Below are 72,089 nucleotides of genomic sequence, written 5' to 3' on the forward strand. Positions count from 1 at the left end.
CGAGAGGATGTCCAGGGCGGAAGTTCACACCTACGTAGTAAGAAATGATCCCCAGTGTTTCTACATCCAGGACAGACGGAGAAAGAAGACGCGTGTTTACGTGATTGTTCTCCGCGAGAGTTTCACATAAAAACTTCAACATTTTCACACAATGAAAGGTTGTAGTTTATATACCAGGCTACGAGTTGGTGCAGGGCTTTTCTGTTGTTGTTTTTTTGCAGAAAAACTAGTTTCTCGTCTGCATCTTGCAGTGCACATGTGCAGTACTGCATGGTTGAGAAAAGTTGTGTTTTCAGTGTCAAATCCTTCTCATAAAGTGAAGTTTTCAGGGTTTGCTCAGAGGACTCAGGACACTGTTGGATCTTATTGCATCAGAGACCCCCCAAAAAAAGCCTAAAAATCGCAGGAGACGGTTGCTGAGACGCTGGAAAGTCAAACACAGACAAACCAGCCACCAGAACCCACAGGAGACGCCCAATAAATACCGCTGCCACCAGGTGAAGACAATAACGCACTCAGCCGCAGGTGAAACACATCAGCCTGAAATAAGCCAAAACAAAAGCCAAAATACAAAGATTTTTTTTAAACTTGTAAATTGGGTGTTAAACTTCTCGTTTTACGTCTATTTTCATCCTCAGATCACCTTTTCAGCGCTTTCTATTCTTTAACTTGTAAATTCAACTCTTCTTCAGTTGTACCATTGATTCACATTGTATTTATATTATTGTTGTTTTTTAAATCTCTATTTCAGATGAGATATAATGAAAGAAACTACGCACACCATGAGATGACTGTGTCACAATTAGCACTTATGTGAATGAAAAAATGGCTGCAAATGTAAATCTTACAGGGTTTTTTTTACCATCAAGTGTGAATATAGTAAAAGAAAGAATGAATAAAAAGAATTTTGTGATATTTGAGGATTGATTAAAAAAAACAGCTTTATGAGTGATGAAAGACAACGTTTAGATATCAAAATGTGACAAATGGGGATTTGACTTGCACCTTTTCTTTTTTTTTTAAGACTTTTATCACTTTTGCTTTCAGGTATTGCCCCAAGAACTTCCCCAAGTTTGGAAAATATCAAACACACTGTGGAGGTTTTGCAGAATCCTTCAATATTTGCTCTCTTGTCTGCTGATGGGGCTCCAGCGTCATTATAACCAACTCTACATATTAAGTGTTTAAAAGGAAGCGTCTCATTAAGACTTGTTGTGACTTCCCTTCCCCTCATTAAACATACTTTGAAAACTGTGGCTTTCAGATTGGAGTTTGTCTGATTGTTTAAAACCCCATACTGACATTACTACTTTTATTTACCGACAGCCAAAACTTGGCATTACTTTCTTAGTGCAATCAGTCACATGCTCAACCTGTTAAGAGCTGATGTTTTCCAGAATTTTCTGATCATAGTCGGATTAAAATGGGAATCCTAAATGGTATTCCATGGAGGTAGATCCATTGTTAAATCTGAAAACCATCCATCCATTTACCTAAATATTCCGGCTGTTTCCTTCACTTATGTGTGTTTAAATAGTATGTTGGTAAATGAAAGTGTAACTGCATAGTTGCACATTTTTATTATTGCTGAAAAAACAAACACTAAACATACCTGGCAGTAAACATAATTCAGATTATAATCCATTTTATATTTCATTGCTGTGTGGCTTGTATATAGGGATAATTTATATATGTATAATTTGATATGGTCAAACAACTTTAGTATCCTATATTACATATTATTTTTTGTTTTTTAAGTTATTTATAAACACCTTTTCATCAATTTGTCTTATTGTCTAATATTGTCAAACATGATTAAATTAATTTTATATTAAATAAGTGGAAGCTAAAGAAAATGATATATTATTTATAGAGAAAGGGTGGGATTTAATAAGTCATACTTCTTCCCCCTCCTTTTCAGCCATGCTACAGTATCTGAGTATATTGTTCTGCTATAACTATTCACTGTTTGTGTGGTGACATATCTTAGGTCATCTGTTGTGCACTGTGGACTTAATATTGATTTTGAGCAAGTCCGAAATAAAAAAAATAAATAAAATGCTTTAGCCAGTTCAGGTTCTGAAGTCGATACCAGCCGAGACTGGATTTGCCAGACAGCCACAAACACGCAGTCATATCTAGAGGCCATATAGGGCCACTGATTAACTTCACATATTTGTTTTCGAAAAGCAAAGTACCTGGAATATCCACGGAGAACATGCAAACTCACCACAGATAAGCTTCCAAAACGTGGATATTTTGCATACATGGTGTATGAATGCATTTTCTAATTATCTCTAAGCACGAGAGATCTTTTATTTGGTCTTTTGAATACTTCCTTCAAGATCGGTTGCCTCCATCTCAACCACTTTCCCTTTTTTTCTCCAGACTATCCTGGTAAATCCCAATAAATGATCTCAGAACGTCTGACTAACTTTCTACGTGTCGAATTTATCCGTCTGTCCGTCTGAATCGTCTTGTTTGTGTCGGCAACCCGCAACCAACCAAACAGTCCTCCCGTTGAAGACGACTCCTAAAATAGAGAGACAAAAAATAACAATGTCGTTTCACATGCTTCACATGCTCTAATGCCAGTTGATCAATAGTAATTACCTACCTGTGGACCGGCTCGCGGAGCTCCTTAGGCCCCTGGGTGTTTCACTGCAGACGGCTCACAATCCAGTCCCAGGTAGCTCCATAGGACAGGCCTTTTAATTGCTTTGTTCACCGTGAGTAATTGAGGGTTGGAGTGTGTTTGCCACGAGGAGTGTGACTTCACTTGGCCTCCGTCTAATTAATCCCGTCACACAAGCCTTCTGCCTTTAATTTTCACTTTGCGCGCGGCATCTTGAGGTGCGAATACAACTGGAAATATAGGCTGGTAACTGTATACGGCATGCTGAGCCAGATGCACTGCAAGCGCAACCATATGGATCGACCGAGACGTGTTTCTGTGTGTTTTTGTTCCTCGGCGAGGAGGGAAACATATTGTCAGACACTCGATGTATCATTTTTTTTTTTTTTTTTTTGCGCTGCTGTCCCACTGCTCTGACTTGATCTCGCTCCACACTCAACCACAAATCAGATACATGGAACTCTATCAATATGGTTTCATTAGCATACTGATTAATCAACTGGTTAATTAGACACATTTCCTATAGGCTGATTACGCCTCCTGGACCTCTTGGTGTGAAGACATATAGAGTGCATGACTAATTTAATTATTCTGACTGCCATACGAGGGAGGGAAATGTTTTTTTTCCTTTCTGTAGGATACTGTTAGGTATGAGACAAAACTGAAAGTAATAATCTGAAACTTGGTTTTCAACACTTTGACGGCACCTATGGCACAAGCTGTTAACTGCAGCCGTGTGTTGGTGATGTGGTTCCTAGTCTGTGGTCATGAGGGGTTCCTTGGCTCTACCTGCTCTGAGATTGTCAAAAATTAGATTTGGGCATGTCGAAGAAAAAAAAAAACAGAATATGAAGATAGAGCAAGAGTCCATGCATGGTCCTGGAGGGTCGGCGTCCATTATGTTTTCGGTCCCTCCCGGGTTGCAACACACTTGATTGCAATTATGAATTTATTGAGCGTGATGAATACACCATTGCCAGATTGAGGCATGCTGGAGCAGGGACGCCACCGGTGCAACAGAAACTTTTAACTCTTTTCCCAACAAAGAAAAAACAAAAATCCAAACGACCAAAGAGGGGCACAAGAGGTGCTTACTGAAGCGAGACACAGGAACACAGACTGAAGACTTCCAGCATATACCACAGTCACCAGCTGAAGACAATCGCACACTCACACACAGGTGAAACACATCAGGGCGGGGAGCAGCAATCAGACACAGGGAGGGGAAGTCAAGGAAACCAGAGACGGACTCAGAATCTCAAAGTAACACAAGAAACTAAGCATGAACCATGCCAACAGGTTAAAATATAATAGAATTCTTCTGAAAATGATCTACAATTAATTATCTGCCACATCTACTGCCATATTGAAGATGGAAGCAATTCACATTTATAAGGTAAAAGCTCTCTTTTTGCATAAAGCCCATTAAATAAGAAAATCGTATTGAACACTGAAACCACGAGGAGGGCCAAGACCCTCAGTTGGGAACCAATGTTCCACTTGACTGAAACATCTATTCCCGTGAGTAGAGTCTTTGTGTCTCCACCACAAGTGGTTGAAAAATGAGATTTAAGGTAAGGAAGATCTAAAAACAACTTCTGAGAGACTCTACGTGTACATTTGATGAAAAGCCATTAAATATGGGAATCAGTAACCTAAAAAATTTTTTGGTGAGCATTTAATGGGGTTTTTTATTGGGGGTTTTTTCAGATTCTAAACAATCCCTCTTGTTATTCTCTCACACGACCCCTAAAGTAAGTTTGGCGTCAGACATAGACTGAACTCTTCCCCGGCCTCTGTTTGTCCTGTAACCCAGACTGTGGGTGCCGCCGCGAGGTGTGGTGGGTGCCGGCGCTGGCACCGCCGGGCCCGGGCGGCCGTGCAACAGTATCTGCAGGCTGCCATCCTTCTGTTCGCAGAGCATCTGAAGAAAGCAAACTGCACTGTTGCTCACACTCCCCGATCCCGTTGTTGTCATTGGCCGGCCGCCACCAATCGTGAGCCAACTGAGTTAACAGACACTTCCGCTCAGCACATAAGGAACCATCTGTTTTAAAAGCCAGAAAGAAATAAATAAAGTACCCTCTCTCTCTCTCTCTCTCTCTCTCTCCCTTCGCTCCCCCACTTCCTTCCCCTAGCCTATATGCAGAGATGTGCTATTACGCTGCACCTCACTTTTCACCATTTACAGTAAGCTTACAAAATTACTGCTGCGACTCTGAATCCTGAATGAATGAATGTGTGAGCCGCTTTTTGTTTTTCTTGTGTGAAAAACTATTTTATTCCGCCGCTTTTTTCCCGGCAAATAGTGAAATTGACTTTTTCCCCCCCGACTCCTTTTATTTTTCTTGTTCTATTGACTACCAGCTCATAACACGTCCTCAGAAATAGCACAGGCAGTGAGAATCACACACACCTAAACCCATTTTCAGGACTGGAAGTGAGGAGTTACAATACCTCATACAAATTCAATTAAAGTATTTTCTGTACCTTTTTTAAAAAAACAATTTTTTTAATAGTTTTTTGCACGTAAGAGAAGAAGCTGCTGAAGGTTACTCACATACCCAGGATCCGAACTCCTGTTCTACCTTAATCAGGTTTTTGGGAGCAGGTGAGGATTTGCTAAATGGTAAATGGGTGGATTTTACTGACATACTCTGCCACTTTTTCTACTGATTTAACAGCCTCTAAATTACTTTACACTGTTAATCACAATCAGCGCTGGGAGCAGTTTGGGTCTCAGAGCCTTGCTCAAGGACACCTCAACACAGGGACAGTGGAAAGTGGGGGACAAAACCTTCAACCGTCCAATTGAGAGACGACCACTGTACCACCTCAGCCATGTTTAAAAAACACAACAACTTTTTTCTCTGTATTTTATAAAGTGCAAAATGCCAGTAGATGGCAATTATGTAAATGGGGCTGGACAAGAATATGTAAGTTGAATTCGTGTATGTGTATGTATTCCTCCTTCTTTCCATCTCCTCAATCATTTTTATGGATAAAATCCTCCCCTACATGGCGATGAAAGCTACTTGGAGCACATTGGACTAAACATTTTTGTTGAAATCTGGATTTGGAGTTGGCTTTTTAGAACATAGCGACCTGTCAGAAGATGAAGAAAAGAGAAAATAGTTCTTAACGCGGTAAAAGCATAATGAAGTTATTGAACTATCTGGAAGGTGTGACAGAAGCCGTCGTGAAAGATTATCTTCTATTTAATGCTCTTATCTCATTTCCTCTCACTGTCAAAATACATCCCACTTCTGATTCGAACGTCCCCTCCTCATTTCCTTCTCTCCACCTGTGGTCATTTGTGACCAAAGGTCTTCTGGAGGCCTGATGTTGGTAACCTCTTGAAAGATCACAGTTGTGATCCCCGTCTTGGCGGCGCCGGGCTCCTCAGACTTGCCAGCTTGTAGCTAAATAAATTTTGGCCGAGGGGCGTTTGAAAAAACATATTGTCCTGGCTCGGCGCCCCCCCCCCCCCCACCCCCGCCCCCACCCCACCCCCCCTGCCCTCTGTTGCCAAAACAAGACAGTGGGGGTCCAGAGCACAATCTCTTCTCACATGAGCGGCTTGGTAATGGTCACCTCGCTGCCCGCGGCCTGCCCCTGCACGCCTTTGTGTCTGCGCTCGCTCGCCCGCTCCGGTGTAACGTATTTAGCCGGGCGCTTCGCGGCGCGGCGTGCGGAGGGGGATCCTGGACGCCAGCCATTTGTTCTATCACACTACGCCTTTGTTTCTCTAGTGGCTCACGAGAAGAAGGGCGCGCTTGTGTTTGTGTTTCGCAAGGTTGTTTTTTTTCGCGATAGCCAGAGATATCTTTGTCTACCCTATTTATGACACATGGTTTTTTTTTGTTTTGTTTGGTTTTTTTTTAGATTGGAGCCCTAAATACGACTGTTTACCACAGCCGTGTTGATTTTTTCCGGGCAATTTTTAGTGTCTGTGAAGTGTTTCTGTATGTTGACAATTGTTTGACTATTTCAGCCTGGATGTATTTGCTGCACGTGGGATTTCATTTACAAGCTGGAACGTGAAACCTGTGCAGTTCGGAGCACAGAAACGTGACTTGTGCCGTATTTACGTGTGTGCTTGGCACTTTCGGTTGCCCTCTACAACGCCGCTCTCGTCTTTTACAGGTACAGTTTAGAATCTCGTAGACCCACAGACTTCCTCACATTCGTCTCCACGGTTCAGCTGGGGCTTGCACGACACGGAAAAACTTAAAAATATCACTGTCTGCATTCAATTTAGTCTCTAATTCGTCTCTCGCCGACAAATTAAGGTGTATCGTAACAAGTGCATTATTTAGTGGATTTGACCAGGCTGCCACGTACTCAGAGACAGAATTAATGCGCCCGTGGAAAAGAAAGCTAGAAGGAGAAATCTACCGAAAATAATTAATTATCAGACTATTTCTAGTTCTCCTCTTAAGCCTATTTAAAGGGCATTAGGTATTATGAATGTGAGGTGGTCTAAATATACCCCCTGTGGTATCTATCTTCATCCGACTACATTAGTATACTTTTCCAGGCTTGCTATTTAAAACTCCTTGAACGACTCTAAAATCCAGACTCATCCTTTTTTTTTTCTCTCTCTGCGAATGTGTTTCACACTTATTTTTATCCCCCCCCCCCCCGACTAAGATTAATCTCTGCATCAGATTTACACACCTGAAACTGTCGCGCAGACAACAAGAAAAAGAGGAGAATAATAAGATAAAGCCGACACGAGTATTTGCTAAACGGGCGAAAGGTGCCCGTAAGTGACTTGCAGAAATGAATTATGTATACCGCTAAAGAGAACTCATTTGGGAATTAAGGAGGATAAGTAGCAGTCCATTTTGTGCCTGTTAGGGCCCCTCTCGGAGCTACACTGGCTGCATTAGGGAGAGCTAATGGGCCCTGGGAGGGGGGGGGGGGGGGGATGCGGGGCGGGTGGGTGGTAGGAGGAGGGGTGGGTTGGGCCCTTTGCCGCCCAAGGTCTCCGGGCCCCTGTGACAGATGGTTGGCCGCCTCGCTGGGTGGCTGTGGCTACGGGGTCTGTCGTGGAGCTCATCCACTGCATCGACGGCGTCGCAGAGATCAAACGACATTGTGGAAGGTGAAGAGACGGCCGGCGTGCCAGGAGCCGAGCCGGGGCTCCAGTCGGGGGGTCATGTTGGAGGGAGAGGCAGTCAAGGTGTTTTAGATGTATATTAGGAGCGTAGGTACAGATGGTACAGGTGGTGATGGTACAGGAATAAGAACAGAGTGATGGTAGAAGAAGGAGTTAAAAATAATGTGCAATCCCAAATCGATACGTGCATCACATATGATGAAACGAATAAATGTCCTCATATGTAAACGTATGGATGCATGAGTCTGTGTGTGTGTGTGTGTGTGTTGTGTACTGCAGTGTGATGCCATCAAGCTGTATGAATTGTGCCATAACAAAATCAACTTTAGTGATATATTAGTACACGCCTCGACACACACACACACACACACACACACACACACACACACACACACACACACACACACACACACACACACACACACACACACACGCACACACACACACACGCACACACACATATATAGTATACCCTTTCTTTGTTTTGTTTTCACTACAGGTATTATAAAGAATGGAGAGTTTTACAATTAAAACCCCCTGAATCTTGTGAATTTCCAACAGGATTATAAATAGAGAGAAGTTTGGATTTAATACCTGAACTCTTGCTACCCAGTGTGAATCTGCCTCATTCTGAACCATTTTGCATGTGTCCTCTAGTTTCATCAAAAAATATATTTTTAAAATTTTGTTTTGCTTTCCCTCATGCAAAAAAAGCCTTTAACTCACAAAAAGTCCCTCTAATGTGCCAAAATATGTACTTGTATGTATCATTAAAAAGCTGCAGTTGCACTAATAACGTGTGTCAACATCTTTTATGTTTTATTTGACTTCGCAAGGTTATTTCCCCACCTATAAATGTGAAAATGAAAATTATTTTTTTTCTTTACAAATACTGGCCCTGTGGTTATTTCGATGTACCTGGCCAGAAAAATAGAAATCATCATTACATTGAACTGCGAGTGTCCAATATTGAATTTATTATTAAAGCCAAGTAGCCGCACACTGTGTTCTCATGTTTATTAAGACGGCCGACATTACAGCAAACAGCTTTCATTAGGTTTCATCACACGATGATGAAAGCTGTTTGCACCAGCGCCGTTGTCTTTGCAGAGAGTCGCAGAAATGGGAACACGGAAGCGAGTGCGGCTACCTCACTTTTCCACCTTTCAGTGGGCGGATGAAGAAGGACGCTTCACAAGAAAGGTCGGTACCAAGTGCAATAAGTCACATCTTCATATCTTTTTCTTATCATTCAAAAGAAAACACTAAATTTAAACAATTACCAAAATAATAAAAAAAAATAAAAAAAAGGAATGAGGGTGATGGAGCACAATCATAGGAATATATGGGGAAGCATGAGGGAGTACACACACACACACACACACACACACACACACACACACACACACACACACACACACACACACACACACACACACACACACACACACACACACACAGACACACAGACACACACTACATATACTATGATTATATACAAAAATATACATTGTTTTGTTGTACATACTTCTATATAATTTTGAATTTGTACATTAAGAATGCAACACATTTATATTTTGCAAATAATTGCAAAAGCAACGTGTGTGTGTGTGTGTGTGTGTGTGTGTGTGTGTGTGTGTGTGTGTGTGTGTGTGTGTGTGTGTGTGTGTGTGTGTGTGTGTGAATTATGTGCAAATATTGGGTGCCAGGGTTATTTGATCATTTTCTGTTTATCTGATCTCTTAAATAGGCTTTGTTTACAAGGTTTACATGTTTCTGAGGGGATTACGAGGAATTCCGTTTCTCTCTGTTAAAAGCACCGAGAAACGACTGCGTTGTATGTGGCGCTGTATAAATAAAGTTTGAATTGAATTACTTTATCCCTATTGGATTGTTTTGTTCTTCCACTGCGTACGTCTTACAGTAAAACTTACACATACAAATCTTCCTCCGGCTCATCAATGTTTTCACAAACAAAGGAGTTTTTACTTTGTCCATTCAGAAAGAGCACAGCATCAATCCCCCCACCCCCATCACCCCCCGGGGCCAACGATGATGCCCTCTGGGGCGGGAGAGAGCCGGGCCTGATAGGCGATTAGCCCCGTCTTACATTCCCGGTGATCGGATTAGACGATTCCCACAGTCTAGTCTGAAACTACTCCCGACCCGCAGCTCCAGAGAGCATCTCAATATCCAATTTCACAGCTTTCTAAACCTGGATCACAGAGGCTATTTATTACTGTCACAGTCTTTGTGTTGGGGTGTGTTCAGGGGAGGAGGAGGAGGAGGAGGAGGAGTTGGGGGGGGGGTGGGGGGTTGTTTGGCAGCTTTTGTGTTTCATCAGCTCTGAAGCAGGAAGAAGATCAACAAAGGAGTGAAAACTGTAACGTGTGAGGAACCTGTAGCATTGCCTGAATTAAAAAAGAAAAAAGAAAGAAGTAAAGCCTCCTTGTTAAATTGGACCACAAGCAGGCTGGTTTCAGCAGTCAGCAGCTTCTCCGGGACCTTTGATGCCTCAGTGACGGAGACCTGCAGCTCGTTTTGATCCTCAATGGACCAAAGAGGAAACATCTCCACTTGTTTGTGAATTTAGGGGATCATAACTTTAGAAGAAAGAAAGTTTTTTTTAAATATTTTGAAGCAGTGAAAGAGGTGATTTGTAGACGCACACACACACACACGTGCGCCGGTTCCAAAATAGAGCCTCCGAGGTAATAAAACCATTTACACAGCAGTCTTAAACTCGACCAGCAGCTGTAATAAGGGGAGGCCTCCATTATCCAGGCTTTATAATTCCCCTGCTTTTTCCTGTTGGAGCTCCGTGTTGTTCCTCTGAATTACCTCTGAATGATTTATGCTCACTGGTCCGGCCACTGATAGACCCTGGCAACACAGATAGAAACACACTTAGGGCTTTTCGGTGTGTAAACACACTGTATTAAAAGCCAACTTGTTTCAAACAGGCTTTGACTGGGTTTTTTTTTTTTTTTTTTTTTCAAGGTGTGTGTGTGTGTGTGTGTGTGTGTGTGTGTGTGTGTGTTGGGGGGGTGTCATTTCACTTGTCAAACACTTGCAGCGTGGCAGCCAATCAGGGGGAGGACGCCGTCGGGGGCAACAGCAGCCATTTAACCTGAGCAAACACGGCGTGTCACGAAGCCCGAGGATGACTTAAGAGCCCGAGCAAACACTGGCGAGGGCCATCAGGCACGAATCGAGGCGGCCTGGCCGAGGACAAGTCACTCCCGTAATGGGTTTGTGATGACTCAAGATCGAGCGGCCATCTGCTTGTTACAGTGGGGGAGGACCACAATTCACAGTTCAGATACACAGAATATTAGCCGGCGGTGCAGCGGAGGAGGAGGAGGAGGAGGAGGAGGAAGAGGAGGAGGAGGAAGAGGAGGAGGGTGGGGGGGGTAGGAGGACTTGGCCGGTGGCACAGGATGTAAAGCATATGTCCATAAATGGTGAATATGTCGATAGCTGAGGCCCCGGCTTGCTAATCTGGGGCCAGATAAGAGGATTTTTCATGGTGATTTTCAGCCTTGTGTTAAAAAAAAAAGAAAAAGAAAAAAAAAAAGGTGTAAGACAAATGATCCCCATCGTGACCTTCAGACTCCTCAGAAGATCTTCACTCAAGTTTTACTGTTTTATTGCCACTATTTACTTTTTCCACTGCATTTGATGGCTCTGCCGACGGCACGCCTCCGTCAAAATATCTTCCACAAACACTGAGGGACGCAACACAAACACGATGATTAGTCAAATTCGTTTTAGCTCAGGGGGCCGCATACATCACAGCGAAACAGTGCCATAACAACCGTTAAACTCAGACTTTAGGTTACCCTTGCTGCGGCGTAGATAACATTACACGTAAATGAAAATGTCAATATTTTCCCAAAAACCAAGCAATTTGCAAGCGAAGTGAAATACAATCGGAACATAAAGCCAATTTCAATGGAACCTTCTGGTGCAAAAATATACGACAAAATGTCAACAAATAAAAGGGTGTTTTTACAAACTCACCCTGTCAGCATGGCTCTCAGTGTTGTGCTTTATGTTAAAACATTCTTTTTTACAATTTTCTTGATTGTTTGACCGCAAGTTTCTTGCAGGACATAGAATAGGATAGAAACAAATTCAGGAATAACATGGCCATTTTCTCTTCTAAACAATAAACTTCAAACTAATGTAGAACGTAATGTGATTCCCCCCCCTCCTCTAATTCAGAGTTGGACAAAAATAAATAAATAACTAAAAACAGCCCCCGCATTGCTTTACAGTCATCAGCAGCAGCTCACCACTGGCATGGAAAACTCACCACACATTGAAAGCACCCGGGTCATTTGAATGGGATTTCAATGACCCGACTTTGAATAAACCACACAGCCATTTGTGTCTTGTCTGTAACCGTGAAGTTCATTTGAACTGCAAAAAGTCAAACCACACACAGAAACGGGTTCTCCCTGCTCAGCCCAGGAAGGTCAAGCCAGCGAGTGTTGTACTCGTTTACCAGCAGAGTCACTAGTTATCCTCTTGTTTTGTGAAAGAGTAGAATACTGCACGTAAAAACACTTCATTTCCACTGCGATTCTGCCATAACGGAGTCGCTCTACGAGCACATTTAAGCACAATGAATGTGCTTAAATGTATAAATTGAGTTTTTACATTCAATCTGCAGTTTAATGCACAAAATAAAGAGCAAAGTCAAATAAGTGTGAGTGTCAAAGGCAACTGAACTGAGTGGAAGTGCTTTACTTTAAACGTCTACAGACTTAGTTCTATCTACTTTTATTGTGAACGCCAACTTCAGCCTCCCTCTGTTACACAAACACAACAATTTAATTGTCATATGCAGCATTAATTTATTCTTAAATATTTTGACACAGCTTAACTTCTAATCTACTGACCCTGCAGTTAAGTGTTAGTCTTTGTAGTGTAACAAACTTTAAAATACCCACTAAATATGCTCAAATTTCGCACAAATTAATACAATAGTAGAATTAGTTGAGAGTAATGTTAAAAAGCTACTTTTCAGCCTGTAAAAACAGGGATGTGGCAACAAAAAAACATAATAAAGGCAAATCAAGAGATAAAACTGTCCAATAACTGAATCATTTTAGTAATTTAAGATGTCGCAAAGCCAGTAACTTCTCAAGTTCTTGAAAATAAATCATTTGAAAAGGTAATAATGTATATAGAGTATGGCATTTCTTGAAAACAAAAGATTTTTTGCAGGTTTTGTACAGTTTGTTTATCAAAAAAATAGTGACACTTGTCATATTTATTAAGCTATTTGTGATATTATGTATAAGACAGTCAAAATAATCATGTTACTGGTCATTATATATTATTAGAATAGTTAAGAATAAACAAAATTGCTTTTAAATTACATTACGGAGCTGAAATTGAAATAAAACCAGCGGTTGTATTTAACTTTTGGGAAAACATTTTAACTTTACTACCACTAAAAATCAGTTTTGTCTAAACATGTAGTGTTTACAGTATTTCTGTAACACTTCAGGAGTATTGTGTGTTTGTTTCTCTATATCATTGCTATTTTAAAAGCTAAATAGGAAGTGCCATTCATCTTATTAAAAGCTGCACTGCAGTTGTTTTGGGGTCTTTTTTTTTGTACATGTCAAATTAGATGTTGTTAAATATCCTCTGGGAAGCAATCAGGTGTTTAAAGTTAAGGGCAATTCCCTGCTTCTACAGGCAATCAATAAAGAAAATCTAAGAGAGGGGGACTGTAATAGGGTCGGCTCGTAACCCGCGCTGACAAATTAAGGCAAGAAGTGGAGTTTTTTTTTTTTTCATTACTTACACATCCGTTTTCATTTTTCCCATCAGTGGAACCAATTAAACAATGCTTCCTTAAATTAGTCATTGATTTTTAGCAATAGTGACACTTTACAGAAGGGAAATAATAACTTAAAGGCAGTGCGACTGCGCTTCTTCTTTTTTTTTTTTGTTGCTTTTTCTCATTACTGCCAGTCTTGTGAGAGCAGGAGAAACAAAAAAAAAAGGACAATTCACCTACATGGAAAAAGCGGTGTCTTAAATTAGCCATTGATTTTTTCCTCAGGTGTCACTTTGGTTAAATGTGGTTGAGAGTCTTCTCTCCAACTTGGAAATTGACAAGAGTCCATAATCTATTAGTCTTTACACACTGACACACACCGTTCACTCCCAGTATGTAAATACGTAAACTACCGGTCAAAAAGACGTGATAAATGACATGATTGAGAGTGCAGATAACTCAAGGAAAAATGCATTTTTAATCATATTCAGAGGTGGAAAAAGTACGGATAGTGGTGTGTAAAAAAAAAAAAAAAAAAGTAATTCAAGTGCAGATTCAGAAATGTACTCAAGTATATTGCCTTTATGAATACAAAATGCCTTCTTTGGGGCATTTGGAACATTTTGAGGCAGAAATCATACAAACATTATTACTATTATTAATTTACTATGTATTCCCAGTTTAAGTATTTTCACTGAAACAGATCACGATTCAACTTTTCGAATCAGAAACTGAATTATTCCGTCAATAATAAGAAACTTATGGCTGCACGGTATCATGCACACCAGCAAGACACGAGTATTGTGGTAACTTATTACTTATTAATAAGTATTCATGACAAATACAAACAATTAAGTACATGATGTTAACATCTTTGAGATTCCTCACAAATAACAGTGTTGTTTCTCTCAGCCATAATTAGCACCAGCTGTTTGTCTGCAGCTCCCAACAGCAGCCTTGTGTTGAATTAAGTTTATTTTATTTTTAAAAGTTTTTTCCAGATTTTTGTGCTTCGAGCCTGAATGAATACAAGAATTCACAGAGCATGGACATAATGAATAATAATTCAGTTCAATTCAGTCTTTCGCAATACTGCACGCCAACATTGCCTGAGTTTTATTTAAAACACTACGAATTGTATTCAAAACAGGAATATTATTGTGACGAGATCACTCCCCAAATCAAAATGTGAGATATTTGAAGTACAGATACCTGAAAAGCTACTCAAATAAAGTAAGAATCACTTTAATTCGCTCCTCTGCTCATAGTTCTTAAGCAAAAATCCTTTAATGTGATGAGAATTTGCAACATAAAAAAAAAAAAAAAGTCATTTTCTTGGTTTAATACCTATTTTAATTACATAATTTATTTCCTACTGTCAATCCCATCCCGCACATGTGAACTTCAAGAAACAAAGCTCAGACAGATTCCTTTTTTTTAATGCTCAAAATGAACACAAATGGGGGAAAAAACCCAACTGAAATATTAAATAAAATAGCAGGCCATAGCTGCCACACTTATTTTTTTCTTTGAAACCTTGAGACTAAAAAATACACTTACAGTTTGAAGCAGCAACAAAATGTGCATTTATCTGATTATACAATAACATGAAGTTTTATTCATCACCTTATAAAACTCTAAATAGTTCTTATACTTTTATGGACCAACGTAATAATGGCAAAGCAACAGGTTTGTTTGTTGTTGTTGTTTTTTTTTTTAAGCAAAATATACACTTATAATGTTCACCTGGAACAAAACAAATATAAGGGGGAAAGAAAAGTCTGATTTTATTATTTATTTTAAGCTTTTTATTTTGTTTTGCCAATCAAATCAGCTGAATTCATTTTTCCTTTCTTTCGTCTTTTAATTCATTATTATTGGTCGGATGGAAACGCAATCCTGAATGCTACACAGACAGAAACGGCTGGATCCACTTTGACTTTACATACACTTCACTTATTTAAAAGAACAAAAAAACAAAAAAAGCAAAAAAAAAAAAAAAAAAACCTGAACACCCAAATGACATAAATGATCGACTGCAGCTCATCTCAGAATAGAAAGGAGGAGGGAGGGGGGAGATGGCTGTTTACAGGAAATGAGTTATCTTACAGCGGCCTGCGGCTTCGTTGATTATCTTAAACACCGGCCGTTCACATGTGACGCAGGAAAAAGAAAAAAGAAAAAAAAAAGAAAAGAAAAAAGTATTTTCATCCATACGATTCCAACGCGTCCGTTGCTTCGTCGACGAGCCACACGGCTTATTTGAGCTGTTTGGAGCGTCTGGTCCAGTGGAGTTTACAGCAAAGGTGACGCTTACATGATGAGAGCTACAGTTCATGAGCGAGAGAGTAAGAGAGAGAGAGAGAGAGAGAGAGAGAGAGAGAGAGAGAGAGAGAGAGAGAGAGAGAGGAGGGAGAGAGAGATCTGCTGGAGGCAGATCCCCCTGATGGCTAACCAAGTCTCTTTTATAATCACTTTACGTCCCCAAGTCTCTAGTTTCACTGTGAAAAGTGTCGATACTGGACGTTTCCACAACGGGACGGTTCGTGCTTCGAGGGCCATTGAGTCCGTTTCTCAAAGGTCGGCACATGCTCGAAATGATGATGATAATAATAATAATAATAATAATAATAATGAAATTAAAGAAAGGAGGGGAAGGAAAGAAAAGAAAAGAAAAGAATGATTTCCACCTTAAATGTACAAAACGTAAAGAATGGTAAAAAGAACACCGCGCCGTTCCTGTCCATAAAGTGCACTCTCCATCCTGCTGTGCGGCTTGGACGTCAGAAAGACTGTGTGTGTGTGTGTGTGTGTGTGTGTGTGTGTGTGTGTGTGTGTGTGTGTGTGTGTGTGTGTGTGTGTGTGTGTGTGTGTGTGTGTGTGTGTGTGTTGAATCTCAATCCCGGAGCGGCTGTGAATTATAGGACATGACAGTCTCAGGTGTACGAGGGGAGACGAGGATGTGTATGTGTGCGTGTGTGTGTGTGTGTGTGTGTGTGTGTGTGTGTGTGTGTGTGTGTGTGTGTGTGTGTGTGTGTGTGTGTGTGCGTGCGTGTCGGGGCTGACGTTAATAGACGTAGCCCTCGCTGTAGGGGTGCGGCTGGCAGTAGGGCGCCTCCTGCACGTAGGCCATGTTCTCGTCAAAGTGCGACAGCGGCACGGTGTCCTCCTCGTTGATCTGCCGCTCCATGTCCGTCTTCAGCACCGGCCGCTGGTTGTCGGGGAACGCCATGGAGAACAAGGCCTCGGGGTCGCACACGAACTTGTACACGTATCTCTCGCCGGCCACCTGGAAGGTCGACACGCAGCCACATGAGACCTTCGCGAATGGAAGTCAAGCGCTTCACCCACTCTGCTGGGGAAGAAGTGACTTCTGGACATTTTAGCCTCAGTTTTCAGGGTTTATACGTTCTAAAAAGCAAACATTTGATCCTGTTGCTTAGATTAACTTCAATTCTTCATGTGTCGCTTGTAACTGTCGTACCTGTTAACACTTGTTTTATTTATTTATTCTCCTGATTTTCATGTAATTCTACTATTTCCTTGTAAAGCAGTGGGAATTGACCCCACATTGTTCCACTTGCTTCCTGAGCTTGCTCCACACTCTTTACTTAAATTAGCTCTTCTGTTCTAAAGCAGCGTCGCTCATCAAATGAAGCATTTTGTGCAAATACATTTAGAGATAAAAGGATCGAAACTTTGGCTTTGGAAACATACACAAATAAACTTAAAATTGCATCCATCCAGCCTTTTCCTATAGAGTCAATCCAGCGTAAAATCACTGGGCAGGTCATCATTCTGTTATTATGATGATGTTAATCATCCTTATTATGGTTTTTCAAAAGGCATTTAAGTGGCTTTTATCTTTATATTTATATCCTGTTGCTGGTAAAATGATTTGGTTTGCCTACTTCTCATAACCGAGACTCTAACAAAGACCACAATCTACCAGAAAGCAGACAAATAGAGATTTGTGTCACTGCAGTGACAATCCAGCAGCTTATTCAAAAACAAAGAGTGAAAAAAAAAAAAGAAAGAAAAAAGTGACAAATATTAATTTATTGCACCGCTTGTGACATTTCTACACAAATATAATCCAAATGAATGCAGGGGGTATAATTCCATCACATTATTACTGTTAAAGAAATTTCTCCTTGAAATCAATTCAAATGAATCATAATCATGACATGAATTCGTTCACTCTCTTTTGCATTTGTTCAGATCAGAATCTGTTTTTAAAAAATTGGGCTTTAAAAGGAAGAATAGAGCAATATTCACTTCGGGGCTAAAGGATCGATGCACGAATGGATCGAAAGCTGAAGATCCACAAATTAAGAGGCAAGTTGTCATTTTACTGGTCGAACGATCAACATGGTGGAGTTTTCTCACTGGGATTCCAGAAGGATAATTTCCTGAAACTGACTTCTTAATTTAAGTTTTACGTGTTGATTTTTAGCTTTAAATGCGTGACCCTTTACCTTTTCGGCAAATCTTCACAGTAAAGGATTGGAAAACACGACATTTAGGGATCGATCAAGGAATAATACAACTTGACGTTACTATGATTGTACTGGAGACTGAACCAGTCCACCAACAAGCTCCAAAAACACAAAATTTTAATTAAAATTTTCGTGTGTTTGTGTGTGTGAGATCAGTCATCTTCCTCATGCAGGCTTCATGAGGAAGGAGCGTTAACGCGTCACTCCCCTTTAACACTTTAACACAGGTGATGCCAATCAGCCCATTGACTGTGTGTTGAAAGCTTAAAGCTTCTTTTCACATTAAGATGATGCCTTGTTTTCTAAATATTAGACGGGATCCCTCAGGAGGAGGGAAAAAAAAAAAAAAGAAGCTCATTTAGATTTCCGAGTTGCACGTTTAAATTAATTTTTTTTTACCTTTTGCATGATTCCTTTCTCGTAGTAGTAGCGCAACGATCTGCTGAGTTTGTCGTAATTCATCGCCGGCCGATTCTTCTGTATCCCCCACCGACGTGCCACCTTTGTCACACACACACACACACACACACACACACACACACACACACACACACACACACACACACACACACACACACACACACACACACACACACACACACACACACACACACACACACGGTATAAACAAAGGGAGTCAGCGAACAAAGACACGCTCGACCTGATTTCCTGACGTGAACGCGGCGGCTGAAACGTTAAAAACCAAACTTGTGAGTCCACATTGTTGTTAATGTAGCGGTAATTAGAAGGCGTCCAGCCTGAGCGGACCTGACCAGGGATGTGTTCATTAGGCGCTTGTCACGCGCCCAGCGGAGGAGGCAGCAGATGTTCCAGCACCTGTCGACCAGACCACCCACCACCCGGCCCCGCAGCCCAAACCCGCCGCCTCCTGAACGCTCTTTGCTCCAGCTCCGCTCGCTCTCTCTCTCCCTCTCTCTCTCCCCCGTTATTCTCCCCCCCCCCTTCTCCTCGTTGCCATCCTCTGGGCCGTTGACGGCGCTACACCTGCCCGCGCCGAGGAGCAGAAGTCGGCGGCGAACGTTTGTCCGCGGCGTCCCGATGCGACTGCGTTTGGTCACCTGATGGCATGAATGGGCCCCCCTGTTAGCTGCAGCTGGCCGTTACCTCCCGACACCATCGGGCCACGTGGACCTCTGCCAGGTACCCCCCCCACCCCCAACCCCAACCCCACCCCCCAACGCCTGCACCCTCCTTCCATCCTCCAGCGACAGTGACTGAGCTCCACTGTGTGTGATGTGGCCACACACACACACACACACGCACGCACGCACACACTCAGCCTCTGTTTTCATTTCAAAAGGCCCAACTGCCAACATGGGTTATATTTTTAGGAATATGTCCCGTGAAATATTTAGCAGGGCCGTGAAGGGTCAGCCTGCGGAGTGCAGAATAAACCCAGCAGACACTGGAGGGAGGCATTGTTTGATTTGCCTCAATTCATCATGCAGCCTGTTTATCCGCTGCTAACGAGCCGATTCAGCTGAAAATGTATGTTTTTGGACTCTGTCTCAAAACAAATAAGTTCCTCATTGAATCTTTCTGGCTTGTTTTTAATAGCTTTATTTATCTGGTTGGCTCAGTGGCTAACTGTGTTTGTTTTCGTCTCAACACGCCTTATTTATAGTAATTTATGACAGATAACCATGATAAATAAAGAATCATTTATGATTTAAAAGAAATATGCATTTGTTTCAAAATAGTTTTCAGCTAAATACCATGGAAATCTGATTAAAATCATTAAATAAGCTCCAGTGCAAACTGACAGGCATTATGGTTGCAGGCCTGTATGTAAGGACTCAACAACCTCACTACCACTCTTAAAGTAAAAGCTACAATCCAGAATGTTGTAAATATTACGACTGATGTTTGCTCTGCAAAGTCAAAACAACTACATTTCAAATGAATCCACAAAAATGTGGGATGAAATATTGATGTTATGTTATCATGAAGATCAAATCTCAAGGGCAAAAGACATTAGCATCACGTACGGAAACGTTTGTCATTATCCCGATCCACCCGGCCGTTGACGCAACATTCTCACGTATCACATGTTCACAGAATACCTCGCGGCTCCTTTTGATCTCGTTTCATGTCCGACTGACACCAAGTTTCACAATAACAAAAATTAGCCACTTAGCATAGCATCTCAAAACACATTTACTTGCTGTGTTTTGGCTGATCGTCCACATCCTCATTAGAAAAACACAATATAGATGCAAAGACGGATTCGAATAGACCTTCTTTCGCCAGCCAGAGTGGACTGAAAGACGAAAGAGGAGAAGGGACTGTGTCTCGGCGGAGGTGCTCCGCTCACCTCTTCTGGCTCGATGAGCTTGAACTCCATGCCGCGGCCGGTCCAGGCGATGAAGTGGGAGTTGGACGGGTCGTCCAGCAGGGCCACCAGGAACTGCCAGAGCTGCAGCGAGCCTCTGCGCTGGTACGACGGGCCCTCGCGGTACAGGCCCGACTCCTGCTTTATGTCACCTGATGAACGATTCATTTGTTTTTAGCGATTAATTTATTTCCTCCCCCTTTTCTTTTACGTGGATCTCAGCAAAGACTTACCTTCGACCTTTTCGGGCACCACGCAGGTATCGTCGTAGAAGTGACGGGCCACTTTGTCAAACATACAACCTGGAAGACAGGACAGACAAATAGGAGATTTGATGTAACATTCAGGTAAAAATTTAAATCAAATCCCAGGATCCCATTCCCCGGCACCCCGCCCCTAAAAACATCCACACGTGTCATCGGAGGTACCTTCAGTCCTGTTAGTGTGAGCCAGATAGCCGTCTTGCCGTAAGTAGACAGAGTGGCAGCTAGGCACTTCTGCTGAAAGCCAGGCAAGAACGAGAGTGGGTGTTAAAGGGCCCGAAGGCAGCATTAAGAACACGATCTCCGTTATCTGAGAGCAGTCAAAGCCGGTTCCCTCAATGCACCACTGGCTCTGATTAAAGGGAAAAGGCCCTCCGGGGTCGGCGCCGCGGCGGCTCGCAGCCAGGGGGGCGCTCTCTCTCTCTCTCTCCCTCTCTGTCTCTCTCTCTCTCTCCCTGTCTCTCGCTCTCTCTCTCCACACCACCGATGCACGCCGCGAGCGTCTCCACTCGGAGGAAGATTCGCTGCCGAGTGAAACATGGTGTAAGTTTTGCGAGACGACGCCTCCACCGCACGTCTCCACGTCGGAGCTAAACGGACCTGCAGGTGTTAGTTTCTTTCACGTCTTCACTGAATTGCTCTGCAGCTGCGGCAACGTTTCGCCAAGACACCCGAGGACTGATCTTCTCAACCTCTTGGTGAAACAAGCTTTCTTTCTTTTGGTTACGCTCACCGGTGTGACTCCTCTACCCTTTCTTGGTGTTGCTGAATTATTCAACACCCTTAATTTCTCACTTTTGTGGACATGAAAAGTCACAAAAGAAACCCTATAATAAGACATTTACTCAGTTTTAAAGAGTCAAAATGATCTAAAACGGACTCATTTCCCAATTTTGTTCTTAAATAATCTGTTAATTGGCAGTTTTATATAGATATGGCCACATATTGAACACCAGGGGTTCCAAACCTGGAGTCCAGGTTTAAAAAAAAAAAGCTTTTCTGGTGCTGCTTTTGTATGTTTGCACCTGAGTGTTTCCGCCTGGTTTGGCTTCATTGTGATTTTATGTCAAATGAAAGGAGAAAAAGGGGGTTGCAGCTATTTCTGATGAGGCGATAAGTTGGAAACCACACAACAACACACACCTGATTCCTACTGTGTAAGAATTAATGAACAAAAGGACTTTAATTGTGACTTGTTTCCCCACTACCTTGGGTCAAAGGCAGAAATCAGTCGTCTGTCTTCATCATCGGCCTTTTCCGTCTTGCTAAGTGACTGTCTCTTCCCCACTGTGCTCGTCGTGTCATGTGAAATCTTGCTCAGTGTCTCACTGCACCAGTTCCTCCTTCATATCAAATCGAATTATACAGTTCTTATTGCCCTTCTTTTTAAAAAAAAAAAAAGGGTAGCGTCATCACTATACGGCAGCGTAGCGGTTTGACTCTGGGCTTTAGAACCTTCCCGTTCACGCGCTTGAGGTTGAAAGGCGACTCTCAATTGCCCACAAGTGTTCATGTCCGTGTGTTTGCCCTGTGATGGAGAGGCCACCTCCTCCAGGCCTCGTCCTTCCAGCTTGGACCGACTCCAGCCCCGTAATGACCCAGTGGGCACGGCAGCGAAGAAGACTGATGCCTTTCATCCATCCTCGGTTTGGGAACAACAGGAAATGGATGAGTAAATGACCAAATGTGGTCAATATGTTGTTAAGGCAGGAAGTGGGCGGGGCTTAGGTCAAAGAAAGCGAAGTCAACTAAGCCGAGCTCCACTGTTGGGAGCACGTACACAAAACGTGCGTCATATTTTGAATTATTGCACTATGGTGTGCGTTACCAATCAGCACAAATTGGCCGGTGAAACTGGAGGGGAGTTTGTTGACGATGGGAGCACGTCCATAAAAAAAACACAGTAATATGTAAGGAAAATTCAGGAATAGTGTTATGACTTTTGTTAACCAGACAAACCACTTGTAAAACATTGGCCAGTTAAATCCGATGGGATTTAGGTGAAAAACACAAAATAGTGGGGATACTAGTTGCCAGTGAACAACAGGCACACACATAATTTAATCTGGAATTGTTTGGTTTCCAAATCCAAACGTATCTGGACACGACATCTTCACGACTCGTGACCGACTGGCTGCATCGCAATTTGTGGAAATTCGCATCAGAAAAATCAAGAATAATAATCCATAATCTCAAGATGTTATAAAGTATCATAAAATGAAATGTTTTCATTTTATTTTCATGAGAAGCAGTAGATGTTATTCATGATTTGAGTGTGAAAAACACTTTTTTTTTTTTTTTTACTGATATTCCATCTTTTGAGATGCAGGTAATTAAACTTCTTTGTGTAATTTATTTAGATAAATAACTTCATGAGTTGTTTTTTTTATCATAAATAATCAACATTTTACCATTGTATTAAAACCTTTAATTGTCTGTTTGCCCGTCTTTGCTTTACAGTGAAGACTGTGTTCATCTGAACCTTCCACACCGACAGGAGAGACGCTGCGATCAAAAGCGACCCGGACAGATTACCGAGCGAATGTCCGATAAACAGACTGAGGCCCCTTCATTTAGGGCCCATAAACATTTCTCTGAGCTTCATCAAAGTAATGGGCTTGTGGAGGAAATTGCTGCTAATGGAATTACCAGCTCCCCTCCCATCCTTTCCAACAGGCCTGCTCCAGTCAACATGCTCCGCTGTGACGGCTAATAAATCCACTGCCATGATCCATCTTGGATATACGGCGCAGGACGCAACATGGCAGCACCAATCGGCGCTTCGACTAATCATCAAACATGTCAAATGAGACATTTCCGATAACAACTCCACTTAATATTTCAGCTATTTGTCAAGCAAATCTATGGGAGATTACCTCCATCATTGAAAAGTTTGAAAACAGTTTTAAAAGTTCCACAATGTAAGATTTAAGTAATGCCACATTTGTACTGCTGGGGGCAGTAATGAGTCACAGTTCGTCTGAATTTCAGCAGTTTGCTATTCGTTGTTTCCCAGTTAAATCTCAGCTGTTGCTTCTTCTATTGGAGTTTTCTTGAACTGAATAAAGGAGTTTGAGTTGGGGTGACTCACTGCACCACCTTGTGGGTAAAACTGGCATTACATGTCGGAACACTGCTGCCACCTGCTTGGCGCACTAACGTTGGTAGATATATTTGGAACTTTCTCATACTTGCTGCACCCTTTGATACGAGTCCCTGTACCATGATGTTGTTATTCATGTCACATTGTTTATATTGTTGTAAATCAGAACTCGTCACAATGTGATTATCTTGTGAATAAAAATTAACATTTGGACAAATAATAAAAATAATTTTTATATCAATCAAATTTGCAGACTTGTTAATTGAGTTTTGGAAATGCGAAAAAAAATACACGTAAGTTTGCTGAAGGTGTGACATTGAACTGAATTGTTTGCGATTGTGCCATAGTATGTCCAACTTTGTTCAAAGAGATAATTTAAGACATTAAGTATCAATTACAAGAGCTTAAGTCATGAAGCAGAAAACAGTAGCACTCGTAAACCACATCCTGGTAACAACTCAGTGTCCAGCGGGAAATAAGAAAGATTTTGAACTGAATGTCAAGGTTCGTCTTCTATTGCTGTAAATTAGCATTGAGAATATGTTGAAAACAGATCAATCCTGCTTGTAAAAAAAACTAAACCAGCGACTTGCAGTAAAAGAGACGTGAAAAAGGCGACCAGTGTTTTCCTTGAACTGGGTGCTTTTCCCCCCGACTGGTCACACAGACTCTCCTGGGTCATCTCTGTCTCTCTGTCGCCTTGTGAATGAACCCGGCGAATGTTCATTCATGTCCTGATGTAGCCTCAGGCTCCACAGAGGCGCCGTGATTAGGTCCCTTCACTCTCTAACCGAAGGGAGCGGACATGCGTGGGAGGGCGGATTCTGGACGGTGACCAGGCACTGCCCCCCGCCCCCACCCCACCCCCACCCCCCCAACCCTCCCCTTTTCTATTAGAGCGCCACAGGAAATGGCAAACAGCACAGACACCCGGTCCAACCAGATCCCCGGCCCTAATAATGGGCAAACTCAATAAACACCAACCCCCTCCTTCCAGCCCGAAAACGACAACGCTTAGAAAGCTAAAAAAAAAAAAGAAGAAGAACTAAACAGTTTTTTATCTTCTACCTACCAGAGCAGAGTAACAGAAGTGAAGGGAACTCACCTGAGTCGTAGGTGAAGTCCCTCGGCTCCTGCTTGATCATCATGCCGCCCGGGTACGTGTGGGGCAGCGGCGCTCCCATCATGGTCGGGTGTTCGAAGAGCGGGTCGGGGTACTCCTGCTTGAAGCCTTGTGGGGGGAAGGGGATGTTGGGCTCCGACATCTGCCTGTGGTAGATGGGCCGGCCGTCCCGAGCCATGGTCGGAGGGGAGGGGAACGAGTGGCACGGCTCCGAGAGCTGACGGCGAAACCTGAGAGGGGCGGGCATGTCGGATGAAGGGGGGGGGGGGGGGGGGGGGGGAGTACAGGTGGGATGATGACGAACGAAAGTCAAGGAGACAGACTCGACTATCGATGTGTCAACAGAGTGTCTACCCCTGAAGGCTTTCTTCACTGCTGGAGCACGTTTATTGTGTTTATTGTCGCCGCCATATTGGATGAGGACCAGTTTTGTCTCCACGTTTTTGAGCGTAAAGAAAAATCGGAACTTTTCAACACATTTGGTGAAACACGAGGTTAAAGTGTTGATAAACACCGTGGTAAAGAAATGCGCCATTAACAGCTGACAGAACCAGCACCATATATCGATCTTAATCAAGTGGTTCAGTATGAAAAGCCGCATTTTGAATGTCACAAAACACCATGAATCCTAATGACATTTGCTTCCTGCGTGACAAACCAAACTGTGTGAAAGTCTGTTGAATATTCTGAACGTTAGGATCATTTGATTTGCGTAACAATCTCCTTCAATAGAAGTGAATGCAATGGAGATGAAGATGGTCCTCATCCAATATGGCGGCGACAGTGAAGACACTCCGGGGTCTACTTACATTATGCCTTTGTAGTTTGAAACGTCCAGCATGACCATTATTTTTCTCAGTTTTTCCCAAATGTTTCATGGATTACTTATTAATTTCTTATCGATTGAAGAACTCATGGTAATAAGAAATAAATGGAGTACAAGACGATCAATTATTCTATTAAAACACAGATTTATGAAACATAATTTGCATGTAATCAACAAAAACTGAGGCGATAAAATCTTTTCGCCGACAGAGTGGCCTACCTGTGGTCCATGGAGTAGGCGCTGTCAGGGAGGGGCTGCGACGGCGGTATGTGGGCGTAGGTCCGGTCGGGTTTGGGCGTCGGTGCCGCCGTGGGGGAGCCATGGTGAAGGGGGGACACGGGGGTGCTACAGGGGGGCGTCACTGGGCTGGAGGGCTTCATTCCTGCTGGCTGCTTCTGCTCATAGGCACTGTGGTAACCACAAGAATAGAGGACGGCAAAAGGCGGATTTTAAATCACCGAAAACCAACAAAAACAAGCAAAATGGACCAATTTATGTTAGAAATAAGTCCAATGCTACTTCAACAGTTTAGCATTGTTTTATTTCTAAAAAAAAATGCTTTTTTTCTGACAAACATTTGCATAGGGTACTCGTGTCAATGCTGCAAGTATCAAATATGTCTTACTATTACTGTAACATGACTTTCCCTTCGTCAATATTAGAGGACCATGCATTTTAAATAGCAAAAATATCGTTTTTACCAGAATTGTATTATACGAATGACACATTTTGCACTTTTTCTTAAATAGAAGGGCTACATATAGATATAAATACATACAGGGGCTAAGATAGCAATACTTAGTTTTCCATCTGAATCTGCGCTGACGCCAGCAGGCGAGCAAATAAATCATAAACCATCTCCAGAAGGCTTTCTGCATGCAACATCATTACACCAGCCTACAAACAGAAATTACACTCTAAACAAGCAACACGCGAGTCCTGTTAATGTTAATTTAATGTGAAAAAGAAGAAATTCAACTGCAAATTTCTCTTTGGCACTAACAGACAAATGTCTCACTGTGATGATCAATTTGACATGTATTCAGGATAAATGCCAGTATTGATGTCCAGTGTTTTTTGATTAGAAAATAAAGCTGTGTATTGTGTCACACTACAATGTTTCTGCATTGTTAGAATATACAGACACATATTTTGATTAAATAGCTCTAAAGAACTCTAAAGAGTTTTTAATCTGCCCTATAGGAGTTTTTTTTGTTGAAGTAAGTTTCCCATTGTCTGGTGTTTCACACAGTGAACTCAAACTATACCTTGTGTACGAGTGTGAACCAAACTTTAACAAAATGATTTCAAATAAAAGAAAGACATGTATAATAACATACAACCAATAATAATTTGGCTAATTTTAAACATATGACAGCCTATAATGCAAGAACTTTCTGATATCGTAACATTTTGCCAATTATTGAACTAATTATTACTTAATCGAAGTCATAATAAAAAACAATGAAGCTATATAAAAAAAAAAACTACAGCCAATTACATAACAGCATTTTTTTTGAGCAGTCTGCTTTTCAAAAATAGGTATAATGAATGGAGTCTTTATGAGAATACATATGTGTCAGATACGTCTTTAAATTAGGATTATTTTAGGTTCTATTACATTTAAAATGTTTAAAATTATCCTATGACAGGTCATTATTAAATTACTGGTTGCTCCAAGTACATCTATTCATATGCCCTTTATTGCCATGAAATTTTATTTTATGGAACAAACTGATATTTAAATTTTTCTTTTTTCTTTTCGTGTTTTGATTCTGGAAGTTTTGGACTATTTCGTCTGCGTGTTTGTAAAAGACGTGCGTGTTTGGAGCGGGCGCTGTCGGCCGAGGCCCACCTGATGCTGTACGGGCACTTCTCTCCATACTGGAGCTTGAAGGGCCGCTCCTGACTGCAGTTGGAGCTCAGCTCTGAACACGGGCTGTGGAGCTCCCGCTTGATCTTCAGCTGCAGTCCGTGGAAAGCCACTAGGAGAGAGAGAGAGAGGTAGAGAGAGAGAGAGAGAGAGAGAGAGAGAGCGAGAGCGAGAGAGAGACGGAGTGAGACACCGCCTCCATACATCAACTAGCTTTAAACCAGACTGAGAGCAGAAACAGACGAGGTTTTGTTTTCAGAACTCAGCGGGTTTTTTTTTTGTCGAGCACGTGGTTATTTTTAGCGATTGAAAAAAAAAAATGTTCACGCTCACGCTCAACCCAGAAACTGATCAAATTAATCAATAAGAGTTTTCTTTCAAACAAATATCCTGTGAGAAAAATGTTAATGTAAAAAAAAATGTGTCACCCCATCCAACTACAAATAACATTTGACCCTATAAATTGAATTACAGTCAAACTTATTCAGATTTTATTCCAGGAAAACGTGCAACATGTGCAAGACAATGCCACTTTTCCCAGGACAACTTTAATTTTCACTAATTATGAACCAACTCGGCTGTTTTACAGGGTTTATGTTCTGTTTTTAAAGGAAACGCCTCGAAACGGTTCAGTGAGTCAACTTGCTTGTGCACTGATGTCGTGTGATCATTGATTTTTTTTTTGCTGATTAGCACACATTTTTCCAATATTTTCCATAGATTTGCAACACCACTGCCATTTGATCAATACCTCCTCTTTTCCAGGCATGCTTTCACTGACCGAGCCACTGGATGTGGACGAGAATATTTAACTGACCCTCTTATAGCTTGAATCTATTCAGAGGTCATGACTGTAACTGTCATAAAAATATGATCAAAGATTTATTCCACTTTCAACGCATTATATCAGAGGATGTGTTTGATAGTTAAGGTTTGTTTTGCCGGTGGTGCTTCAGAAGGCCACCGTGAATGACTCAGCTTTGTGTTTTATAAAATGCTATTAATAGAATACAAGAAAGAAAATAGCACAGTGATTCAGTCTGCTTGTAAATTGGTGCTGATTTAGGATTTTTTTTTTTTTTAACAATTATTTTCCATAAAATTGTAAGAAACATATGAAAGGAGCTAATCAATACATAATCCTCTCAGATTTATTTTGATTTCATGACTGTAAAACTTGCAAAAAAAGCAAATTTATACCACTTTTCCCAAGAGGATCTTCCAATTAATTACAGTTCTTCAACATTAGTTTGACGGTACTGAGAAACCGTTCCCGGTGAATCATGTCACTGCAGAAATCCTTCATACCACCATGATGACGAGTGTGTGAGTGGAAAGTAAACACATTTTAATCCAGGAGCAACATATAATCCAATTTAGGAACAAAAGCTAGATTTATGGGAAATGATCCATGCGATGTCATCTTATTAAACTTCACACCTTGTAAAGTGATCTTCTCAGTTTGAGCCCAGATTGCAAAGATACATACTAGAAATAGATTTTTTTGACTTTATTCAGCCTTGTAGAAGAAGAGTGGAGATCAATGACCATTAAAATACACTCGTGAGCTTTTCACTGGGAAACTGCACTGTAATGCAGGGGATCAGTATCAGTGCATCAATGGGCAACAAATGAAGATAAACTAAAAAGGCTCTTTTTCGGAGGATTCGTCTCCGACATCCTGCAAACGACTCACTTCAAGTCTCATTTGTTGGGAAAACATCTTTTTTTTTTTTTCCCCTGCTGCTGAAATATGACAACAGTCAAACGGAGAGAGCGGCGAGTTGCTTTCAGCTGGTTGTCAATACGCTCCAGACGACTAGAACTGGCCTCATTGATCCGAGGAGGAGGGAGGGGCTCCCTCTCTCTCTCTCTCTCTCTCTCTCTCTCCATCTGAGAGGCCGTTAAGTGCCTGATCAGTCCTGATTAACATCCCATCATCTCCAGTCATGATCAACGCTAATCCGATTGACCGCGCCTCGGACTCCACCCTCGGGCGGAGTTGGGTTCTGCTTCGCCGAAGCTGCACGGCGAAGCCGGCGCACCGCCAGGGCATCGACCAATGATTGGCTCCTAATTTATGAATGGAGAGCTGATGTCCGTCAACTCAGTCAACTTTCACACTAAATACAGACTAAAAGCATTTCTGCATATTTTCAAATAGTTTTTTTTTTTCCCCATAAGGTTATTTTGGGGGTGGGATTATTTGTTTTGCTGCTAATTCTGCTAAACAAACTTTCCGTATATATTTTTTTATTTAAATGGCTCCTGAAATAGACTATAATCTGTTGGATTATTTCTCTTTTATTCCCGTTTTTGTTAAATTGGCAAACTCACAAACAAAATAATGACCTGAACTATAAATTGTTCATCTATCATCTATCTCTGCATATTTTCAACGTGTTAATTAAAGGCTATTTAGGAAGTGCAATTACTTACATTTTCAAAATTCCATACTAAAAATAGTTATAAACTCCTTTTTCTTACATAAAGCATACAAGAATGGCTGCACTTTTTTCAAATGCATGTTTTAACATTTGTCTCTGTATATTTTCCAGTTTTCTCTTTCAATCCTCGCTGAAATCTGCTTCAATTTCTGGGAATGTTTCTCTCTTTCTAACGTTTGCGGGACACGTAGCTTCAAATTAGCAGCGTCACAAACTTGGACTTGTTCTGACTTTTTTTTCCAATGGTAAAAAGTCAAAGTAGTGAGAAGTTTGGAACAGATGAGGAAAGTCTGTCAACTTAAGTCTCAACAAACATTTTGACAATAAACGAGTACAGAGACAAAACTCTAGGATTATCTTTGATTTACTTCTTCTGAGAGACAAAAACGTATGTATATAAATTCAAAACAACAAGTGATGAAGTTCATCAACTCTCAATCTCGTCAAAGACCAGTTTAAATCTGGAGGAATATTACTTCTCTTTCACTCTATTTCAGAGACACATGCCTTCACATTTCCATATTTTCAAACAGAAGGACGAGAAGTTATTTATTTCTAAAATAAAATGATGCTGATGGTTTAGTTCACATTGTTTATAGTGCATTTTTTTTTTTAAATAAACATTTGTATTAATGTCCATTTTAGACTACTTTTCTTCAATTATTCCCATGATGAGCCTCAAATCTATGGGATTATTTCTCTTTTACTTTCTCACGATGGGCCTTGGAATTAACACATTTCCAGAGAGAACAGACTAAATCCTAAATAGACTAAAAGCTATTTTTTTAATTAATAGTATATGAAGCATTGATTGTTTATCTATTTTAATGCTGCTATTTGTTTTTTTAATGAGAACATTTAATTAAAGAGGTTTTTCTGCATTTAATAGTTTATGAATTAAAAGAAATACAACTTTAATAAACTTTGTCTTTCAATAACAACGTAAAGATGTATTTTTCTTAAATTGATGGTATTTAAATGGATGTTTTATCTCCTTTTATATATTTCTTGTAAAACAAACCACTTAAATGTTTTTCTTTTTTTAAGTACGGTTCACAGAGTTTAATATCGATGGAATCTTTCCTCTTTGAATTTGCAAACCTTTGAGTGAAGTTACACTCAAACTCTCCATGAATGGGTTTTTTTTTATACTTTATTTAAGAGGAAGTCTTGCGTATGTGGGCAGACAAAGAGGTCAGAGTCTATTAACTTCTGTGTGACTTAATATTCCGAGTGTGACTTAATATTCACACGTTCGATGGGCGAAGGGACTCAAATCTGGATTATTTACCTTTTCTAATCCAGCCACAGGCACTGGGGATATTTATATTTTTTTTTGGGGGGGGGGGTGTTTCTCACGGCTGACTGACAGCTGCCGTACGAGCAGGGGTCGATCTGTCAACACCCCACCCGACGTACATCCAACCCCCCCAGGGCCCCGGGCCACGTGGGCCCCCGGCATGACAGACCTCGGGGGTTGTTTCGCAGGCCCTCGAGGGGGCCCGACCTTTCCGGGTCATCGATCGGAGGTCAAACAGACACTTCCTGCGGGGAGACCTTTGACGACGTTTGCACGGCTCAGTCTTGTTAGGAGCCAAAACAAGGCCTCGGCTTGGCCTGTCCGCGTCAACGCCGCGGCCACTTTGACCACGAGTCACCGGCCATATCCCTCCCTCAGTTCACGGGTCCCTCATACGCGCCGCGATCGACTGCAGGAGACGCAGCAGCCATTAACAATAGCTGCACGAGTGCTGCAGCGCAGCGCCTTAATTTAGAAATGGAAATGTCACAATAGATTTCGTCAGCGGGGTGCCAAGGTACACAAATCAATAGCGAGGGCATCGCCTCTGACGAAAACAGAGACTTCCTTTTTAGTCCAGAATGTCATGCCCATCACCGCTTGATTGCTCTCATTATCTACATATTGATTAAGAGAGGCGGTAGGCTGTTTAAAAGAAGAAGCAGTTAGAACAATTACGGGCTCTATTTTCAATGCAAATCTGTTGTTTTTTTTGTCTTCCTTTTCCCTGCACTTGACTCAAACCCTTCTGCAATTTTCTTTGGTATTTGCTGCACAGAATATAAGAAAACAATAAGAATTTGAGATTTTTTTTCCTCCCCCCCCCCCACACTTTGGTCTAGTAATTCAATTTGTTTGCCAACACTTTGATTGTACAATTAAAAAAAAAAAAAAAGTCTTGGCCTCGATTGTTGTGCTGCTCTCAGGTACAAATCGTGCGTTTTGGCAGATCCGAAGCCGACGTTTGGCAGATATTTCTCCGGTCCATTCATGAAAAAAATACAGGTCTTTTGGCACCAGCGTAAAAACCCTCCATTCCATTTTCACCTACTGTAGGTGCCCGCCTTTGCTGTTAAATGATGGCGGCTCGGATCTGCTGGTAACGTGTGGCCTCATTTTACACCTCCTCTCCTCCTTCATTCCCTGCTAAGTTATGCTAATGGTAAGCATCTGTGTTGGAGTTGGAGACAAAGAAATTCTCTCCTTCTCCTCCTTCAGCCCCGAGGACACTTTCGCTCCGAGGCCGCTCACATGCTGCTTCGGCGCCGCGCCGATGGGAGAGTGCGAAGTTGACATTGAGGGCAAAAAGTGCCACCGCTTCTCGGGAGCCGTGCATGAATCTAAATCCATCGTGACGCAACGTGAAAAACTCAACAACAAGAGCCGACAGGTCACCGTCAACATTCAAGTGCTTCGTTGGTTCTGCTTTGCGGTTTCACTAAACAGCTAAGCATGTTATTCTTCCCCAATAAGCCTGAAACCAACATATTTCTTCTGTCTTATTTGGTTCCGTTTTCTAAAAAAAACAAAAAAAAAAAACACTTTCAGCTGATTAATTATATTCACTTAACAGAGTAACAACAGAATTCTCGGAGTCTTGAAACGTGATGTTTCACGGTAACAGTTAGCAACATGCTAACAATCTTACATCTTACCTTGACTATTTATTGACTAAAACAAGACAACGATGAATGTTATGTAAACTAAAAATCTTAATCTCCGTGCTAAAAACGCATCCTGAATACAGAAGCTTCCTTATTCTTTCAGTCGTAGCCTGAAATGTATTCATTTTTTAAACAATCACCAGCTATGGTGATTGTTTAACATTAATGTTTAATGTCTAATGTTACCACCGAGCCACCAAATGTTACATTACATTTGATATTAACTAAAATTAATTTCAGCTAATGTGAAAAAAACCCTTAAGAATGATCAAGTGGTATGTTTTTGGATTAAAATGGCCACGTTTCATCAAAATAATATGACTAATCTCCAGGCTAGCCTACCACATGAGCTGGCAAACTCATAGCTTAGCAACTCCAGGGATGCATGACATGTTGGTAAAGTAAATTTTATTACATTTATTTGCAGATAAAATGTTTTAGCCTGAAATGAAACCATTACCATTGATTATCTCATTGCGCCACCTCTAGAATATATCAATGTTATTAGTTTTCTAATGAATGAAGCTTTTTCATGAACATCTATCGCCATCTTTTCATAAAAGCTCCTCAAAGAATGAAAGGTCACCCTTTGGGCACCAATGGGCAACTTTAATGACCCTTAATAGCGTTTCCTCTTTAACTTCAGCTTGCAGAAAAAGTACGCTCGTCTTTAGGATGTTGCCTACGAAGGCATTAGTACAAAATCTATTTGTCTTCGGTCGTTTCAAGAGAGGAAATGTGTAACCGTCCGTCGCGTGAAGCCTTATCCGCGCCACCTTCGCTCGACCTGGTCTCGTCGACAAGTCCTCGTGGCTCCGTGCACCTTCTTCCACCGTCCCCCTCTCTTCTCGGCTCAGTGAAACCCATATGGGAGGGCTGCCGGCTGGGACGCCTGCTCGAGCGCCCAACCACGGTGCCCTCAACCCCCCCCGCCATCTGTTAGTGCCCCTCCAGTCTGCCGCGGCTCTGCCAACAGGACATTTCAGATGGTCAGCAGTCTCCTGCCACCGCGGCCACCCACCCCGGCTACCTCTGAAGGACAACAGGACAGTCCTGGTGACCTCTGGTTCTCCCACACCAAACACGCCAAACACACCGATCCGGGGTTTGATGCTGATTTCCTTTGGACTCATCAACTCACACAGCTGCTTTTATTGTTTTTAAAAAAAAGGTTGGTTTCATACTTCTACTGAAAACTATACCTGCAAATGAAGAAAATAAAAGTATTCTGAGGATACAAGTTTAAATTTACACCTATATATTAATATAAATACTGAAAAGAAAATGACTAAAGAGTGATTCAGGTTGAAATAACCACTTTGCAACTGCAACTTTAATGGAAAATATTTACCTTTTTTGTAAGAAATATGATGCACAAGCAACACTGTGTATCAATTATTCACATTTAAGATAATTTCAAGACGGTGAATCCAACCACACCACACACTGGCTTTCAATCCAGACCACCAACAGAAACTTGTGTTAATATTTCAGAGTCACGCTGCATTAAAAGAAAATTCATGGTTTCACCTATACGAGGCAGCAGCCAGTAAATCCTTTTGATTCATTCTAAAATTAAGCTTTGCTATTAAAATAAAGACTGGTTTCTTATTGTGTTCACATCTCAGATTTCTAACATCTGCATGTAGAGATGTGATAGTGAGATGAAATTGGATAAATATCAAGAGGTATGAATTCAGATTTTCTGCACTAATAAGCAATTAGGATTTAGCATGAACGGTGTGACTCAAGCAGGGTGATCATTAGGTGTGAAATGTCCAAAATGTCCATTTTATTACATTTTTTTTTATCTGTACCAAAATGAATTATTATTTAAGAGCACCTTCTACATCGAGATGCAATAAAATATATTGTTTTAAAAGTATTTTAAATACAAGAAACCCTTAAAATTCTTATTAAAACACAATAATCAACAAAAATGCAATTCAACTTGGAAAAAAATAGGCAGATAGTCATACTAACTTCTACATTAATGGTAAAAATGTGTGTTTTTTTTTTCACTTTTTCTAACACCTTATATAAAGTTCACTTCTCTGAGATCCACTAGAAATGTTTTATATATAAAAATATATATTTTTCCCTCCACTATTGCCAAAACTACTACTATGTGAAAATGTTATATTATTGTCCTTTGTTTTTAACTTGAACTGGATTGAACTAATTTAATACAATATATTTCCGACTGAAGACGCGGATGTGACGGGAAAAATACCAAAAACAGCCAAGGGGCTTCTGTAAAATACTGTGTATTAGAAGAACAATCCCAAAGCATAACGATGTTATCGCATATGACATGTCAACCCAATATCAGGCAGTCAGAGATTAAAACTTCCCCACACGCAGACCAGACAAAACACATCTAATAAAAATCTAAATAAAATCCAACTGTCCTCTCGCAAGCATGAAGACCAACTCTAAACTCAAAAACTAACTGTAAAATCAGACGATTGCCTCTAAACTCATGCAATTAACTCTAAAATTGCATGATTGTTGCTGAACTCATACAGTAAATTCTAAACTTGTACAATTAACTCGAAACTCACAATTAACACGACTGACTACAGGCTCGCATGATTAACTCTAAGCCCGTACAATTAACTGTAAACTCACACAATTAAACTTAAGAATCACATGATTAGGTCTAAACTCACATGACTAACTGTAAACCCAACATTTAACTACTAAACTAACTCATGCCACTCGATTAATTCTAAAATGGCACGAATTTTGAACAGTAAAATAAACAGATTTTAAGTGGAATTGTTATTTTCTTCAGAAATTGTTCAGAAAGCAAGTCATTTTTTAAATTCTGGATGATAAAACGGTATCGGTTGGATTATTTCAGGGTCACATATGGTTTAAAAAAACCTCCACTTAATTCACCGTCTGTCACGGAATCTTTCAATTTCAAGAACATACATGACATTTTCTTTTGTTTCAGAGTATTTTTTTTTCATTATAAATAACAACTTCCTGCCTCTTCTTCAGCTTTGCCTCCAGGTTAAAGGGCGTTGAGGACACCGAGGACCTGCAGATTATTTTCTCTCTCCCTCTTTTTATTTTTTTTTCATTTTCAGTGCATTTTGGCTCCTCTGAAAGACATGTGCTTGCTCCGAGTCCCACTGAGCTCCACTCACTCAATTTCTGTCCCCACCTTGGCACTACTTCCTCCAGGAACCGACCAAGTGCCAAGTCACCAGTCACAACGTGTGCAAAAAACAAAAAAAACACCACCACCAGGCACAAGCAGGTGAAGAAGCACCTTCTCTGCACTCGTGGCTCATATTCGAGGATGTTTTCAAACTTTCAGGAAGTATTTTAGAAACCGAATCTCTTAATTTTATCCATAAAAAAAAAAAAAAAAAAAAAAAAGAGGACACAAAAACAACCTGTGTTTTCTTTCATGCTGTAAAATCCCCAGTGAGGATTAGGCCAAACATCCAAATGTAGTAGTAACTAATATTACGCCGCCAGATTTAGAAAAATGTAACCACACTTGGATGGTTGGGCACAAAAAGCACTTCTGAGGAAAGGTCGGGGAGGAACACTTTTTTCTTTTTCTGTTTTTTTTTAAAGATTTGCTTAAAAAAAAAAACAAATTGGGAAAAACAGTCGTCAATTGACAAGCCGGGGAGTTAAAAATATCACTTCAAGAGAAAAAAAAATAAAAAAATCAGCCACAATATTTTGATGTCTCCTTATGCAAATAAGTCACAGTGCTATAATATCTCAGAGGTTCATGAGGGGGAGACAGATTGAGAGGGAGAGACCCCCCCCCCCTCTTCCTGCTCTTCCTCCTCCTCCTCTTCCTCACCCACCATGCACCTGTCTGCAGACCTGCAAGACTGCTGCAGCCCTCCAGAGAGCACAATGCAAGCAAGAGGTGAGGCTACCGAGAGACGTGGAAAAACACACGCACACGCACACGCACACGCACACGCACACGCACACGCACACACACACACACACACACACACACACACACACACACACACGCAAGTACAAACACACCGAGCAAAGAGAAAAGAAACACCACAGATGTTCACACACAAAAGAAATAAAGGGTCTCTTACTCACAGTTTTCAGTCTGGAAGTCTGGAACAAACTGCTCGTCATTGTCGGGAACTTGAGCTAAAGACAGGAAAGAAGAAGAAGAAGAAGAAGAAGAAGAGGAGAAAGAAGAAGAAAGGAGGTGATTGTTTTTGATGTTGATGGACAACACAGCGCCCGACGCCCCCCCTCCCCTCCACCATCCTGTAGCAAACCGTCTCCGGGGACGTTAGTTCGCCCCATCGCAGCGTAGTTCGCCTCTGCTGTCAGTCCAAGAACACGAAAAATGTGTTTTACAAGAAAAAGAAAAAGAGCCAAAAAGAACTGGTTAGGTTTTTACTCTTTTCCCCCCCTATTTGTTTGTAATGATTCATTTTGAATAACTGAAATGTTATAAAAGGACGCTGGTTTCTGTTGGTTTATATGACTTTACGTCTTAATTTTAAAGTTATTATTATACAATCCTTATTATACATGATATGGATTAACTAACCCATTTTGGATTATTAAAAAAAACCTGATAAATCAATTGTAATGAGAACACACATTTGCATATATTTATCTATTCTTTGCCATCCTGTATATCCAGATATCCAGAAATCTCAGGATCGTATATTTAAATATCATGCAGTTTTCAGTATTTTAAGATGCTTTTTTTTAAAAAAGAGAAAAAAAATAGATTTTATGAAAATATTTTAGTTTTTCATGGATTCTTAACTGAAGAAAAGAACTAAAAATGCAGTAACTATATCAAATTATATGTATTTAAAGTGTAATTTGTGTCAAACTATTAAATTATGGGGAAAAAATATATTAAAGTGTCTAAAATTACATGAAAAGCACTATGTAAATTCAACAGAATTATTTTTGATCGCTTATCTGATACACAAATAAATTCCATTGTTTTCTTCTTTTAAATTCTCTCCACTTCACTTCCTGCTCTGACATGAATCTCACTCATAAAAACCAGGAAAACCTTGACGGTAAAACCTGTTCTGGCCCAAATGAACACCAACATTTGAAAAAAAAAAAAAAGGAAACATGAATTTAATATCATTATTTCCTTTACTGGTGGTTAAATCTGCTTTATGTGACATCAAATGGTAAAAAAAAGTGTTTTTAACAACTAGAAAAAAATGTTTTTGTAAATAAAGATAGCAAAAGCAGTGAAGTTTTCTAACAAAGTCCAGTACGACAGAGAGACCCTTCCCTCCTTCAGGTGACCGTCCACTTCCTGAGGTCGCCTCGTCCACCGCCCGCCCGGCAGAACTCGCCTGTCGCTCTTTGCCAGCAGCCAAACACCCATTGTTTAGCCACATCTAATTGGCTTCCTCCCCACTGCTGGATCCACCTGTACCTGCCGAGTCAGGGCTGTTCCGGCCCCCTTTTCTCCCAAAGCCTCACCTGCACTTGCCGCTAATGCTCAAATAATGAAGCCTCCGGCCCCAATTACTTTATATCGCCTTATATTTACGGCTCGCCGCGATTCCCCATCAGGTTACACTCTCGCCAGCAAATGGCACAAAAAAAAAAAAAAGGGAAAAAAGAGATTTAAATGTGTCATTAGCACGTCTATTTATACACACAATGAGGTGGATCCTCATTATCACGAGATCAGTAGCGTGCCTTGACATGTCTGGAGATCATCACAAAAAATAAAAAAATAAATAAAATAATAGAGGCTGATTTTTCCATTGTTGGTCGCTCCTGATGTGGTCGGGGTCGTTTTATTCTTCCTTCGCCAGAGGTGTGAATTGAGGGGAGTAAACAATTAACAGACAGGGAGGAGAAATCTCGGCGTGTTTACAGAAAGATGTCAAGCGGGTGAAGAGAGCAAACAAAGACGTGGAGGGGAGTCGAGTGCAGCCAAAGCTGCCGGGGATGCGGCTTGGTGGGGATCAAATAAGAAGTAAATAACGTAAAACGTCAAGCTGATCTTTATCGTCATGAGGAGCTACGTTCTCCATGGCGCCAGAGCCGCGTGCTCCTTAAAGGCTCATACCGTCACATTCTGAATAATTTGTTAGAAATACATGGGCTCAAAGACAAGTTTAACTCTTAAAGGTCCTCAGCAATAACTCGTGCTTTTATTGTGAAATAATAATAATTTAAAAAAACACACAGACCATGAAAAACGTAGGTTTCGCACAAACCTCAACACAGAGACGACAAATGGGAATAAATCAGATTTTAACAAAGGACAAGTTCATTATTTTGATATTTTACGGGCATGTTTGGTACTTTGTGTATAAATCGTGTACAAACTAGGCTTCATTAGTAATAAGCTTCTTTTTTTTTTAAGACAGATTTTAATTTAGCTCCATCTTTACAATAATTTTTTAGAAATCTTGGATCGACAAGGTTTTTTAACCCTTCATTGGGCCAAGGACTATATTGCCTTACAAATACAGTTATGATTTGATGGAAATTATGGGACGCATGCTTCAATGCTCATGATAAACATTAAGTTATGATATTGTGTCATTTTTAATCACAGTGTACATGAAATACTTCTTAAAAGTCAGATTTATCGTGCTTCTTTTGTAAATAGTACAGTGAGAAAGTGCTCTATTGTGTGTTTCCAATCTTTTCTAGTGATCTAGAAGGAAATCTGTCTAATTAAGATGATCTTGAATGCTGGAAATTGTTGAAAATGTGTGTTGTTATTCCGTCAGTTTGTGATTTAAATGTGCATTTTTCAGACGAGGTTGTCAATTTCTGATGCTCCTATAGAGTCTGACAAAGGTTAAAAAGGTCATAAGAGAACATAATTAAGGATAGGCTATGAATACGTGGCTTTGCAGACAAGTCCTTACATGATAAGACAAGTTGAAACCTTGGAAAGTCCAAATCCTAAACCTGCCAAAGTAACACAACAATGAAAAACGCAGGTCACAAGCTGGGTTTCTTTTGTTGTTTTTTTTGCACAAACTTGGAAAGCGACACCGAGATGAGAAATGGGGAGTACAAAAAAGGAAAGAAAGAAAGAAAGCAGCAGTGTTTCTTGCGTCTAAAAGGAAGTGGAGGATGGATGAGTCACCGGCCCCAGACTGTGAATGAGCCAGCTGATCTCTGCAACAAACTCCTGTGGAGAACGGCAGAGCTGGAAATCTGCCGCCATTCACAAAAAGAATATTAAAAAAAACAAAAAAAAACAAAACCTGGCAGGACACTGAGAGGATAAAAAAAGAAAGGTTGTAGAAGGGTGTAAAAAAAAAAAAAAAAAAAACGACCTGCGAGGTCAGAAACTATCAGAGGAACTCGTGACTTCATTTTAAGCAAATTTCCTCTTTTGCCTGCACTGATTTACAAGACAAATGATGTTATCTGCACCAGAATTTAACAGATAAATCAGCCAGCTAACAAAGTTAAAGCAAAAGAAAGAAAAAAGAAACTTAATTAAATCCTGAGAAATGTAAAGGCTTTTTTCTTTCTTTCTTTCTTTTTTTTTTTTTAAATCCTGGATTGAGCCTCAGAGGAGAAGGAGGGCCGTCGTGGTTTCGGGGGGTCAGATATTCACCCGTCATTGACAAACCTTCAGACCTCTCAAGTCTCGCCAGTCGGAAATTCAGTCCGTCGCTCATAATTCGTCCCCTCATTCCAATTACCTGAACTAATAAATCTCCGAAAGGAGGAGGCATTTCTTTTTTGCCCCTAATGGACAGGAAGTCATTCATTAAATCTACAATCCTGAAGCGCACATCAGCACATCGATCCACGACGGGCAGAAATGTAATCTTTAACGGTAATACCTTATCAGCTGCCGTCTCTTTTCTCACTTTGAGATGCTGAAATATTAAAATCATGTCTTATTCTTTTTACACACCCTGCGGTGCGCGTGTGTGTGTGTGCGCGCGTGTGTGTGCGTGTATGTGTGTGTGCGGCGACGCCTGCTCACACCTCGCTGCTGCTCAGGAGTGGGTTCAACTCCTCCAATCTCAGTTTCAAAGAATACTTCTCATTTTTTAAGAGCGTTGGATTGCACTGCGAGCGCTTTCAAATGTGTTAAAGAATAGATGGGGGCCCATAAATGATTGAGACCTTTTTTTTTTTTTTCTCCCCCGGCTGTGTGAAGTGAAAATTTCCCTCCACACTTTCCCAGTGGATGTATTAGAACTCAATCTTATGTTGGAGAAAAAAAAAAGTATTAAAGTTGATTCAGTTAAGATTGCACACTTCAGAGTTCCGCTTTAAGACTGAAGTTATGGCTTTACGGCGCCGCTTTAAAAAAAATGACACGTTGAGCGTTTTACTGCACAAAGAAAACCAACAAAGAATTAAAAAAAAACAAAAAAACTCCACAATCACAGCCTGCCACATGTTGGACGTCAATAAACCTGTAATAAAAGCTAAATAAATAAGCCTCGGTGGCGTGACTGCGCTTGATTTAACCATATTTCAACTCAACACACACGGCAAAGACTTGATCTTTAAACAAATCTGAATTTCTAGTTTTATTCTTCAAATTTAAGCAATTCTAACGCTTTTTCAGAGTAAAACACACAAATCAAATAGGTTGAAGTGCAGCGAAGATGCTGCCTTTCCTCGTCACAAAGTCATCGACAAATTCTATCGATTAAAAACACTGAATTTGTTGTAGTTTTCTCATGCAATCAAACTTAAACCTCATTTTTTTTCACCGCTTCTACATCCCAACTTTCAACCGACAAGAGCAGTTTGAAACTAGACTAAACTGTTTCACTTTATACACGAAACTCCCATCTTTTGAACAACTTTCTGGCGGCTTACGTCTCAGTTGGGATTTGAATAGAAGAAGTGTGACATGCGGGCGTGCTCATCCAAACACGGCGGGGGGGGGAAATAAAAAACAAACAAACACGACGGACAAAACAAATCACCACTGACCAAAACTTCGGTGCTGCAGACACGATGGGAAAAGGACGCTGGCGCTTAAATCCTGAAGCATCACGTCTCAGTTAGACCACAATGAGCAAGTCTTGCCATCAGAGAGAAGAAAAATAAAAAATAAAAAATGGATGGATGTTTAAAAAAAAAAAAAAAAAAAAAAAAAAATGTAGAGTTTGGAAGTTTGTGAGGAAAAAAAAAATTCATAGATCCATTTCTCTCTCTCTTTTTTTTTGCAGCCAGGGAATGAAATGGAAGAAGAGAAGGTAGATGGTGCAGCTGGAGGAGATAGAGAGGTGTGCTGAGAGGTAGCAGAGAGAGAGAGAGAGAGAGAGAGAGGGAGGGAGGGGAGGAGAGAGAGAGAGCTGGTAGGCTACAGCAGAGCGCTGGTGGAGGTAGTGGTGGTGGAGGTGGTGGTGGTGGTGGCGGCTGGCGTGCAGCGCGTTAGCTCCTGCCAAAAGCGGAGGAGACAGTGAGCGTCGGAGAGCCTTCTCCTGGTAATCTGTGATGACACTCTCTGGGTAGAGCCTCCTCGCTCTCCCTCAAGACCCCGCGCTCTCCCTCTCTAATGTATGCATGACACACAAGGTGCCTCTTCCACACAGGCTTTTAATTGGACTGCGACGCGAGGCATGTAACTCCAGGCAGCTTTTATTCCCCCCCTCCTCCTCCTCCTCCTCCACCACCTCCCCTTCCTCCTATCCATTTTTTTTGAACCCATCTCTCCTCCTTTTTTCCTTTTTCAATTTTAAAACACTCACCTTCTGCCAGCCAAGTCTCTTGCAGCTGACTGAGGTCCTGGAAAAGCTCTGAAAGAAAGAGAAAACCAAAGCAAGAGGTTTGAAAAGCAGTTTTAAAAAAAAAAGATAAAAAAACAAAAAAAACAACAACAAAAAAAAAAAAACGGTCAAAGCCCAGGAGAAGCATCAGAAACAACCGACTTCATTATGGCTGCCATTGGAGCTCAGTGGGCATGAGTGCAGCTAATAACAAGTCAATTTGTGTCTCTGACCGCTGACGAGAGGCTTGTGAGGATCATGGCAGGCCGCTGTGCTGTAATTGAGATTCTGTAGTTAAGCAGCACAGGTGGCCCGCAAACCAATTGAATTTTTGCTAAATGTTTAGGAGCCGTGAAATTAACTTCTCCCTCCGTCCCGCCGCCGCCCACCTTCAGTGTCCAGCGCCAGGTCGGGCTTAATGAATTTTCTCTTTCTGTCATTTGCTGGCCTCTCGCAGCTCGTTGTCTTTTCTAGCAGCTTCTGCAAAAAAAAAAAAAGAAGAAAGAAAAGAAAAACCCCACAAATCAATGTTTTTAACTCAGTGGAGCAGTAATTCTGTTCTTGACTGCTGCACACGTGAAACAGCAAATGAATGAGCAGCTCATTGATGCTTCACACACTTCTAAAGCCTGACCCATGCAACGGCAACAAAAAAAAAAGAAAAGCAACGGGGGTGGTGGCGGTGGTGGTGCTTTCACAAATCAGACATAATTAACAAGTGGTAACATGGTGCATAAGCAATAAGACGGTGTAAAGTGGGGAGCACCTTGTTTGGCTGTTTATCTTTGATGATTAGATAAAAAAAACAAAAAACTTAAATGGTCCCTGAGGGAGAGATGAGTGTTGGCAACAGTAGAGACAAAGACAAGAGATTAGAACAAACAGGAGGAATTAAAAGAGGAGAAGAGATCTGCACAATACGAGAAGACATTAGAGATGATGGGGGAGACAGACAAACAGATATAAAGCAGCAGCATCATCAGAGTTGGGAAGTGGGAGACAGCACACTGATTTAGTCTGAACTTTTTTGTTTTTTTTCACCCACTTTGGAGGAACAGTGAGGCACTTGCTGGTCGTGAAATCCATTCATCCTGTGAGCTGAAGAGGAGCCAGCGAAGTGTCCGGGTCACTCTGAAATGGGGAAAAAAAACAACAACAAATGCGCACAAAGTTCAGAGATTTGGCTTACAAGTTTAGGATTGCAGATTCCATAATAAATGCACAGTGTCGAGCGCACAATATTGTTGTTTTTAAGCCTGAAACGATCGATGAAACGCACATGAACGCCGTAAAAGTTGAGTTCACAATCTGCGCGTTTCGTGCGTAAAAGCGCAGCGCGCGGGACCATAACGCGCTTCAAAAGAATCTCTGTTTTAGAATCCGCTGATATAATTGATCTTAAAGTACGGGTATTTACCTCGCGAGCTCACGCTGCTTCCTCTTCCTTCGGCGTGCAGTGCGCCAGCGAGCGGCTGCGGGAGCTCCACTCACAGTCCCCGGCTGCTGCCTGCGCGTCTCCCCGCTCACTGAGGCGCTGGAGCGGCTTGGCGTCGCCTCCCGGCGGGGCCTCCCATGGAAACAAGCCGCGCTCCGCTTCCTATTGGTCGTCAATGCCTTTCACTGGATCAGATTGCTGGCAGTCAATCACGCGCGGCTGCAGGCTGCAAAAAAAAAAAAAAAAAAACCCGTCCGGAGTCAATGACAACATTGTCATCACGCGCTTTTATCGTCTGAGTTTGGACTTTTGCGCATTTTTTTTCTCCAAAAAGTCTGCACCAAACTTCAAGTTTTAATCCTGCTTGTGTAATTACACTTAAACACACATTGCAAACTGCACCTGCACACCCGCCCTCCTCCTCCTCCTCCTCCTCCTCCTCCTCCTCCTCCTCCTCCTCCTCCTCCTCCTCCTCACACACACAGTCCAGTCTTCACTCCTCCTCCTGTTTTTTCCCTTGCATACAGTGCGCACACACACACGCGCGCACACACACACACACACACACACACACACACACACGCACACGCACACACACACACACACACACAGAGCGTTCACTCACGCCTTCCCCGGTCAAGTTTGTGTCCATGGTGACGGTGTTTTGAAGAGCCTCCAGAGGGACTGGCAGGAGCGCGAGCTCTTCCCTCTCCTGTAAGGGATACGTTGTTGAGAGCGCCGCAGACCTGCGCGAGGCACCGACCTGGAAGTGAAGTGCAGGTCAGGTCACCGCTCAACACCAAGGACAACCTCCCCCCCCTGCCCCCCCCACAAATAAAAAAATAAAAAATCTGCCTTCCCAAAATGTTGCAGTTTAAAGCTCTGAAATTTATATGCAGAACAATTTTTCATCCTTGTACTGATAAATAAATAAATAAATAAATAAATAAATAAATAAATAAATAAATAAATAAATAAATAAATAAATAAATAAATAAATAAATAAATAAATAAATAAATAAATAAATAAATAAATAAATAAATTCCAGGCAAAACTAGTTTAAATACAAAAATTGCTATTAAAAAAAAAAAACTACAAACTGCTCAATATGATCAAAACCTGGGGGAAAAGGTGTTTGTAGGAGAATTAGCTGAAAAAAGAAAGGAGCCAAAATGCAAAAAACCCCACAAAAAACCCCCACAAAAAACCCCAAAAAACATGATGACAAAAAATGGTTAAAACTCAAAATGGATCAAACAACTAAATAGTTCAATCAGATGAAGTTGGCTAAAACGGTTCAAATGTCTAAGATGAAACAGTATGCATTATAAATGATTAGTCGTGAAAGGTTTAGCTCAGCTACACAATCGACTTTGTGATTTGAGGCTCCTGAATAATTCTAAGTGGTGGAAAGTGACAAAAACGGCTCTTTCGATGGGGAAGATTACAGACCTCTGGTATAAAGCAAGAATTCACCAACAATACCTTGGATAATATGACATGATGATCACGGTCAAGTGTTCAGGATTTCCTCCTATCAGCAGCGTTTCTATCTAAAATATCTGTAATTGATAGAAACAAATCCAACAGCTGAATTAGTTCTGCTTCCTTCGTATTTAACCCTTTATTCTTGTGGAAGAAAGTTCCAATACTTTAAAAGTTCATGTGCAATTTAAAAGTTATATTTAAAGTTAAAATGAAGGATTATAGTGAAGAAAGTCGTACTTTTTTCCAAAATAATAACTCTAATAATCTTAATAACAACTTTGATAATAAGTTCAATCATCAGAAATGTGACTGGCTACAGATACCGGCACGGTTTTCATAGGTTTTCACGCCATCAGGTGAACTGACTGAAGAGAGAAAAGGACAAAACATACAAGCAGCAGCAAGTATTTTAGTAATATTTGCTGAAAGTTCGTCAGTTTTTATGTACGTTTTTGAAGAGTGTTTGAATTTAACAAATCCAGCCGTGATTAAGCAGCCATGTACCTTCACCTTTAACTTCTGGACTTTATTAAAACTCTGTTTCCACTATTTTGCATAATAATACAAACGTGAAACTTAATGCTCATGTCTATAGTTTGCATGTTTTCCCCGAGCTGCACTCTCAGTACTCCCATTTCCACTCCACACACACACAAAAAAAGACTCCAGCGACCCTAAATTGGACGAAGTGCTTTTAAATATGAATGGACTGTTTTTTCTGCCCAAACTAAAAAGAATGGAGGGAGAATAGAAGAGGAATCAGTGGACATTAAGCACACGTTACCTTACTTCCAACTAAAAAAAGACATTTGCCAAAAACATCATTAAACTATATATTATGCATCGATTTTCTTTAATTTTTCATGATACCTTCTCGGTCTTTAAACATTCATTATTCCCACGTGTAATTTTCAATTATAAGATTTTAGCTATCGTGAACCCAGAAAGATGATTTGAGAAGCAAAAAGTCCACGTACAGTCAGCTCTTCCTTCAAGATGTGAGCTGGCAGCAGAGTTTTGGAGGAAAATTCAGGGGTAAGAAGAGCGTCTGGTGTTTTTGCTGCTAATTTGTAAGTTGTTTAAAACAGGCATTCCTTTTACATGGGTGCAGGACAGACGGGACCTTTCAGCACCGCGCTCCAAACATGAGCTCCAGCAGTCAGGATCCGTCACGCCGCTGCCGTGGAGGATCCGGGCAGGCTGGTGCTCCCGGGCAGGTGAAGTGGATGTGAAGTGAAGCTCCGTGTCACTCCTGCTGAACGCCAGCGAGGAAAGAAGGAGCGCGGGTCAAGTGCAGGCCTGCACCTCTCTGACAGCCAGTGACCTAAGTCAAAGGTCACTCTGAAGGGGTGGGGTGGGGGTGGAGAGTCGTCACCATGCGTCCAAGAAAGCCCACTGAGGCCCGTTTACACAACATTTAAGTGAACGCGTCGTATTTGCAGTTTCGTTTCAGAAAACTTTGGTGTTTACGTGGTAATGTTTTGAAAAGGATGTCCGTTTAACACGTCACCAGCGGAAACACTGTAGTTTTCAGGTCGGGCCACTAGTGGGTGCTGTTTATTTTTGGTGATGAGTAACTGGTAATGGGAGTCGTGACTCTCTGGAGGCCGCCATTGCTGTTGAAGAACAATTTACGATGGCCGTGTTGCGCATGCACGGTAGCAGCGTCTTCAAAAAGTTGCGGTTTACCTCCGTTTCTATGGAGACTGGGACAGTGTTTTCAAAAAGTTGCAGACCCCCCCATTTCAATAGAGATCGAGTTGTGGCATTTTCAAAAACTTTGCTTCCAGAGAAGGAGCTGGAGCATTTTTGAAGAGTAAATTTTTTTCCCTGTTACAATGGAGCCAGCACCCAAGTGTTTTCAAAAAGTTGTGTTTCCCCCCCCGTTTCCATGGAGACTGAGCCCATGTGTCTTCAAAAAGTTGTATCCTCCCCGTTCCCATGGAGATAGAGTCCTTCGTAAAGGTGCGCTTTACCCCGTTTCTATTGAGACACAGCTAGAGCATTTTCGAAAAGTCGCATTATTAGTGAATCCATGCGCCATTGTTGTAAAGGTCCATCTACTATTGAGTGGGCAGAAGAACTAGTTACCGTGTGCATGTGCAGTGGCAGCATTTCAGAAAAGTTCCATTTTTTTCCTGTTTCCACAGAGACGGAGTCGGTTCATTTTCAAGAAGTTCCACCTTGGGAATCATTTTCAAAAAGTCGTGTTTTCAGAGGCCAACAGAAACATTCTAATGCAACACCCCGAAAACAACGAGACTCTTCAAACTGTTGAAAATCGAACAAAATGTTTCCTCTAAATTGTTCTGATGAAGCTGATGAACACAGACCAGATTGGGACAACATGACAAACAACAAATCTTTATTTATTTATTTATTTATTTATTGTTTCCATCACTTTTCCCAGTCAACATTGGCAGGCATAATTTGTTTTTTAGGCAAAAACAACCAAAAAAATAAATAAATAATGTGGAGTGAGATCCAGAGTGAAGCGGTAAGCCGAAAAATAAATAATACTGTGTACAAAAATACAACCTCACTGTACAAACGCGGCACCGTACGAAGCAAAAAAGAGACGGGAGACTCAACAGACCTCAGTCTCCGCTTGGCTTATGGCACTTTTTTTTTTTTGTTTCTTTTTTAAAAAGACCCGAACAGTCACGCCTAAAATGAAGCTCAGAAAACATGCAGGAGTGCAGAAAGTCCGTCAGAGTGATCTGCAGGCTGAACGTAAGGAGTCACATCTCCATCAAACCGACAAAGTGTTTACACAACGATTTACTAATTCTACATAAACCTCTAATTATTCTACAAGGATATGTGTTTCATGTATGTATTTGCCATTTTCGACGTATTTTTAATTCCTGTGGGTGTGAGCGAGTGTCGCTGCACTTTCGTTTGAATCAGCTTGTAGCGTAGCCGCCGTGCTAACGAGAAACCGCCTCCTCAGCTCTACTTTCACGTGATTGGTTAAGGCCCCTGGTTAGGTTTGAAGTTGGATTGCAGGTGACTCAACTAGTAGCAGTGTTTTTAAAAAGTTGCGTTTAACTTCCCCCATTTCCATAGAGGTGGAACGTTTTTCTAAAACTTGCATTTGCAGTGAATTTGAGCACCGTCGTCATGGAAATGGAGCAAAAAAACCCCCAGAAAACCCACAACGCAACAAAAGCTTTGCATTTTCACTTGAAAAGATCATTTCTTTTAAACGGAGTGGAAGAATGAAGCAGAAATATGATTAAAAAATAATTTGGGGATTAAAAAAAGTCAAACATATTTCACTTCTAGTTTCTCCCTGCGTTTTAGTTTTGAGGATTTTTCAGTATTCTGGCATAATTGGACTGCACACATACGTTTTTGCTCAAATATTCAACGTCTTCATTCTGAATACATCACAATAGATCAGAGACAAGGAGGTGATTTAATTTTAAATAGGTTTTTATGTACTGAAAATCACTGAAAGGTCATTGATTTGTCAGTTATTTTAATTACGATAATTATGTTCTTAGTAAAATTTAAAAAAATACTTCAAATTTGATGGAATATTATAATATTATACCAAAACTGTATTTGGATTTTCCCTGACACTTAAGCCAAACTGAGGATCTCCAGTCGTGCATTTAATGATATATAGCGCCAATTTGAACTTCCTCACACTTATAGTCAAACTGAGGTTGGACTTGACGACGGATTTTCTACTCAAACTAAAATTGACGAAAATAGTTACGTTTTTTTTTTCACATTTTCATTTATTTAGTTTGTTATGTGATATATTTTTTCAAAAGCACCTTTTTCTTAACACAATTTTAAACCAATACATTTAGAAAACAGCATGTCTTGTATATTTGATTGTTTTTGTGATTTCATTCGAGCTGTAAATCCTTCCATACAGTTTAAAGTGTGAATATTATAAATTTCCAGCCATTTTTTTCTTTTAATTTGAGCCCAGAACTGATATGAAAAACTGAATATTTAAAATACATTTAATGAGCTCAGAAGTTTTTTTTCCGGTTTTTGTGAATCAAAAGCCACGATCATCACAAATCAAATTCAAAAATTCATAGAAATGGTTTGAGTTTATATGTCATACATACCAACATTTTTTGAGAGGCACCTGGCGGGGTTCAATAAAACGGATTTAAAGCGATAACTTTGCAGTTTTCTATTCATGAAACTGGTTTTAAATCATGTATTCTTTAAACATTTATACCTAACTTTACATAAATATCTGTACATTGAAAACATGGAATTTAATATAAATGCCAAAAGATATATACAGTACGTAAATGCTTTTTTATGTGACCTTGATCTATTTGATTGGAGATCTGACTCCTTCGTAACACATTTAGTTGGAAATAAATAAAGGCATCATTCATTTGTATAACAAGATAAATAAGACTTTTTCTTTTATAGAAGGTTCACTATGGGCATGTGGCCCGTGTCATGAAAAGTGAACCTATTTGATGGGATTGATTTTCAGTATTGATTCTTTAAATCACGCTTGTGCTATATATATGCCAATAGTCATTTTGTATTTAGACATTCACTGGTTAATGCACGCCTGTATGTGCAGCGGACTGTAAACACTCAGCGCTCGACATCAGAACAAATCGATGACCACAGGAGGTCAAAAAGCTTCTTGCGGCCGCCGCTATACAGCCGCCGCGCCGACGCACAGTTTGGCTGTAAACAGTAGTAAAGATTTCCACCAGGATCTCGTAAAAAAAAATGCAGACATCTTCATCGATAACCGGTGATATGCTTAAAAAAAACACACAAAAAAAACACCCAAAACAAAACGAGAAAAGCAGATTCCAAAGAAGAAGAAGAAAAAACAAAAAAAAAGAGACGGATCAATTTCCATAAGCGTCAAAACAGATCTCGGTCACTCATGCAACAGAAAGTGTGCACAGTCGGTTAGAAACTGCCTGGAAATCTTCTCGTGCGACATAAAAACAAAGAGTGTCATGCATCATTTATGGACGATCGATAATCGTTCCTACTCTTCTCCACTGGCGGAGCGCTTGGCCGGAACGCTTCTTTTTTCGGAGGAAGCCGACCCGGGCCTCGTCGTCTCGGCGCGGCCGCGAAGCGCACGACGAAATGCTGAGCAAAGACACGTCACTTCTCACTGGACACACTCTGCCGCAAACTCCAGATATGTCGCCGGCTCAGGCCTCTTTCGCTGCCCGTCATGCAAATACAAAAAAAAATAAAAATAAAAATAAAATATATAGATTTATATATATAGAGATTAGAAAACATCAATAGCAGCAAAATGTGAATAAATAAATAAATACGTCATATCACGAAAAAAACAAAAACACATTCAATTGTGGGTTTGTTCCACGTGGCACAGAGCACAAGAGCAAAAAAAAGAGAAAAAAAACAGACTTTTAGAAAGTAGAAGTAGAAGAAGAAGAAGAAGAAGAAGAAGAAGAAGAGGTGGACTTCCAGAAGCCGCTTCAGTATTTATGGAGCTAAACTAACACACGCCACACGCTGCCGATGAAAGTCCTAGAAATGAGTGGTGTTGGGGGACGGAGGGCTCCTCGGTGACGTCTCCATGCTGCAGGCGACACACACTGAACCTACAGTTTGCTACTTGATCGCTGGGCCCTCGAACACACATCAAACATCCTCCTCGTGTTTTAGCTGCACTGGCGGGCCGAGTCGTGATCAACCCGGGACCGCACGGATCCACGGCGGCGCTCCCTGAAAAGACCCGGCGGGTCTCGGGCGTCGGCGGAGGGATCAGTCTTTGCTCTCGGTGCGCGTTCGTCTGATGACGGAGGAGAAGAAGCTGCGGCCCTGCGGCGCGCCCATCAGCATGGGGGCCTGGTTCTTGTGGACGATCTCGATCTGGAAGGGCAAAGAAGGAAACGTCACAGTTCAAGCTAAAGCAGGACAAGGTGTTAAAACAGTCATGAGTGAATCAGTGTTTTTTTTTTAGCTTACATGTTCATATCTTCCACTCATTTTGCTGGATTTCCAATGTCATATATTTCCCAGCATGCACCGTTTCCTGGGATTAATGACTACTCAGCTGCTCCCTTTCAAAGGCACTGACACCAGTCAGTGCAACTTGTATTGGAAGTTCAAACCCAGACTGAAGGTCGACACTCAACCTCATGCGCCGCCACACGGAACGCGACTTATTGTTTGTAAATATGAAGCAGAAATCACTGTTAAATATCAAGATAAGGGAAGTACAGTAATGATTGTTCATCTATTAAAAGATACTTGTAATGCATTGAAGAGTAAGTGAAATTATAAAACAATACTTATCAGAATCAGAAGTACTTTATCAATCCCGGGGGTAAATTCTCTAAGTATAACGAATAAAAGTGTAACAGGTAAGCTAGTACTTTTACTGTGAAAGTCTCGAACAAGCATCAGTGTTACATTATATTGGCCGACGGCCATTAACAACAAAGCTGAAAAGACATCGTCACATATTTGTTTGAGAAAAGTTTCACGTCGACACGGCGACTATTTGAAAACAAAGTCTGTCGACACGGAAACAGCAGGAACGCAGAAGTTACCATGTTGGGCCACTAGTGGGTGCTGCTGTTTGTTTTAGTCATTAAACCACATGCAGAGAACAAAATGCTAAAAAAAAAACAACAACAAAAAAAACACTGACAATGGTAAGTAAGAGGTTGGATTATTGTTGTTACGGGTGACTCATTTATAAAACCACCATGGAGAAAATGGACAGGGAGTCACGACACCCAACCGCATCGTTGTTACTGTCCATCGACTCAACTGAGAACGTCGTGTAAATGAGTCAGGCTTAACTGTTGGACACTCCTGGTGTAAATGATGACAAACACCCATTCCCTCATTTCAATGCGAGTGTTTGTACGTGACAGAACTCATGGTGTCATTCTTAACCGATCACTCACAAAACACAAAATAAAGAAAAACAAGGATGAGCATGTAATTTAGCACGTTAAGCAAGGATCCTTTCAAATTAGCCTGACATATACTATATACCTTTGTTTTAACCATAAATAATAACAAATCATTAATCAGAAACATTAATCAGAAAGACATTGAATTGTTAAAATATAAAGAAAAGAAGAAAAATAGATAAACTAGAAGCAAAAAGGAAAAAAAAATAGCAAAAAAGATCTCCATCTCCAAGTTCTTCAGTTTATTGCACCTTGCATTTACCAATTCATCCCGCTGATGGTATTTCCAGCCACAGTTCGTCATACACAGGATTTAAAGCAGTAATGCGTCAACAACAGCAAAACCCTCCCATATGGGTCCTTTGTCCATATGGGCTCTTGTCAAGAGGGTCTGTTGGCTTATAAATGTGTATTTGAAAGTCTTTACCATAACAAACTTTGGGAATCCCTGTGGTTCATGACTCAGATAACAAATGGTAACATATATAATTGTGGATTACGCTCAAGTTTGGATTTGTTTTCTTTTTTTTCTTTTTTTTTTTTTTTCATCATCTGTCACTAACTCCTGTTTTAAAGTCACTTCTTCTCAAAGTTGTAGATGGATGCAAGACAAACAAATATCAACCATCAGCTGTCGGGTGAAATCACATCGTTACAGTGTGAACGCAGTAATGGGGAGAGGAAATACAGCCATCTGCATTCAAAAGACCGTCACGTTCATGTCAAAGAATTATCTGCCACTTCCTGCACTGAGGAGGCTTTTGTGAGCTTTTTTCTTCGCCACTGAAGGTGGTTGAACTTTTTGACATGGCAAAAGAAAAGCTTATCTCGCGGGATACTTTTCACAATAAGGACATTTAAAGGTGGACAGATTTTAAAATTTAAAAAAAGAAAAATTAATTGAATGATCAACTGGAGTGGATTTGGAATCACATTTTCTGAATTATTTTGAGTTTTTTTTTTTTTATACTATGAATCATGGGTAATATTATCAGGAATTGAATTGTAATAAATCTAAAACCTATGAAGTTATCATTTTTTTTTGCAATTCTTGGGGAAAAAAATAACCAATATAATCAATATTAAATAGAATATATGGGAAGAAATTAAGTCATTTATTTAAAAAGAAATCTGAATTAACCCAGACAGCAAACCAATAAAACAAAACAGTTTTACACTTCTGCACAAATGCATGTTCTCCAGAAATGTGGCACCATTCCTAAGTATCATTGTGACAACAATCAAAATCATCTATCAAACATAAATGTACTTTCTTTTTGTGCATCGATGCAAAATATGTGTTTAAAGTATCTGTTCTGTTAAATTCTGTCTTTCCACATAATTATACATCATTGAATGTGGTTGTTCTGGAACATGTTCTCTTACCTCGAGTATCTTTATGAAAACCGTGACATGGTCTCGTACTCTAGTTTTGCTGGGAGAGTAAAAGATGCTTTTACGAAGCACGTCATGTGATTACATCAAGGTTAAAGCAGAAGTCTTGGTGTTCATTTTTTTTTATATATCTATATGCACTGTACTCATTTGGGATTAAATAATATTAAAAAAGAGAAAAATCCTGTGAATTCCATCAGGAAATACAAGGACAATTAAAGTTTATGGCAGTTTAATTCAAACCTAGTTATCACAGACAGAGATTCATGTCATCAGAATACAAATGGTGCTCAATGGTGTTCGATACGTTATGCATGCAGGAGGAACCGGGATGCATTTGCATAGTTGTTGTTGTTAGTAATTAGTGGGATAACATCCCATTTGAACCACTGCATTTTTTATTTATTTATTTATTTTTTCAACAGGATCCAGCTCCGACGTACAGTAGGGGCCTGGAAAGCATTGCGGCAGAATTATGTGTTGTCAGACCCCAACTTTGTTCTGCAGAGTTATGAGAGCCCTTGCAGGGCTACTTGTTTTGTCATGCACCGGCTTTTTAAAGCTTTTCCTCGCCGATCCATATGTAAATCTCAGCCGCACTTCATCTGCAGTGGCGTTCTAATTAAAACTAAACACAACCGTAATCAACACAAAACTGAGGGGCTTCGTTTGGAGGACGCGATGACGTCGGACAGCGAGCAAACACTCACCGCGGTACATGGTGGAGACGGAGACGGCAAGCAAATTAGATGACTTGCTGTATGAAGATTTTTATTAACCCTTTATCGGGCAAGTGGCTGTGTTTAGCTATTTTTATAATTTCTTCTGCTTAAACCACAAAACTCGTGACGCATGACGAGTTGATCAAACTGGTGCTGGACACAGATTAGTATCGCCTGTGCAGGTTATTTAACAATCAGTAAATGATTAATATAAATACCACTGTGCTTTAACCCTTTAACCTTTGATGATAAAATAGTTATAAAAGTTATAGCAAGGCTGCTATTCTATAAATAACATTATATCATCTGACAGGAGCACTCAGTCGTGTATAACATCTGGAAAAGGAATTGGCAGATCTATATTGGGAAGTTTGCTTCTATATAGAGACATTATAAAGTTTTCTAATGTGATTTTGGTTGACATGCTAAAATTGTATTCAAATGAGTTTCCAATAGAGTTAAATTATAAAAAATTTTATTCAAACCGATGCTCAGATGAACAGATGAATAGTGCAAATGGCTTATATATGGCTTTTAATTTTTTAACGCAGAGCTCTTCTTTTTGTTACTTTATCCAGTTTTCTTAACCACTTCCAGTATAACTTTCAATGTATTGTTCTTCTTTCCTCCGCAGCACTGACTTGTATTCTGCTCCCCTCACTCGTGTCGTCTTATCACCAGCCTGTCAATCACCCATGAGGCACTTTGAATTGAATTAATCAGCATGAAAGTTGCTCTGTAAATAAAGTTTGATTGATTGATTGATCAGGATGTTGTCAAAGATGCCACATATAAACGTTCTTATTCAGGCGTGGCTTCAGAAGCCCCCTGCAATGTAAAGCACATCATTTGCGTACGGAGCACGAGGCGCTCATACCCGTCCTCGGTGCTGAAGGTTAGTCCTCATGCTTGTCCTTTAAAAAAAAGTGCCATCGGTAAATCTCTAAGTGGATGTGTTCAATGACTCACAGTGCAGGGAGTCTGCATCCAGGGCTCGCCGTCAATCTGCATGGGCAACGATTTACTGGTTCTGTCAGGGAGAAACGACAGAGCCTGACTGAAGTAAACCTGTAAAGTGGCTGAAATGTTTCAGTTTGGTCTGTTACTGCAGGAAGAAGTCCTGTAGCTGCAGTCGTTCACGCCCTCCAAACACTGACCTGATGGTCACAGAGGAGCACTGGGCCAGACGTCTCCCAGCGCTCTTCAGTCCCGTGTAGATCTGACCCATCTCCATGGCGCCTTCCAGGCCCACCACCTCCAGGAGCTGGTCAGACAAGTCTGAGAGAAACAAACACCACAAAGCAACTCTTCAATCATAGATCTTCCTTTTCTATTTTTATATTGACCGCAATGAAAAAGGAAGTTTTTTTTTTTTTTTGCTCTACAAGTCAAATGTCTTCAGCGAAATGACAAAACAACTGACCCAACGTTTATAAAAATATGCGACTTTAAAACGGCGGAGATGAGATCTTAAAACCTGAACGCAAACGGCAGAAAAAGACGTCCGCAGGAAGTGAGAAGACAAATGAGGGATGAAAGAAATGTATTAAGAACGTGAGAGAGGAGAGTAGAAAGTGAGAAGGAGGTGAGGAAGGATAAGAGAAGGCGACACGTGACGATCCTCTCTTCTGCAACGTTTAATATTCACCGTTTAAAAAAAGAAAAAAAAAAAGAAAACGAGAGAAGGCAACGCGCTACAAACAAAACAGCTACTAATTAGATTGCACCGGCAATGCAGAGCAATCTTGTGATAATATAATTATTAATTTCTGGTGTGTTTTTCACTCGGGAGCATTGATTTTGCCCCTGCTGGAAGCCCAGTGTCACGCAGGGCCCATCTGTTTCAGCGGCCCGCGCTGCCTCCGACTCTCCATCGACTCGTCCCTCCGCAAATTAAGAAGCTGCTGCCTCGCTGCTGGGCGCACGCAGACACTAATTGAAACCAAGACCCATTTTTAGGTTTCTCGGTGCGTGCGTGCGTGCGTGTTCGCCCGCGCCGGGGTTTTTTTTTTTTTTTTTTTTTTTCTCCCCGTGGAGGAGTGTCGCAGGTAATGCTGCCGCCGTGGCGAGATGTTGTCGTGGTCGCTGCCGGGCTGTCAGCGCCGTGACGGACATACGTCTGACCCGATCTGGGCGCGGTGACGGTGAGTGCAGAGCTTTCCAGGGTCGCGGCGGGGAGGGAGTGTGTGTACATACAGTCCGCTGCAGGTTGACCTCCTGACACCGAGCGTTAAACCTCCGGCCCCCGCCGCCGACTTCCCACGTCGCTGCAAACGGCGCACACAGGCCCGCGCTGACACGTATGATGGACGGCATCACCGCGGCAATAGTGATTCTCTGTTGCCCCGGGATACGAGGGGGACTGGTATCCTAGGAACCCTCACTTTGTGAGAGAACATATAGGCTGGTCCGGCTCTGTGCGACCAATGTTTGAGGACAAACACAACTAAATGAAGCCATTTCCTCACCGTAATGACGAGGATTTCTACGTTTTCAAGCCAAATTTGCAACACTATAATGCACTATTTTAAAAATGAGTGAAGTCCGAGCCTTTCTGTGTGGAGTTTGCCTGTTCGACCGGTTTGTGCGTAGACTTTTGGTTTAATTCCACAGTCCAAAAACATGCTTTTCAGACTAACGCTAAGTTTGTCCTGTGGTGGACTGGTGCATCATGGGTTCATCCGTAGTGTTATAGCGTTAGCTGGAATCGGCTCCAGTGACCCTGGAATCTATTAAGTGGTACAGAAAATGGATAGAGGGTTGAATCAACCTGTACAAACTCACATTTCGGCTGCAAAATCGCCGTATACTAAAGTGGACGACGAAAACAAACAGCCCCATGGTTGGTTTCAGGAAAGCTTATAAACTTCATTCAATGAAAATCTGATTAGTTACCAGTCATTTAAAAAAAGCTCCAGTGATATATTTAAGACCTCTTTATATTTTTGTATTAGTTTAAGCATTTATATTAAAAGTGGACCATTTATTACATTTATTTAAAAAGAAATTCTTATTTAAAAGTGTCAAAGTTGAATGTGAACATGCGGTATCCAGTATACACAAAGGTAAGCTCGCACAGCAGTGTGAGGAAAAATGACGGCGAATCAGGCGAAAGAGAAAGACGAAACTGTCAAAAGAGAAAAAAAATAAAAAGAGTATACACAGACAGAATATGGCTTCATTGAAGTAATGGACAATATCTGAGCTGAATGCATCTTTTGCAGTGGGAAAAAAACCCTGTATTTAACATGTAGTGGGTCATGAGGTTCCTTCAATTTCTTTTTTAAAATGGTTAAAATTACTTTTTAAATCCTTGAAGAAAAAAAAAACCCCACAATGTTTAGGACTTGCTGTTTTATGGGGCAAAATACAAAAGTAACATGTTTTATTATACCTACATGAAAAAACTAAACAAACAAAAAAAGATTTTGGTGCTTTGATTTTTTTAAACTTGTGTTATTTTCACTCTTTCATCCCACAGTGAAGATACATGAATGAAAGTCAAGACTAATTTAGTTTCGACCAATGCCGGGTTTGTTTTGAATCACCAACCATTATTTCTTCCCATTAGAGGCTCAAATGAAACAACAACAAAAAGCTAACTGCCAAATATAGAAAGCAAATTGATTTCTTCCCAGGGATTAAAACTGGGTGAAAAAAAAAAGAATCTGCCTCACTGTGTCATTATAAGAAAAACACTGACTTTTTTGCAAATAGCATAAACAGCCTGTGGCCAAATATAATTCAAATCACGCCTTAACATCACGCGTTCCATTCAGGTGACGAAATCACTGTTTGTGACAAAGACACGAACAGACAAGACAACAATGTGAATGAATGAATGAACAAATGTCCACGAAGCAGCGCCGCAGCTTCAATCTGAGCCTCGTCTTTATGTCGCGGCGCGGGATTAGAAATGGCGTCTTCGTCACTGTCGAACTACTACCTGTCGAGGCCGGCGGCTCCGCTGACACATGTGGAGCGACAGGCCGAGGAAAGAGGGATGAAGGGACGACAGTGACGGAGGGGAGCGGGACCAGCAGCCGATCAGCTGAAGGTAAAACTAAAGAGGAGTGGCGGGAGGGAGGGAGGGAGGGAGGAGGGAGGAGGGAGGGAGGGCGTGTGGAGGCCGATCCTCCAATGAAAGCTTCATGGGGCTTGTCACGAGGGATCAGTCCCAAGCGTCAAGCCCCTCCACCCACACACACACACACACACACACACACACACCAGCACCCCCCTCCGCAAAAACCTCAGTCCCATTCTAAATAATTCACTCTGCAGCCATTCCCTTCCACCTGAGGGGCTTGTCTCCTGGCGTCACCAGCGGGACGATTTAACAGCTCCCGAAAGGTCAGAGTTTTTTCATCCCCCAGCCAGCCACCCACCAACCACCCATCCACACACAAACACACACACACACACACACACTCACACTCCACCTCACAAAAAAAACAAAACAAAAAAAAGATCCCTGCCAACAGTTTGATCTGCGCTTCGTGCCCACCCGTGCCCCCGCCAAGTAAAATGCACTCCCGTGTTTACCTCCACGTCATTCTCTGGCTCTGTTATGCTGCTCACCTTGAGGAAACCTTTCACCAGAACTTTCTCACAAGGAACCAACACACACACACACACACACACACACACACACACACACACACACACACACACACACACACACACACACACACACACACACACACACACACACACACACACACACACACACACACACACACACACACACACACACACACACACACACACACACACACACACACAGCTCTCTGCATTCCTATCTCCCCACCCTAAGGTTACCAGGCAGACCCACCGAACACACTGAGTCCAGCTCAGATCCACCATGGGGGCTTTAACCAGTAGTAGAATGCTGAAGCCTCCATATTTGATATCTGCTAAAAGAAACACTGGTACAACACAATCAGACAATTTCCATGTTTAACCATTTCATCCCCCCCCCAAAAAAACTCCTTATATTTTAATATTTCTAAGTTTTTAATAGGACTAGTATAACATTTACTTTTTTATCTTTGTGTGATGAATAAAGTATTATCTTGTCCAAACTGAAACTGAAACTGTACCTTTCCACCACATCTTCTCTATCTCGACCGTGTAGAACATCAAGGCTCCCTCTGTCATTCTGTGTCCTACATCCAGAGTAATAACAGACCATCTGTTCACTCGATGTTCGATGACACTAAATGTTCACGACCTCCGACTCTACACCACAACTCAACCAAGTTTTAACCTTGGGCCTAAACACACATGTCGACTAAAAACAACAACAAACAACAATTGCTGGCTCTGTTGGTCAAGGTGCTCCAACCGATAATTAATAATGGCCAATGACATGGAAAAACTTGACCCTTTCGACTGTAATACAGCCAATAATTACAGTCATTTTTAATTTGATTCCAGATTTCCCAGTGGGCTCAAGGGCCACATGTGGTCCACGGGCCTCATGATGCCCAGGTCTGTTCTCAAGCTACAAAACCCCACTAAGTAGGCAAAACAAGAACATGCACATACACAATGTTTTTTCCTATGCCTTTCAGGGACACGAGGACAACAAGTCCCCACAATGTGAGGAAAGATGTTGGTCCTCAAAACACCAATAAACACACACAGAAGGAGACAAGAACACACAGTTCTGATGACTTCACATTGACTCCCAACCTTTATTACAACTACTATTTGACAAATCTTAACTCTAAGATTCACCTCAGTGTAACATTAATACATGTCAACATCTAAAAAATTTATTATTTGCATTAAAGAGGCTTTATTTTAGTCCACAACGGACCAACAGGGCCATTTAATGTGAACACACACGCACGCACGCACGCACGCATGCACGCACACACACACACACACACACACACACACACACACACACACACACACACACACACACACACACACTCCTCACTCACACTAAGTGCCTTCCCAGGTTTCGAATGGAGCCCCCCCCCCCCCGCCCCCCCCCCAACCACAAACACAGAAGTGATTGATTTTTATTCAGGGATTAATGGAGTGTTCGTTATAGCAAGGATGGGCTTTGAATTGATCAACTATCTCCTTCACAGTCTGTCCTCCTCTGTGCCACATTGTACTTTCATCACATTCAGCAATAGTTTAAGCATCTTATCATGCAGCACTCTTTATTATACAACATATTTTATTGGTGATATAACAGTGGAAATGAATATATCAGATATATTTGATGTACGAATGTGTAACGAAAGAAAGTACAGCTGATGGAGGTAGCGTAACCTTCGTTGGTAGTTTCTTATAAAGTGGAGGATAAATCATACATACATTCATTCTAGGCTGCCTGTAGGACAACATAAGGAAAACGTAAAGCATCACGGGCCATTAACGTCTCTTAATCTTCATTACCTCTTGAAACACAAGGGCTCTGCTCAGATCCTTTTATTTCTAATAGGTCATCTAAGTGCTTCACAGCATTTCAGAGCAGCTGACTCATTCGGTTTCATTCAGTCATTCACATATTCCCATTGACCAGCTTCCCCCTTGACGTAAATGGACTCAGGGGTCTGCCCACCGCCCCACTGCGTCTGCTCCCGTTAACCCGGCCTGTCCGCTGACGGCCGCACGCACCATTAATACGCTGGTGACAGTTCCAAACAGTGACATGATTGTACCTCTTCTTTGCAAACAAAACCTGCCGGCTATGATTCGCCTTGTCACTGGTGAAATATTAATGTACCCCTGAAAAAGTTTGGTCCAAAGTTTAGGCTTTGATCTGTTGGACGGGAGCAAGGACACTGTGTGTGTGTGTGTGTGTGTGTGTGTGTGTGTGTGTGTGTGTGTGTGTGTGTGTGTGTGTGTGTGTGTGTGTGTGTGTGTGTGTGTGCGCGTGAGGGTGCGACTCGGGACAAATGATGAAGTAAGAACGACCAGAACAAAGGTTACAGGTGGGTTGGATACTGACACTTCATAATCGGAGTAAAAGTCAGTACGATCAGAGTAAAAGACTCCAACATGCGCCTCTCAAAAACGTGAGTGCCGAGAGTTACTCGCATTTGTTTCACTGTTAATGCATGAGAGGTTAAAGCGCAGCTTACTTTGATTTATGTACACTTATTAAATGTGTTTTATGTGACAGTGAAGTCTTTTCTTGTTTAAATCTCTGAAGCCTTTTTTATGCAGTAAGTGCAGATTTTTACTAATAACTTAAAATGTAATCCATACACTCTGGAATGACAAGTAGACCGGGATTTATTTTGATCTTACAGCTTCATAATTGCCCCCCCCCCCCCCCGCCCCCCCCCCCCCCCCCCGCCCCCCCCCCCCCAAAAAAAAAGTGCAATGAGTGACTGTTTCTGCTCCTTTAGGTAACTTCAGCTTTTAATATTTGGCAGTTATTCAAAACTACTCTTAGGCTATATTGACATGTACCTGGGTATTTGATAAAAACTGTGATATTTCTGTGTGTTTGGGCCAGACACACACATAAACGCAGCTACGACTCTCTAAAAACGATGACTCCTGAAAACTCCAGCCACAGTAGAGATCTGGGTCAACTCCGTGTCGCCGAGTGCATCGAACGGGGGTTACGTCACAATTCGTGACGTAGTTTTTTATTTTTTCCACAGGATTCTGATAGGCTATCATGGCTTCATGCACCTTGCTACACTGCCCCCTACAGGTTTGGCTGCTCATAGCAGATCTGAACCAGGTGTATATGCGGGTCAATGTAAATGAAGATTAAAATTTTATTTTATAAAGGTAGAGGAGGGAAATGTCTGTTTTTGTAAAATCCCAGGTACGTGCAAACGTGGGCTTATAGTGCCAAGAAGCTCATGGTACAAGTATGTGACACCTTAAAGAATTAGTTCTGTAAATATATCGTCATCCAACAAGAGAGAACGTAATGCCGATTACTGTCGGAAATAAAAAGACTGAATTTACCTTGAACTGCAAACATGAGTTCCTTGGGGTCGAGCACCGGCGTCCTCTTGTCTGTGCCTTTTTTGCCCCCCTTGCGGTTGCCCCTCCTCTTCTTGCTCTCACCCCAAAGGTTCGAGCCGCCGTGCATGCTGGGAATGTTGAGAATTGCAATGCCTTCCAAGGAGATGCTGGAGAGGTCCAGAGTAACACCGTCGCACTTTCAAACAAGAGGAAGAAACATTATAGGTTAATGTTGAGTGTTATGAAACTGCTTCTCTTTTTATCGCGTGCACATCAATACTAGTTTTTGTTTTATGCAGCACTTTTTCACATTGATTAAAGTGCATCATTTTCTTAATATTGCATATATATCACTATTGTTGTGAGCTGTTGATAGTTACATGTTCGTGAAGGGATCAGACAAATATAAATGAGGCCTAAAATCTCTTCCAGTTGTAGAATTTTTGCTCTTTTAGGCTAAAAGAACAACAACAACAAGAAAAAAAAGCAAAGCGTATCAGAATATGGGATCATTAATCCTGTTGATATTACCTTATTATACTACTATGCAACCACAATTTTCCCACCTGGTCCTTAAAACCAATTCGATCAGATTCTGTTTGGGAGGGGAGCTTCTTGTTTTCCGTTTGGAATTGTGGTGAAGCCTTTTCATGGAGAAAATCCCTTCTTTTAAATTTGACCTTATCAGGTGGAACAGAGGGCAAAATAAAACGAGAACGCCCTTCACTGCTGTCCACAATGACCACTCGTTATCCCAGTAAGACTATCACAGGGGGTGTTTGTAATACTGTTCGCCTTCATGCCTGCTGCAGGACTGTAGATACTTGCCAGCACTAATTAATACAGACCTCTGCATTGTGTGGAGAGTTCTGAGAGGGGCGAAGATGAATTGTATAGACGCCATCTTCATTATCACTCAATATCACACACAGCGGGGTCATGTAGGGCTAATTACCTGCGTGTTGAACTGAGGCTCTGTGAGAAGTGGGAGGGAAGGTGCACAGATAGCCTTCACACATCAGCACTCTGTCTAGATGCTGGAACAGGTATAAATGTGTCCTATTTATGGAAATATACGGGAATATTTTTACCTGGCAGGATTGCTCTCACCTGACTGCGCACGGCAGCTCCACTACAAAGAGCGGCGTTACAGAAGCGGGGGTGGCTTCCTAAAACGCTTCCTGTAAAAGCCTCCACAAAGTATTTAGTTTTGATTTACCTCCACCTCCAGAAAGTCGTGCAGCTTCTTACACGTGGCCGAAAAAGTCTCCGAAGTGCCGAACTCAAAGTACCACAGCTTATTCTTTGTTCTGGGAGAAAAGAGACAACACAAACAGGAACTGCAAAGGGAGCACCAAGAAGAAAAAAAAGAAAAAAAAAAAAGGAAACCTGTTTTCTTCACATCAAAATCTGAAGCTGCTGCACTTTTGTCTCTGGTTTCCTAAAAGCTGAGCCTGTATAAAAGAGAATCAAACTCCATAAAGGCCCCGCTTCTGTTTGATTCACACTTGAAAAAAAAAAAAAGAAAAAAAAAAAAGGATCTTCTCATCTACGCAGGAAATACACCTCCAGTGTTTACCGCTGACCAAAATTCACACCGTCATTAATCTCCAAAGAATGCATAATGTGCTTCATTAATCACAGATTGAAGCGTAGTGATGAATCTGAAGCCAGTTAAGGAGGCAGCTGAGGGAGCGCATGGGGGCCCCTGCCCAAACATTAAGGCCCAGGGAGGGGCAGAAGAGGGTAATCTACCTGCCCCTGCAATTAACGGAGGGCTGGGGTGCTGCTCCCCGGGCTTCCTCCAGCGCACACACACACACACACACACACACACACACACACACACACACACACACACACACACACACACACACACACACACACACACACACACACACACACACACACACACACACACACACACACACACACACACACACACACACACGCACACACACACTCCCAGAGCTGAGGCTGATGATCAATGACCTTGCAGGGGTGAGTCACCATCTGTCTCCATACAAGCCAGGCTCTTTCTCTCAAGTCCACACGAATAAAACATTACAGCAGTCGTTTAATTGAGACCTGGATATCTACCCCCGGCCCCTCGGATCATTTATGTGATTTATTGGTAAAGTGTCAATCAGGACAAATCATGTTTAGAAACAGATGAACTGAAGAGAAATGACATGAAAGTAACTTGTTGTCTCGACACGTCCCAGTTTTTAAATGATCTGAATCTTGAACTAAACAGATCAAAACCAGTTTTAAACTTAAACAGACATTAAAGAGGTGTTGCATGAACATTGATGGACGTTCAGACAATCTATTAGCTGCATCTTTGAACTTGAATTCATCCTCATTTACTCCAAAATACGCTGTAAAGTAATAAAGAAATCATCTTTTTTTAGAAGACGTACAAAATATAAGACTTGAACGCATCCTGACGCATTTAAAAGGTTAACATTTTGAGATCAAATGTATAATTTGCGACAATATATCAGATCATAAAGTGCTGTGTATGGGACTAGTTGGTTGAGGGCTGTTAAACTTGGGAAAAATAGTTTTTCTTTTGGCTCTGATAAATAGGAATGTGTGATGTGGCTCACTGGAGCTAAAGAAGGTGGTGGAGACCAAATCAGAACAAATGTCCCTTTTGTTTTCTAATCTTCAGGTAGAAACAGATTGTATATACTTCAGCAGATATGTCATCAAAACAACTTTATCAGGCGAGAACATTTTAGCACAACTTACGTTTGTGTGTTGGAGACAATCCCAACTTACCAACAGAGTGACATTTATACCGGAAACATACAATAAACATCAAATCTCTTGGGAGTTTTAGTGGTTAATATGTTTGTTGACATATTAAAACTGAATGGAGACATGGTCCAATCACAGATGTGTGAAAATTCCAGGCAACAGTGACCGATAGAAACCAATTTGTTTTAAATGTCTCACCATATGGAGGACATTATACGTTACACATTGAGAAGAACCCTGTGCTCTCCACAGGCCTCACGGTGAGAAGTTCCTCTTCTGTCTGCTGGGATCAGTCACCTGCACCCCTCAACTGGTTAAAGTGGTAAAAAAAAAAAAAAAAAATAGATATACATGTTCGCTATTATTACAGTTAAACAGCCTGACGGACTGATTTACACTCCAATCATTACCGGATATGCAAACAGGTTCAGTATCCCAAATTTCAAATATCCAATTATATTCACTATAAATGATGCTGGGCTTTATCTTTCTTTTCCCAAAGACTGCCGTTGATCTCGCCCCCCCCAAAAAAAGAAAAAGCGACAGACCACAGCCAATAATTAATCTTTTCAATTCAAGAAAAGATGAGGAAAAAAGAAAAGCTGACACATGAGAACCGAGCACAGTAAATAATGGCCTTCTCCTCACTGGAATCAAAGCACTACAAGAGGGACGTATTAGTATAAGCAGAGTAACAATCACTGAATTATTGATTTCCTCATTAGGACTTTTGTCAGGACCATTTAGCCACTTTATAAATGAGCTTTCATTAGGGTACTTGCTAGGTAGACCGACTCGCGGTTGATTCATAATGTGCAACATGGTCAATAAGAGCGGGAGGAGGGACGAGGCAGGAGGGCCGAGGGCCCTGCTGAGAGGAGAGGCTTCACACAACAACGCACCCCTGCATCTCCTCCTCCTCCTCCTCCAGCAGCATCATCATCCTCGTCATCAGGAGCCTCTGAGCTCAGCGGTGGTGGTGGTGGTGGCGAGGAGGGGGGGGGGGGGTCCCGAGAGATCACATGAACACAAGCCTGCGCAAGTTTGCACATAAACAAATGAAGGTAGATACTCTGAAAAGCATATTCAAACACTGCGGCAGATGAAGGACATTAAGTCAGTAGAGGTAATGTTTTGCATTCCTTTTTACTCGCGCTGTTGGTTTGCCGGGATGTTCGTAAGTTTAAAGTGAAATCAAGGGGCAGGTTGACACGTTCTCCACCAAGCTGATGTGCGAGAAACAACACAAATAAACAAATGCAAGGATTTGAGTGAGATTCACAAAAGGTCCAGCCACAAGACGACTGCTTATGGATCTACAGTCAATATTGATCAAAAGTTGTCCAAACAAAGAAAACCAGTGAAGCAGTGACTGTCTGACAGGGTCACTGATGGTGAGTGAAGTAAAGGCCGGTCGAATCCAACAGACAAGTTAACTCAGACGGTGACGCTGGTTCAGATCCTGCAACAGTGAAATCCTCCCAGTGACGTCCCGCCGTTCTGCACCAGAGTCCTGAAGGAAACACCTCAGGCAACAAGAGGTTCTTTCCTATATTTCGGACTTTGGGCAACTGCAATCTTAACTTCTCTAACGTCGAAGCTAAATTCTTCAAAACTCCTTCTCAACCTCCCTTCATCAACTATTTTCAAAATCGGTGGTTTTTAACCCAAAAGAATGGATGAACTTAAAATGGGTTATTTGAATCAGACAATATCATTGGAATGAAGTTCTGATCAAAGAAAAACTAAAAGTACCCCCCCCCCAAAAAAAAACCCCCAACAACAAACAAACAACAGAATTCAATCATTTTCAATTGACTTTCAATCAAATTATTTGTTTAATCCTCCACTAGTTGCTTTGAGATTTGTGAAAGAAAATTTAACGTGACTTTTCTTTCTATTAAATGTGACTTTTCCATGAAAATGTAAAAAAAAGAATCATTTTAGTTTCCACATCTGACATCTTCTAAAGTGAAATATGGGTTTATTACAAATGACACTCTGTTATCATCTATACTTAACCAAACAATCAAACTTTTTATATAGTGTCATGTTGTAGAATTAGAACCTCACATCTGCATTCCTCTCGCCAAAACCTGAAAGTCGTCCCTTTCACAAGCTGCACCCCTCGACAGAAACTGCCGCCACGAGTCAAACCGACCAGAACCAAACGCAGAAGAAGGAGATACGGGAAGACAAAACATCTGACCCTCCTGTCGATTCCCACCACTTAACCTAACAAGCGCACCATGGCAACAAATCACCTCATGTCCCCGTTCATTAGGTAATTAAGAGCATCTCATTGGCCGGATCGGATTGTCGTTTGTTATCTGCCAAACACCGGCCCTCGTTCGACGGGCTGCCGGGAGCGTCTCCACCAGCGTCCAGCTCCTTTCAGGATTAATGGCGAGTCTATTTGAGCACGATGATACTTTTAAGGTAGATTAAGAGGACCTTACTTTATGGTAAGCGTAATAAAAGTGAACATAAACTGGCCATTTACTTAAGCCGTTGGCTGACGTTGAGCCGCCGCATCTTCCCGGGACGTCTCAGAAGCCATTTGTGTATTCAAAGAGAGGGGCTGCGCTCGCCGGACCAGCAGCGCAGAGTGTGTAGCGGCCACCAGGCCTCTGCTGGGATCGTACCCGCAGCGTATCGATGCAAAGTGCAACCGCAGCCACAGCTCTCGCGGTGTGCAGCGCAACATCAGCCGGAGAAGGAAAAACAAAGGCTCGGGTGTCCAGAGCCGCCGAGGTGTCGCTCATTTGCACAAACAAATCGTGGAGCAAAACTGAACGAGGCGAACGCAGACCGAGGACACGAAGACAGAGACAACAGGAGACTCCAAATGATCCCGTTGCACAAGTCGAGGCATCAAAACAAAAGTAGGGGTGGCAGGGGAGCGTTTTCTGTCATCATCCTCCACCTTCTCAATGGTCGTCTGGAACATTTAACACGACGCGCTGGAGGCCGCCAGTCGTCTTTGACTTGTTTTTACAAGTTATTCACTTATTTTTAGTCAGCGATTTTACAGTATAACCATGAATCTAGATTAACAAATCTTATTTTAAGATTTCTTATCAAGCCTCTTATCAAGAGTTTTAAGTGATTTTCTTCTGAAATTTAGTGTTTATGTTTAAAATGTGGGTTCCCCCTTCATTACAAAATCATCAGCATAGATACAACTGCAGGGACTTCGTTGAAAGTTTCCCCACAGATATATATTAGGCCATTGAAGATTCCATTAAATTTGAGGTGATCCTGAAACTTTTTTTTGTTTCCTGAGTCGAGGTCAAGCTTTGGCAGACGTGCAGAAATCTCAGATTTCTCAATACGACGACACTAACTATCTAAAATTAAGGTTTACACCCTCAACACGTGTTTTCTTCCATTGACTCGTAAAACACTGTGGTCGCAGTGAAACTGTCACTTTTATTTAAAAAAAAAAAGAAAATAATTTATTGTGTTCTGTGTAAATTTCACACGGCGCTGGGTCAAACAACGGTCTAGATCAGGGGTCAGCAACCTTTAATGCCCAGAGAGCCATTTGGTCCCATTTCCAACCGAACACAACACTCAAAGAACCATACACATTTTATTTTGACAGTCCCACAGGCAGACCACGCCAGGACGACACGACACACAAAACCTTCTTCACTGCTGGTTGACAACTTACAACTAATAAACTAAACTACATGAACTAAGTAACAAAAACACAACACAACACAATTGTTACCAACACTACAAATCTAACATAACCCCTAATAATTACATTTAAAACACAAATGACAAACAGAAACTCCCATAATGCATTGCAGCTATCAGCTCCTTTATTGCTACACATTATTAAAATGGAAGATACATGTGGGAGATGTGGATTGTTAGAACCATGAGTGTGAGTGGTGTGGCTTTAATGTCCTATAGTTGTTGTGTAATTCACTAGAATGTTCCGTCACTCTCAACAAGTCTACAATGAACCTCCCGGAATTGTCGGTGCTCCACAGCGCAGCAGTTTTACTGTGAAAGGCACAGGAAGCTCCCGGCTTCAGACACCAGTTGAGTCGCTGTTATGACCCGCAGCTGCAATTCTACGTTCTAAATCCATTATTGTTGCGTAATGACGTTACATCACGACCGTACATTTTACCACTCTTTGTAGCGGGACTGCACTCTGGGTGGCCTTGCCTCCTTACGTCCCTCCGGGATGAACTGCAGTGGGACCGAGGCTCAAGGAGCCGCAGTGGAGGGACCAAAGAGCCGCGGGTTGCCGACCCCTGGTCTAGGTGGAACCCTGTGCCGGGCCGATTGTCACCCGTGAGACACGTTTAAAACTTGTGGCCTATAGTGAGCATGATCGGAGCAGATGAAGTGAATTCTAACTTGTTCCTCTGAGGATAAATTGGAAGTTTCACAACTGACCCATGTTCCTACAGTCCCCAGTCTGACAGGTGGGCCGTGCAAGAGAAAGACAAATGCAGCTCAAACAGCGTGAATCTGGACAAACAGCCCCTCCATGCTCATCAAACCAACCCTGCTTGGTCACCACATTAAAGGATGTCAGAAGCGATGAGCTTCAGCGTAGCGTCGCTTTCCCGGGGCCACGGCACCTCTCGGTGCACTTTCCCTCCACCGGCCACACTGAACGCCAGCCACACCGCCATTGATTTTCTTCTCTCTCCCCCTCTTGACACTTAATCTAACCCACAATGATCTACGACCTTATTTTCACACTAATTTCTTCTTGATCAGAGGTGATAAATATCGCATTGACATAACCAACTCTTTGTGCATTGCATCAATGCTCTGTTTTGTTTAACATGACACCGCCTGGAGCGGCCCGACGCCGCCTGGCAGTTTGAGAAACGACCCGAGCCGCAGCGTCTTGCCTTCAGAGACGCAGCGAGCGGCCTGAAAAATGTATTTCTCTTTTTACCGCTGCAATGACTCCAAGTGGCGCGTTGTTTTCTTACAGGAGATATACGGATAAATTGATCAAATGCACACAACTTTGTTGAAAAAAAATATACTTTGAAGTGAGTGTAATGTTTTTAAGTCTGCATTTTCTTTTCGTTTCACATTCGCCATTAAAGGTCATCGACAGCAGAGGTAAGGGGGGGAGTTTGCATGTTCTGCAGGGAATCTATGCAGGTATAAGTCCCTGGTGACCTTGTTGGTGTATATTTGGTTGTATCTTTGTGTAAAACCTGCAATGAACCTCTGCTTTCTGCCCTCTTTTACAATGTCTTGCATTTATTGTATATATGATACCATTTTCTATTGCTTATACAATGTCTATACTATATCTTGCAAAAAACGTGAATATATTATTGAACTAATTGTTCTGCATATATTGTGTGATTCAGTTTTTTTATACTATGTTGCATGTAAGATTGTATATTTTGTATCTATTATGTGGTAAATATATTTATCATCCAATGCATTCTATATTTATCAAGCATTTATGTCTTTAATTGAGTATATTTACCATAATTGTATACTACTTTATATACTTCAATATTGTGTATTACTTATGTTATATATCTATGTGAAAGTACCTTGATGTAACTGTTTTTAATGGTGCTCCATGAATAAAAGGTTATTGATTTGAATATTGTATACAACTTCCTGATGTCGTGTTTCTTATAATTTCGTGAACGTCTGTGCAGTTTTTTTTATGCCCTCTCAGCTTTACTGCAGCATCATCTGTCGTTGGACTAATAAAGGAATATACAATCTAAATGAACCAGAGGTGGCACGTTGCTCAACATCAATATCTCAGGTTTATTTTTTACTTTTACTCTCCACTTTTCTACACAAACGTCTGTTTTCTACTCCTCACTGACATTCCCTGCGAAATCTTCACCAACCACTATCCACCAAGGCCACTTTTCCCTGCATCCTCTAATCTGTGAAATACTGTGAAAACTGCATATTACCTCAGACAATAGAGCGTTTTCCATGAAGAGGGGGATTCACAGAAACATGAAGAGGATATACGAGCGAAAGTATAGCTGCAGATTTAAACACTGACGAAATTTGCAGGATGAGTGAGTTGTTAAGAGACTCGTGACTTTATCAAAAATTCAAGTGTTTTATTAAAGGTGTGGATCAATTAAAAACAAGCATCCCCTTGATTTAAAAGCAGGAAGCTGAATCTCAATTTTTGCAGTTGGCTTTAATTCATGAGATCTGTCAGATATCTTGAATAAACATAAAGCGGTGCCGTTAATTAACGAGCACGAATTTAAGGTGTGTTTCTGTAAAATAGTTTTACTGTGGTTGGTGGATGAACGTGTGATTCGATTCAGTTTAAAGTGAATCTGTGAAATCAACTTAAAAGAAAAAGAAAATATTCCCAGCTCCTCGATTAAGGGTGCAGTGTGTGTGTGTGTGTGTGTGTGTGTGTGTGTGTGTGTGTGTGTGTGTGTGTGTGTGTGTGTGTGTGTGTGTGCTCCCACTGAGCAGGGGACAGGGCCACAGGTGAGATCCCTCTAAATTACACACAAGTGGTCATTAATTATAAATGACACTTTGGTCAAATAAACGATTTCATCCTCAAATGAGGTCTGAGGGCGGCCACTACTGAGGTCCACCGTGTGTGTGTGTGTGTGTGTGTGTGTGTGTGTGTGTGTGTGTGTGTGTGTGTGTGTGTGTGTGTGTGTGTGTGTGTGTGTGTGTGTGA

At 41.4% G+C, this 72,089-nt stretch overlaps 2 protein-coding genes across 6 annotated transcripts in view; both read right to left on the bottom strand.

Moving 5' to 3' along the window:
• Window positions 1–16,627: 16,627 nt before the first annotated feature.
• Window positions 16,628–43,817, bottom strand: etv1 (ETS variant transcription factor 1; the record flags this gene model as incomplete). 4 transcript variants are annotated; one of them, XM_080501242.1, is made up of 12 exons in its annotated part: window positions 16,628–16,849; window positions 18,459–18,560; window positions 20,395–20,564; window positions 20,646–20,714; window positions 20,841–20,909; window positions 24,884–25,131; window positions 25,947–26,135; window positions 27,583–27,712; window positions 37,110–37,163; window positions 42,710–42,757; window positions 43,117–43,207; window positions 43,773–43,817. In XM_080501242.1, the coding sequence occupies 12 exons, from the start codon at window positions 43,815–43,817 to the stop codon at window positions 16,628–16,630; spliced, it is 1,437 nt and encodes a 478-aa protein (XP_080357368.1). The 4 variants fall into 4 exon arrangements, with proteins under 4 accessions (XP_080357368.1, XP_080357369.1, XP_080357370.1 ...); XM_080501243.1 differs by lacking the exons at window positions 42,710–42,757; window positions 43,117–43,207; window positions 43,773–43,817 and adding an exon at window positions 41,949–42,009; XM_080501244.1 differs by lacking the exons at window positions 37,110–37,163; window positions 42,710–42,757; window positions 43,117–43,207; window positions 43,773–43,817 and adding an exon at window positions 41,949–42,009.
• Window positions 43,818–51,405: 7,588 nt separating this feature from the next.
• dgkb (diacylglycerol kinase, beta) overlaps window positions 51,406–72,089 on the bottom strand; it is a gene marked incomplete at both ends in the record, with an annotated part of 70,052 nt that continues 49,368 nt past the window's right edge. For both annotated transcript variants that reach the window (XM_080501365.1, XM_080501364.1), the window contains 5 exons: window positions 51,406–51,513; window positions 55,655–55,715; window positions 55,843–55,963; window positions 62,642–62,837; window positions 63,861–63,951. In XM_080501365.1, the coding sequence (XP_080357491.1) occupies window positions 51,406–51,513; window positions 55,655–55,715; window positions 55,843–55,963; window positions 62,642–62,837; window positions 63,861–63,951 (577 nt within the window). The remainder of the gene's footprint in view (window positions 51,514–55,654; window positions 55,716–55,842; window positions 55,964–62,641; window positions 62,838–63,860; window positions 63,952–72,089) is intronic.

Source organism: Blennius ocellaris, assembly GCF_963422515.1.
Source record: "Blennius ocellaris genome assembly, chromosome: 8".
NCBI classification, from domain to species: Eukaryota; Metazoa; Chordata; class Actinopteri; order Blenniiformes; family Blenniidae; genus Blennius; species Blennius ocellaris.